The following is a 69,988-nucleotide window of genomic DNA, read 5'->3' as shown; positions in this document are numbered from 1 at the left end:
AAGCGAATTTTGAAGAAAGTCAACTTTAGCATTTTTTTTTCTTAAGAATGGAGAAAACTAGGATACAAATTAAGGAAACCACATACTGTTAAAAATCTTTTTTTATGTCTTATTTTTTTATTTTATTAAATTTTTTTAATTAAAAATTTCCGCCTCCTCCCCGCCTCCCTTTTCCCTCCCCTCCCCCCACTCCCCTCACCCTCCCTCTCTAATCCAAAGAGCAGTCAGGGTTCCCTGCCCTGTGGGTAATTCTAATGTAATGTTGGTCTTTCGTAGGAAGGAGTGATGCTCTTTTCAAAATTCTGTTGCGCCAACTTTCCAGACTAATTCCCGTTAGAAGTGCTATTCATATTCTGGCAAGGTAAAAACCTTCGTTATTAATAACCTTAGTTATTACCTTGTGTCACAGTGCGGCACAGGTCTTTGTGAAGTGCAAAGCAGAATGACAAAATCCAGAGGCTACCTCGGTTAGCCTATTGAACTGTATGCTTTAAAAACGGTTAATATCATATTAAACAGATTTCGTCTTTACCGCCCTCTCTAGGACCAACATATGTGTTTTATGTTGTTAATTCTGCGTCTACCACTGATGACCTTCCTGTCCCATTGCCACGCTCATTGCTTCCAAGAGGCTCAGTCCAGACCATTCAGTGCAGGCTGTTCAGTATTCACGGAATTTCCATTCCAATGCTGTTCTATATTTCTGCCTTTTATTCCTCTAATATCTCTATTCCTTTTGCTTAAAAATTCTAATCCTCACGCTCCTACCCTGGAACGTGCGAATCCTGTCAAGGTTGGACCCCTACAAGCCCTTCCTCCCCCTTAGTATGTCTACAGGTGAACTGGCTTTCCAGGGGCTGGACCTGACCAGGTGATTGACAGGCTCAGCTGGATTATCTCTTGAAGGAAGGAGACATTAGTAGGTAAAGCCTGGGGTGGCTTAGACTGTCATATTCCTTACAAGGGCCAGAGGTGAGACTTAAATTCTATTCTTTTGACTGGAGGGAAATTGTTTCTTTGAATGGATGTCAGCAAAACCCAGGGATGTCCTTCTTGCCATTTGGTAACTTAAAGTAATAGGAAAACTGGTGTTTACCTTTCTCGTGTTACCGGGGGAAAAAAGGAGGAAGGGTGCAACGTCAAGCATAAGGAGATAGCCTCCTCCATAGCCTTCAGGCTGTAAACCCCTGCAACAGATGTGCCCTCCACAGCTGCCAAACATAATTCAGAAAGGAAATTGACTTCGGATGGTATCATCTATTTCTGTCCAGCACCTGTTGTTTGTGGACTAGATTTTTTTTTTAATATGGCATGGCCTCCAGTTCTACATGAGGGTTCAAGCAATTAGAACGATCCAGAGGGGGGAAGTGGAGACAATGGCGGTTGTCTCAGACACCAGAGATACCCTCTTTTAGGAAATACAACAGGACTTGCCTATTGAGATGTCGGGTGATCTATTGGGACTGGTTGAGGTGATGTGGAATTACAAGAAGAAATCGATCTTGCTAGAAGCAGGGTGGCCTTTCATCAGAACTATGAAGGGCAGCAGGCTCTCTGTGGGAGAGGAGACTGCACCTACGCGCCAGGGACTTGGATCTTTAAAGAGCAGAAAAGGGAACTTTTAGGGTGGGAGACCCGGTCAGCAGGTCAGTTCCCCGAAAGGAAGGCTCCACGGAGTAAATACCAGCGGTTGGTCTGTTGATCTTATCAGAAGCTTCTTGGGACAACAGCCAAGGGTGTTATCAGTCAAGTCCACTTTCCTGGCCAGTTTCTCAGCCCACCTGAGGCTCGTAGTCCTTTAACCCTTCACCAAGAGTACCACTGCGGAGGGGTCATTAGCCCTTATCAGCGAGAAACTGACCAATGACTGTGTTCCTTCCGGTTTTCACAGCCCGCTTAGCTTCCCGGATGCTATGCGAGAGGGTGCTTCGGAGGGAAAGAGACAAGGATCTGCCTTATAGTTTCGTTTTAAGGGAAGGACTGAGTTGGTGCATTTTTGCACCGTTGAATGGATGAATGGAGGTTTGACGTCGACAAATGGATAGAAGCGTTGCTCTCTCGGGGAAAGAGTGGGACCTGGCTGTGAGGGAATGCGAAAAGGGGGTGGGTAGACAGCAGAAGCCAGCAAGCATCCCTAAGATGGGTATCCTAGGGTGGCAACTTCTTGTTGACAGAGCAACACTGTGGCAAAGAATGGTGGGAAAGAAAAGCCCAGCAAGGGATGAACACTAACACCGAGGAGAAGGGAAAGGGCCCTGCGTGCGTTATCAAGTTGGATGGTCACAATCTGTACCAAGTGGGGTCTGGCTACACATCCTCAATAAACCAATTAAAGGAACCAAACTAAAAAGTGGAAAGCCGAAAAAAAGATTTGTCCAATGAGATTCTCTCCCTCTCTCCCTTACCCCAGGTCTTACCATGTATCTCTTGCTGCCTAAAACTTGCTATGTAGATCAGGCTGGCCTTCCTCTGCCTCCTAAGTGCTAAGACTAGAGGTATGTGCCACCATGCCTGGTAGGAAGACTGTAAGAAAATTAGAATCGTGGATCCTGTGGAGGTGGGCTTGGGCACATGCGTGAGATGTCTGGTTACACTGTTCAGAGCCATAAGCTCAAAGCGCCAAACCCCTTGTGTTAAGTAGATGCAGCCTTTATTTTCTGAACTCTAGGGGCTTCTGATTGTATCCTTCTGTGGACTCTCCATGGGGTATCCACTGGGAGGAGAGGAGGAAGAGAGAAGAGAGAGATAAGGGATGGGGAAGGAGAGGGCCCCAGGGAGGACTCTTCTCTTAGAAGGTCACCCTGTCAGGTTAGGGTGCTGCCCTGCTGTGGTAGTTTGAGTGAGAATGGCCCCATGGGTATAAGCATTCCTCTGTCTTTGCTTCCTGACTCTGGACACAGCATGACTACCTGACTCGTGCCTCTGCCACGATACCATAATCTCTGCCACGATGGTCAATATTCCTGTTATTATAGTCCCGGGGAGGAAGTTACAGATCACAATGCATATAAAGCCAAATTAGAGTCTTTTATTAGCTGGCGACTGATATCTTGGCACCAAGCTCAGGAGTACAGTGTTTATACAGGCAAAAGCCAAAACAGCGTCACAGTCAGGTACAGGTCAGGAGATCAGGTAGCGTGTTTTGGCCATGCACTCAGCAGATATTGGTGGCCCATCTGGGCATGGTCAGGGTCCTGGGAAGTCCTGAATGCATTGACTGTTTGGGAGTTAGAGGCAGATAAGTGGAGTCAGGGTAAGATATGAACAAGATGATGTTACCTTGGCTGTTTGACCCTAAGCCAGCGTAAACCATTCCTTCCCTAAGGTCCTTTTGTTGGACATTTTGTTGCTGCACTGAGACAAAACTAATATAGGATGTAGAATTAGGGGGGAAGAGTCATTCTTAAGCTGCAGCAGAGACAAGGAGACAAGAATAACAGAATTTGTTTCTCTACTCAGTTCCACCTGTAAGCATCGCTGTATAAATACTCTCAAATAACAACAGATACTTGTCTGACATCTCAAATATAATCACTGGACTGAAGAGATAATACAGAACTCTTGTTTTAGGTCAAGATGACTGTTTGGAATACCAGTAGTAAAAATAAGAAGACTTTGGGGTTGGAAAGATGGCTCAGTGGTTTAGTGGTCTTTTTGCAGTGATCCCGGTTCGATTCCCAGCATACACGGGCTGGCTCACAATCATCTATTACAGATGGTCCAGTTCCAGAGGACCCAATACCCTCTTCTGCCTTCCTTGGACACCAGGTGTGCATACATATACTATGCAGGCAAAACCTTCATACACATAAAATGAAGTAAATATATATTATATATAAATATATTTATTTAATCTATGTTCTATACAAATAAATATATATTAAAATATTTTTTAATAGAAAGGCTTGTGCATCTGAAATGCAGTTCCGGGGCACTTGAACTCAGACACGCTGAGTTACTCATAGGCGCTCGGAAAGGTCCAAGGCATTACTGTACAGCTCCCCAGCCCTGAGAGTGGTAACTGCTACCTGCCCCAGGAGTGGTCCATCTAACGCTTATCAGATTGGATGCTTTCGCTAGTCGTCTCTCTACAGGACACTGTTTGTGTCAGCAGGAATAATTTGCATGTGGGCCACAGATTCATATCTATCGCTGAAGTCATAGAGCCGGCGCTGCGGACTGAGGGCCAGAAGAAGCCTTTGTCTGGTGCCTCTGTGTCAAGGGGTTGCTCTTAGGCTTTCAAAACCAGCCACCTGAGATTTGACAACCCTGAGACGCTGAAGTGTGACCTCCAGTTTAGAGGCTGCTTGTCACTTTCTGCTCTTTTTTAAAATACAACTTTGGATTCGTCGCCTAAGGATTCCCAAGCCACCTCTCATTTCACTTAAAGAGAGATTCACTCATCTGGGTGGGATCCTAGCCAAACCTGATTGAGGTGAGTTTTGTTGTGGTTGCCCTAAGTGACCCGCGTAGCTTATGTGACATTCAAAGTATAACAACCAACCAAGTGCAGATCTTGTAGAATGAGTAAGGAAAGCATATCTTTGTAACTCGGGCTAGGGGCTTCACTATCCTCAATAAATATTTCAAGGAGAAAGTGAAACCGTACCCCTGGCAGTCTAATTGTTTCTCCTTGGAGCAGCAGTCACATGACCTTGTCTTTCTTCCCCACCTGGTGGGTTCTGTTTGAGTAGATGACATGCGAGCTTGTTTCTGCCTGGGCAGAGGGCACAGACCAGATGGCACATAATACCTGGATTCGGGAGTTTATCCCCGTCATTCATCTTAGTTAATTGTTAACTTTATCCCCGATCCTTTTTTAATTAAACTACATGAACATGTGCTGTAAGTAAACATAACCGTAAGTCCGACCTTATAAATTGTGGTCAGTTTTATGGTTATATGGCTATGTGTGTATGGGGATATGGAGGGGAGAAGTGTGGAGAGGCGTATGGGGGACAGGTATGGGGATGTATATGGGTGTGTGTATGTTCATGTGTGTGTATACTAAAATTCAATGACCAATGGACAATAATTGCAACACTATAAACTTCTGTTGGCACCTTTAGGTCAATCCCTAATCCATGTGAGTCCGTCCCTGTTGAAACCCTAGCACACCCATGTTCTGCTGTCTCCACTTCCCATCAAGCCTCTTCCCCCATCTGCCATGACTCCCACCTGACTTTTCGGGCCTCTGCAGAGTTTTAAGTTTGAAGCCATAATCCACATCTGAGAAAGAATATGTGGTGTCTGACTTAATGAAGCGGTTACCTTCCTCTGTATGGTATTCTCCTGTTCCATTGTGTAGATGGACCACACTTTCACTATCTGTTCACCAATCCATGTGCACTCGATTGATTTCGTTTCCTAGCTCTGTGGATAGAGCATCAGGGAACTCAGGTATGCAAAGGTCTGTGCAGCAGGACCCAGTTTTTTGACTATCTGCCTGTGAGTGACATTGCTGAACCATACAATAGATCTATTTCTAGTTTTTCTGAGGAACTTCCAGACTGATTCCCATGGTGGGTGTACTACTTTACACTCCCACCAACAACCTATAATGGTTCCATTTTTCATATCAGTTTATTGACATTTGTGTGTCTGATGATGACCATCACAACTGGGATAAGATGAAATCGCAGAGAAATTTTAATCTGCGTTTTTCTGATGGCTAAGGATGTTGAACAGTTATTTAACAGTTAATCAGTCATTTATTTATATTTCTTCTTTTGAGAACGCTCTGTTCATGACCTAATTTTTAATTGGGTTGTTTATTTTCTTGATATTGAGTTCTTGGTGTTTTTGGTTGTGAGCCTAGCTTTTAATGGCTCAATCTTCTCTCCAAGTCCACTTTTTGAATTCTTTATATATTCTAGGCAGGAATCCTCTGTAAGAAGCATTGCAAAGATTTTTCTCCCACTTTGGGAACTGTTTCTTTATCTGGTTGACAGTTCCTCTGCTTTACATAGTCTTTTAGTTTCATGAGGTCCTATTAGACAGCTCTCAATGAGTTGGTGGATTCGTAAAGATGGAAGTTAAGTGTAATGAGTACTGATTCTATATAATTTGTCAAAGCAGTAGAAAAGGCCAATAGAAAAATAGAAAGGCAAATAATAGATTTCAAAATAGTGAAAAATAATTATAAGAGGAGATGTTTAGTCTCTCTCATAATCTCAATGCAACTACTGTCTGTGGTCCCTCAGTCAGCACCCCACTGCTCAGGTCATGGTCTGGCAAAATTTCAGGTCCCCCAGATCCCAGCTCTGCCTTTGCCACCACATTTAGCTTTTATAATAAATCTTTATTGTTCTACTTATCGAAAAAGACTTGGGAGTCAGATGTTGGGGTGAAAACCTGCTAGCTCAGAAAGACCAAGAAGCAACCAGCTGATCTTCCTTTTTGTCTGGTCACCCAACAAGACAGAATCTCTCCAGCTGTCCCAAACCAAAAAGACCACAGGAAAAACTCCAAGTCCCTCCCTACCACTTCCTGTGTGTCTCTCTGTTTCCCAGGTTCGTCCATACTCTCTAGGGCTAATTCTTATCAACTATGGCTCCACCCCCTGATCCAATGTTGATTTTATTAACAAAGAGTAGGGTTTTACAGTATAATCAAATACCCCACAACAACAAGATAGATAACTAGATAGATAGATAGATAGATAGATAGACAGACAGATAGATCACTCTATAAGTTCTGTTCCTTAGAGAACCCTGACTATCACACTGTGTCATATTCTTTCTACTAGCACCAAACATACAGCTGAGGTTTGCTGCCCTTGACATAGTTTATATATGTTCCATCTCTTGACCCTGAGTGTTCTTTCTAACGCCTTCCCTTTGAAGTTGGCTTTATCTCCCTTTCCAACTATCTTTCTGCTTCTGGTTAAGCTTGTAGATCCCCCAAGTATTTGGCATCATGAAGGACTATGGGGCATTTAGTCTGCTTCCTGATCTTTGGGAAGAAGCAATGCTAAGCAGTAGCTGATAATTTATTTCCCTCAGTAAAAGCTCTTGGCAAATTTCCAGCAGGGGACTCATCTTCCAATAGGATTTAGGAGTATCTTATCAAGTCTAGGCCCAGAAATGGGACACTCACTGAAAGAAAGGGCAGGGCGGAGATTTTTGCCTAGAAGCAATGGTTAACATTTGACTGTTACTGAAAATTTTTTCTATGAATTTTCTAACATTTAGAGACAAAACATTTTCTTTTTCTCTCACAGTGAGATCCCTTCTAGCCATCATATGTCATTGTGGCAAAATCGGCCTCACTTTAAGATCTCTTGTTTTGTTTGGGACTGGAAATTAGGACTTATTCTTTCAAGCCTTTGTAGTTTGGTATTTATGGGTTTCAAAGGAACTGGCAAATAACCAGAAACTTTTTTATATGACGTGAAAGTGGTTGTCATGTATGCCCCTACTTATTCTGGGATGCTCCCCCCTTCTGTTTCAGAAGAGGGTCCCTGAAATTGTCTTTTGTGAGCTCCACTCTCTTTAGTAAGAGAAAGGGACATCTCACACAGTTTGGACTGAAAAGAGAGCCTTATCCCTTGAATGACAAGCCTGGGGTGGAAGGGAGCATGCACTCAGCACTCAGGTGACCCTCAAAACATCAACATGAATCCTTGGCTGAAGCAAGTGAGGATCATGGGACCATAATACCTGCTAATGGAAAGACTTAGAGAAGAGGGTTTTGAGTTCAATGCCAGCAGAGACAACAGAACAAAACCCTACTCTCAAAACAAACAACAACAACAACAACGAAAGGAATTAAAACCAAACCCAAACCATCCATGCTTGGACTCTGGATTGGCAGGCACGTTTGAAGAATGAAGCTCCTAGCTGAATGGGAGTTGTGTGAATCTAGGCAGCTGCTTCCTTCTCACTAAAAAGGAAACTAATTAAAAGGGCATTTAGCAGCATATGGAATCCCTAGGGCCGCTGCCACTGCTGCCCCAGGAATGTGAGTTCACCCGGGCAAGGTCGGAGCTTTTGTGTCAGTTCTGAGCCTGCTTGATAGCGCAGACAGCTGGTGTGCAGCTCCTCTCCTGGGAGGGCATGTGCTCCAGAAACTTCTGAGGTGACATGTTTCCTAGGTGCAGAGAGGGCTTCCAGATGCCACAGAACAAAACAATGATCACAGCCAGAGCCTTGGTTTATGGGAGAACTGGTCTTCAGAAGCAAGCCTACACAGACATAGAAAAGCCAAACTGTAGCCCAAGTCACGTTATAGGACCTCTGAATCAACCGGGCTTTGGCCTTTAAACCCTAGCCTGTTTATATACGCTGATATGGTTTTCTTGGCTCACAGTCCCCAGTCCCCTTTGAGCTGAACTGCCTGTCACTTGTCAACAAGAGAGTTCTACCTTCTTTGGAGCTGCGTTGCCAGTCCTGTGGAGACCTTCTTGCTACTTGCTTGGGGAATTTTTTCCAAGTTTTCTTGGCCAGTGCCTTCTGAATACTCTAGAGGTATTGGTACAGACATGCCTGGGGGAGGAGGGGGAACTGCTGTGCCCATCAGCCAGCCTTGCTGGTCAGCAACTTCTGCCTTGGCCTGTGTAGATCCCAGATTCTCTCCACTGTCGGCCCTTTGGCCTGCATTCCAAAGAACATCACCGTCAGCGATGTTCACACAGAGTTCACACAGGACATCCTCCATGCCAGCTGCAACGCCAAGATAGGCACTTGGTCTCTAAAATGTGTGACCCTGGACAGAGAACCGCAGGTCAGAATGCGGTTTTTAAGGGGTTGGTATGTGGGGTCAGATTAACCCGTGATCAGCTTTCTGCTATAGGACGCATCGTGATAACTTATTATGTTCAGGAATTAACATTTTGGAGCTGTCCCCTCATTTCAAAAATTTAGGGTAGTCCATAGCTTGTCCCCCTCCACCCAGATATCTCTGTCCTCCTCATTTCTTAGGGTTGCCCGGCTCTGAGGAGCAGGAGCTAGGTCTGGGTGTTCGGTAGTCCTGCTCACTTGCCTCCTAGTCTATGATGGCCCAGGGAACTGCAATGTTTAGGGCTTGTGTCCAGGAAAATAAATGAGATTCGGGGACCTAAGCAAGGGACGAATGAGAACTCTAATTTCTCAGAATCCAAAACTTGTTTCTTTTTCTTTTCTTTTTTTCTTTTTGGATATTTCGAGACAGGGTTTCTCCATAGCTTTTTGGTTCCAGTCCTGGAACTAGCTCTGTAGACCAGGCTGGCCTCGAACGCACAGAGATCCGCCTGCCTCTGCCTCCCAAGTGCTGGGATTAAAGGCGTGCGCCACCACCGCCCGGCCAAAATTTGTTTCTTAAGAATGGCTGCGGACCTCCTGGAGACAATGGTTCTCTCTCTCATTTGGTGTCCTTAAGAAATGTAGTCTGAAGTCTCTCGAGCTTCTTGGGTTTGGAAGATGACCCCTTACGCCTTATTCCCCTTTCCTAGGGAACACTAGTAAGTTCCAGGTTACCTAGAAGTGGCGAGGAGCATAAAGGGAAAAGACCCGGGGCAGCCAGGTGAATGAAGAACCTAGTTTGGAGGTCGACCTTTGATCCCCGGTAGCCCCCAAGGTGGCTGGACACTAACGCACCTGGAATGCCTGTGAACTGGTGACACATTGGTGGTCATTGCATCATTGGGGTGCAAAAATGTACTGCATTGTGATCGCTGGTCTTCAAAGGAACTGAGGCTGAACAATTTACGTTCTGGCTGGCTGGTTTTGTGTTGTCAACTTGGCACAAGCTATAGTCATCAGAGAGGAAGGATAACATCAGTTAAGTAGCAGCCTCCATGAGATCCAGCTGTAATAAAATAGTGATCAGTTGGGGAGGGCTCAGCCCACAGTGGGTGGAGCCATTCCTGAGTTGGTGGCCTCGGGTTCTATATGAAAGCAGGCTAAATAGGCCAGGGGAAGCAAGTCACTAAGCAGCACCCCCTCAATGGCCTCTGTGTCAGCTCCTGCCTCCAGGTTCTGCTTGAGTGTCTGTCCTAACTTCCTTCAGTGATGAACAGCCATGTTGAAGTGTAAGCCAAATAAATCCTTCCCTCCCCAACTTGCATTTTGGACATGGTGTTTCATCGTAGCAATAGACACCCTGACTATGACAACCTCTAAGCCGTCTGGTATAAGGTGACAAATTTAGACTCTAGGTCTTTGTTTTGCTCTAGGATTTGAAGAGGAGCTACTGAGTAAATAGGAGAACTTTTCAAACAATGTGGCCAGCATTTAACTTCTCCTGGAGCTTCTGGACTCTGGGTTTTATTACCCTTACTGATAGGATTTCCCTCTGAGCCTAGAGACCCAAGAGGCTAGTGGGCCTATGCTGATGAGCTTGTGGGATAGGAACTGAAAGCAGGCTTTAGAACGACCACGCAATTCAAAGTCTCTCTCTCCTTTCCCCATAAACAGATTATGCATTAGCTTGATTAGGAATGTGTAAATAAGTTGTTTCCTTCCCCTTATTTTCAACCCTTGCTCTGCAAAATCCATTTTTTTTTTCCTCTGACGGTGGAAGGAACTGATGTAACTGTTCTGTGTGGAAGACAATGAAGAGGCTCTGGGTCTTTGCCAAGTACACTTCTTGCCAGGGCCCCTTTCCTCTACTCAGTTTAATTATGAGTAATTGTTTGGGTTGTGATGGAAGAAATATTAGAGAATGGAAAGAAAGAACAGAGTTCAGAATATTGCTGCGACTGATTCATGCTTTGGCAAGAACCCTTAACTAGATTTTATGCTTAGGTCTTGGGACAGTAAACAGGGGAGCTTTGCCATATAAGCACATAAAGCTCGACTCAACAACCTATTTTGAAAAAGTAGAAGGATTTGAAAAATGTAGGACCAGCACTAGCCGTTGGGTAAATTCCACGTCAATCATGAGCAGTGGCCCCTGCCGAGGGCCGAAGTTATTTTAAACTGGATGCTAGCTAACACCACTTATATTTAGCTGGTGCGCCAAATTTTTTTTATGCCTTAGTTTTCATATATTAGATAATTCTTGCGTTTTACAGAAAAGCCCTGATTAGCTTTTACTATATATGCTCAGAGAAGGACGCGAAGCCAAGAGCGTGTGAATCTGTCGAGAAAGCTGGGGAAAACGGACGCGGTTTTCAGATGGGGGTCTGAACTGTGTCAACCACCAGAGTAAGCACAGGAAAGTCAGAAAGCAGGCTCCACAGGAAGGCTGACTTAGGAACTTGCTTTTATTCATTTTTGTTTACTTAGTTATTTACTTATTCGGCCGAAGAATTAAGCCTAGGGCCTTCCGAGTGTTAAGCGCTCTGCACTTGAACTGTGCCTTCAGCTCTTTGGTTTGTCTTTTCAGAACAGCCTCACTGAGCTGCCACAGCTGACCTTGGACTCATTCAGAGGCTCAGGCCGGGCTTGGGTCCGAGATCCCCCTTTCTCAGCCTCTGGAGTAGCTGCGCTCACAGGCCTGTACCATACAGACTGACTCTGTTTCTGTTTCTTAATTAATAAAGTAAGAGACAAATACAGAAAAACATTAAAAATAATAATAATAAATAAATAAACCTAAAGGGGGCCAGAGAGATGGCTCAGTCGTTAAGAGCACTTGGTGCTCTTCCAGAGAACCCAGCTTCAATTTCCAGAACCCATGAGGCATCTTAGGTTTGTCTGTAACTACAGTTCCAGAGGATCCAGCGCCCTCTTCTGGCCTCTGCGGGTGCCAGGCATGCAAGTGCACAGACATACTTGCAAGCAAAACTCTCACACACGCAATATTTTTTAAAAAGTTTAAACCCTTAAAATGGCTTACCACATCACTACCTGAAGATAACACCTGGAAGTTTTTAAGTATACCTAAATTTTTATTACATAAGGCATTTATTTCTGAATAATAAACATTGTGAGCTGCTTTGCAGTGTACTCTTGCAATTAAAAGCACCTCCCAAGTATTCCCCTTGCTTCTAACTCCAGTGGAACAGGTGTTAGTGGCTAATGTGATTACTCAGTTGTGTGTTTGTGTAAATGTATATAGGGGCTAATTTGTGTTTGCTTGGATGTCATTACATCCTTGGCGAACCACCTGGTGGGGGAACCCTCTGGTGGGGATGGGTGGTGTTTAGTGACTTCAAATCTGAACGGCATCTCTGTGTTATAAACATATCCGTTCCCTCGGTCACAGCTTGGGAAAGGCTTTAGGGTTGTTTGCCTTTACGTTCAGTTGAGGATTTGTTTTATTTTATTTTGTTTGGCAGGTTCTGATGAAGCACAGGCTGGCCTAGAACTTGATATATAGCCAAGGATGACTTTGAACCTCTGATTCTTCCACCTCTGCCTCCTAAGTGCTGGGATTATAGATGCCTTCTACTACACCTGGTATAGGTGGTGCTGGGGGATTTGAACCCAGGACTCGGTGCACTCTTAAAAAAAGTACTCTATCAACTGAGCCACATTCCCAGTCTAGGAATTATTTTTAATAGAAAAATTTGTAATCATATGTAACCACATACATTTGGGTTTTTTTCTTTATATTTTTAATTAACTTTTATGCCCAGGGATGTCTTTGGGCCCTGCCTTAGTTAGGATTTTTATGGCTGTGAAGAGACACCGTGACCACAGCAACTCTTAGAAAGAAAACATTTCATTGGGGTGCCTTGCTTACAGTTTCAGAAGTTCAGTCCATTGTCATCATGACAAAGAACATGGTGGTCTGCAGGCAGATGTGGTGCTGGCTACATCTTGACCAGAAGGCAGCAGGAAGTCGACTGAGACACTGGGCAGTGTCCTAAGCACAAGGAAACCTCAAAGCCCACCCCCACAGTGACACGCTTCCTTCAGCAAGGCCATATCCACTCCAACCAAGCTGCATCTCCTAATAGTGCCGCTGCCTCTGAGATTATGGGGGCAGCTAGGCTCAGTAATAACTGCTCAGTTACCAATATCTGTACCAGGCCTGAATCCAGCCTGCCAACCAGAGCAGGATATCAAGAAACAACGGTGCTGCTTTCACTAATAAAGAGGGCAGCAGGGCCGTTCTTACTGAGCCTCGCTTGTTTCCCAAGATGGACGAAAATGCTCTGTCAACCACGCTACAGACAGCGTCATCAGAAAGCACATTGGACTTATCCTGGGGAAACGACAGTGACCCATCTCTACCTAAAACGTCACCTGTGAAACCATCCTGGAAAATGAAACATCAACGACCATCCACATCCTCCGGCTCAGCACTGCTAAGAATGGGAACAGGAAATGCCCCCAAACACCCCTAACGGGACATTAATGGCAGGAAGTGATCTTAAAGTTTAGCCCTCAAGAAATACAAACAACTTTCCCTTGCAGCTGAGGTAGATAATTCTGAAACAAAGGAAGTCTAAATGAATTTTAATAGAGTCAGGAGAAGAAAATGTGCTCTGTCTGTCTATGTGTGTGTGTGTGTGTGTGTGTGTGTGTGTGCGTGTGTGTGTGTGTGTATGCGTGTGTGGGCGCACACATGCATTCACACATGATTTCCATTCTAACAAATAGCAAAGTGTTTACTGCCCTGTCTATCCAGAACTCCTGTCTTAACCAGTTTCCTTATAGCTATAGGTTAGTCTAGACAACACTTAAATTTTTATCTCCAGCAGTGAATGGGTCTATATATTTCATCATTCGTTAAAAAAAAAAACCATTTTAAAACACGCCATTTTAATCCTTCATTTCTCCTCATCCAATTCTGATGTGCAAATATATGCAGATATTTAAGTTTAAATTTTTGTCTTGTCCATGAATCATATACTATAGTCAACAAATGAAGGAATGATTCTGAAGAATGTTTCTTTGAGAATAATTTATCTTAAATTTTAGAACCATTTTAAAAATACAAACTCTACCTCCCCCCCCTCTCTCTGTCTCTCTGTCTCTCTCTTTCTCTCTCTCTGTCTGTCTCTTTGAATCCAGGGAGAGATCGTTGAGGTTTTTCTGTTTAAAGTGTTGAGACTAGCACGAACTAGAAATGTTTCATTTCACTGCGTAGTTATTTAATGAAAGCAGTGGTGTCCTAAATATCTGTGGGCATTTATGACAAACGCTTAAGCAAACCTCACTTCTGAGTTATAGTAAACGATGGGTATTTGCTGTCTTTGTTGTTTATCCACAGCATATTAATTTGTTGGCCAGATCAGCACGCTCCTTAGGGTCGCGCTCTCAGGGTCTTGGACAATTCTAGTCATGGCCATCGACTGTCACTGTCTCAAAAAATCTTTGGAAGACACTATATTGTAAGGTAGGTATATCTCTATATAAACAGCCAACATGACCGCTCCATGGTATGGGAAGGTGTCATTGTGGATATGAGAGAAAGAACAGCCAGAGGTATCTGGAAAAGTCCAGAGCAGAGAGAGAAAGAAGCAAATGGAACATGGTCAGAAGACTGGACATGGCTAGGGACATCTGTAAGAAAGGGGAGAAGAGAGAGACGGGGGGGGGGGGGAGCGTGCAGTATGGATAGCAAGCGCTGGAGCAGTGACTAATGCAAACAGCTGGGTTGTAAGAAGGGTGAGCAGTCGTGGGGAGAGAGCCCCATGCGCTGGAGGGACTTTTGGGTAGAGGAGGAAGTAAGAAGGGAGACAAACGTTCCTTTTGCTGGAGATAAGGAAAATGACTTCTTTCGGTATCCCGAGGAATGCTGGCTTTTATCTAACTGCTTGCTTTTAGCTAATCCTCCTTTGGTCCAGGCTGAGCTCATTTCTGGATATTTGGACTGCCGTTTTTAGTTTGGGGAATTGGAGTTTCCTTTGGGCCTGATAATCTCTCGCATTTGAGAGAAAGCAAGAACACCCATAGACTTCCTCTTGGGCCTCATTGCCCTGCTCTGGACCGTGAGTCTGAAACTAATTCGCAACCAAGATAATCAAACAACTGTGGTTCACTCCGCTAACCAGGGCTCTCAGTGGGAGCCACACGGGAAAGGCATAAGCATGCAAAACATACGGAAGTTCTACCAGCAATTAAGAAAGGGGTGCACAGGCAAGCACCATTAACATCCCTTTCTTAATTGCGAGGCATGGTGATACATGACTGTAATCCTCGCGCTCGGGAGGCAGAGGCAGGCAGATTTCTATACATTTGAGGCCAGCCTGGTCTACATACAGAATTCCAAGGCTACATAGTGAGACTCTAAAAAAGCAGTGCGTGTATGTTGTGGGGAGCCAATACATGCTTAATTTGAAAAGATTGTATTTCTTTAGCTGGGTGGTGGCAGTGGCGGCAGTGATGGTGCACGCCTTTAATCCCAGCAGAGGCAGGCAGAGCTCAGTGAGTTTGAGGCCACCTGGTCTATAGAGCGAGTTCTAGGATAAGAGCAACACAAGAAGCCATCTCAAAAAAAAATCCAAAAACCAAACCAAAACAAAAAAAATGTATTTCTTTGTTAAACAAATTAAGGTGAAGTTTATACACATATGCTTTGACCGTCACAAAGAACAATAAATAATAAAAATACCATTATTGTTTTACAGTTGGCCTGTTCTCTAAGCATATACACCGGTCCACTGGGACTAAATCCAGCTTAGAAGCTGTTTCTTCCAACGCTGTTGGAAGTGCTTCGGCATTTTCTTACCATGAAACAATTTTCCACTCACAGAATGGTGAAAACCATTATCTGGAAAAAACTCACCTCTGTCCTTTTAAGAGGTGTTAGCACTGGGTTCTGAACAAATGCCATCCACGAAATTGTTCCCTCCACATACTCGGGTAGAGGATTCACCCTCTGTTTTCAATCTGACATAGGCATGGGGGTGGGTTCCTCAAGAAAAGAGAAATATGACTTCGTATGACACCCTCCTTCTGCGGGCTCACCCCCGCTTGGGTGTACGTGGGGGTTGTTTCTGTAATGTCATTCCTTTTCTCAGATTCTGAGAATTTACACGCGCTCAGCCAGACACTGGTCAGATTTGCCTGATCTCGGATTTGGTCATCAATGCTAACAACCAGCTATACGTAGGTCCCATGGTCTCTGCAGCTGATGGGGTTGGAAGTCCCGGGAGGAATGTGAGTACCACACGGGCTCTGCTGTGGCCATCCAAGAGTTTGCAGGTTGAGTCAGATTATCTCACCGTCTGGTCTTTTTGCATTTCCACCCTCCCTCCTGCTGGGTTTTCCCTATTTGTCTCTTGTCTGTCCTGTCCCTTCGATCAAAGGCAGGATCAGAAGGGAACGAGACAGGCTCACCAACACATGACATGCTGTGTGTGTGCGCGCACACGCACACAGGACTGCACGCTTGGTATGCTAGTCCTCCCTTTGAAAGCTGATGCAAAGGGTATGTATCTAATTATGATGTTTGAGTTTTCAGTAGATGCCCATAAGGTTTGCTGTTGTTGAATTCAGGGTTTTGTTTGATGGTTTTAGTTTTTTCTTTTGCTGGGGATTAGAATTCATCCTGAGAGCATTCACAATCTTCTTTCTGGCCTCTACTCTGTGAGAGGGGATCTACTGAAAACTGAAAATGGAATTAGAGGAAGAGACTGCTAATCCCGAAGATGGGAGTAGAGAGACCGATGACACCAATAATCAATGCCAATAAAAGCAAACAATTAATTAAAGCAAACACGGGCTACATCCCTCTAAGGCAGGGTTCAAGAGGTCAGCAGCGGACATGTGCAAGGTAAGGGTTTTTACAGAAAGCTCAAGGACGGGGGTTTACAAATATGGGGTTTGGGGGACACATAGGCGGGGTCACAGAAGCAGAACATAAGATGCTCTTAACAACAGGAGGGCATAGTTATTATGAGCAAAGGTAAGGTTGCAAGGTGGGCCTAACAGCTTTTTGAAACAAAGGCATGATTGTCATCTCCTTGAAGAGGCGGTACAGAACCATTTGTAGTTAAGATTACAAGTGGAACAAAGGCCAGTCTTGGAGAAAGAGAGATTTAATCATAGACAGGAATGAACCTAGTTTGCCTTTATTGAAAGATGGCTTTCAAGCCCAAGATGAAGGCAGGCTGGTTCACCAGTAACAACTCAGATGATCTAAAGGGGACTGGAAGACGGCATGGTAGTTAATAAGAGCATGTTTGCTCTTACAGAGGATCCAGACTTGGTTCCCAGAACGCACAGCCATTTGTAACTCCGAGGGATCTGACAGTCTTTTCTGATCCCTGTGGACACTGGGTATGCATGTGTTACTACATACGTGTGGACAAAACATAAAACATACAAATCTAAAAAATTACGCATAAAATAAAAGGCATACCTCTAAACATTGTTTAAAAAAACAGACAAGCTAAAACAAAAACTAGATGATGTAACAGTCAGGAGGCAAACCCACCAGATTAATGAATTATGAGAAGAACTGGCTGCTGTGCTGAGACCCACAGTCTTAGGTCCTAGGCAGTCTTCTGGCTTTAGGAAGCTAGAATATTAGGAATGCATTTGAAATTAAGACTGTATGCATGTCTTATCTACAGCCCTGCATTTGGGAGGCAGAGGCAGGAGGATGGCAAGTTGGCCAGCTTGACCAGAGAGAGCCTGACTTAAGAAAACAAGCAAACAAACAAATACACTAAAAACAAAAGAAAAAAATCAAGAAACAAGAAATTCAAGGGTAAATTTGCACCAGAAAATAAACTATGCTGTGCTTCAGGAAGTAAACTTAGCACTGGCTTAGAATCCAGGATTTACTAGGGGAGAAAGAAAACAACCCTAGCTCAGCCGAGGACTCCAGCGTGTAAGTTTTTATCTGGGGAAAAGTGAACAAAAAATAAGGCTTATTTCTGATTAATTGTCTGGATCAAGCATAGACCTCACTTGAAGACTGATACTCAAGAAGACCAGGGAGAGATTGGTGGGGGGCACTCGTTGCTTTTTCCCTGGTTAGTCTGATATCTGCTGATTTGGGAGTCTCAGGAGGCAGCTGCCTTGATTTTAGACACCTTGAGAACCACGAAGCACAATCCTGGAGAAGCTGTGAGCTCTCCGTGTCCTCTGCTGGAGAAAGGACTTTACATAGCTCTATGAGGTTCCTCCGGAGTTCAGTTCACCAGTCTCGGGAACAAAAACAGAAATCAGAACACTTTTTTTTTTTTTTTTTTGGTTTTTCGAGACAGGGTTTCTCTGTGGTTTTGGAGCCTGTCCTGGAACTAGCTCTTGTAGACCAGGCTGGCCTCGAACTCACAGAAATCCGCCTGCCTCTGCCTCCCAAGTGCTGGGATTAAAGACGTGTGCAACCACCGCCCGGCTCAGAACACTTTCTAGAAACTTCTATTACCCTCCTTTACAAGCCTCCAAAGGAAAAGAGACTATGATCTCTGCATGAGGGAAGAGATCACCTCCATGTCTGAATACCTTCTTGCTGGGCTCTTTAGAAAAGATCACATCTAACAGACTGGGGAGAATCTGAACCGCTCCTGCTATGTTGTTTTTACTCAGAGGAAAGCAAACTGCACCCTGACGGCAGCCGCCGGGGGAAGCCAAGGGGACCAAGCTCTGCTGTGAGACCAGGCCAGAACCTGCGATGGGAAAGCAGCTGCTCAAAGCCTTGTTCGCCGGTGTCTGTGTCCTGCAGATGGCTGACCAAGGATGGAGATAAGTAGGATTTATGGGAGGGGTCTCCCCAAAAGGTCCTGCACACAGTCCTCTTTCTAGTCAAACAGAAAACCCTCATTTATCTGTTAACAGCATCCAGGAGAAAATGGCCCTTGAAGATGCTATCTGTGGAAAGTCTTTGTGTGCTGTAACAGAAGCTGTTTGTGTCGGTGGAGGTGAAGGAGCCATTGTGGCTTTGAATTCTCAGCCTTTGCTGCGAAGTTGCTGCCTAGGACTTCTCATTTACAGCACCTGACACTGCCGTAGCTGCCAGGACCCATTAGTCCCGTCTGGATGGCTGCCTCTGCCAATTAGAAAGAATTTAGCTTTAATGAGGGTCTGGACAACTAAATGGCTCCCTGTTGCTAACTCAAGAGACAACCGGGAGAGATGCATACGCCTTCAGAGATGTAGATATTTGTTTTTCCATTCTAGCGTAAGCACACCACATTCATTATGTTCATAATGCATTTATCTTGGCAGCCGACCTATTTACTGTTGCTGATTACGTCAACGCTCAGGTCTGCTGCCCAGTTCAAGCTCTGAGTCAGTCCAGGACGGTCCAGTTCAAATTATCTCCCCTCCCCCCAGAGTTACCTTCCAATTGCTCTCGCTGTTCTGAGTTGTCACTTAATAGCAACACAGACATTTCTGTGTTTCAGTCAGAGGTTGTCAGGGGCGTGGAGTGATTGTTTCAGGATGGGTGGGAGACTTTCCTGAAAGCATGTTGGATTGTCTTAATTGGACTTTTAGTAGGCAAGAATCGGGCCTTCTAAGCTTCAGGAAACACATTAGGATTGATCTGTCCCATAAAACATTGCCCCACCCCAAATGTCCTAAGGGAGTCCAAGCCAGGGAATGTTTCCAAATGTCTAACGCGCAGGCCTGGTTGGCCCCTCCTAGGAATTCCACATATTCCCCTCTGACAACACACCTCCTGAGACATTCAGACATTCACACAGTAAATGTGGTTGTGCCACAAAGTAACGGGCAGCAAAACGGCTCCCACAGCAAATTACGGTACAAGCTAGAGTCGCTTGTATTAGAGAGAGAACTATAAAGAAACTGCCAAAGTGGCTGCTCCATTAGAGAGGATTGTATTGTGAACAGGGAGAGAGCAGCCAGAGGCATCTGGAAGAGTAGACTGAAAGGAACAGACTGGACCGGGCCAGAGCTAGACAAGCAGAGAAAGGAGAGTTCCTGGAGTAGCGAGAACTAGCAAGAGGGAGAACAGTAGAGAATCCTAAGGAGGATGCCCGTGAGCTGGAGCATGCCTGGGAGCTTGAGGTAGAGGCAGGGGGTGAGAGGGGCCAGGATGCTAGTGTGGGGGCTTTGAAATATAGAACATGTGCTTGCAAGTAGGTACTGAGGGGGCCTGGAGGTCGGCACGGGCTTTGGGGAGCAGTCACAGGTTTATGTCAATGGAAAGTCCATGTCCCTCCTGCCAGAGGCAAGGGAAACGATTCCTTCTGGCAGATGGAAAAGCTGACTCGCAAATTCCTGCCGTGTTCTGGCTTTTATCTAACCAGATATCTTTCTATAGTCCAGCTTGAATTGGGCCAAAAGTGTCATTTCTGGATAGATGCACTATCCCTTTGGAGTCTGGGAAACCGGAGTTTCCTTTGGACCTGATACTGCCTGCCTGAGTTAAAAAACAAAACAAAACAAACAAAAAAACAACCTGGATTTAAGAGTCAGTCTCCTGTCTCCTAGTGGTATGACCTTTGCTGAATGGTTTAAGCTTAGTAATCCGTTTCCATGACAGCAAAAGGAAGCTGGTGTCTTAGTCACTGCTCTATTGCTGTGAAGAGACACCATGACCAACTCTTATAAAGGAAACCATTTAATCAGGCTGGCTTACAGTTTCAGAGGTTTAATTCATTTCAGCATGTCTGGAGCCATGGTGGTGTGCAGGCAGACATGGCGCTGGAGAAGGAGCCGAGAGTTCTATGTCCAGATCCACAGGCAGCAGGAAGAGAGAGAGAGAGAGAGAGAGAGAGAGAGAGAGAGAGAGAGAGAGAGAGAGAAAGAGAGAGATATCCACTGGGCCTAGCTGGGGTTTCTGAAACCCCAAAGCCCACCCTCAGTGACAGCCTTCCTCCAGCAAGTCCACACCTACTCCAACAAGGAAACACCCCTAATAATGACATTCTCTGGTGACCTGCGCACCTGTGGGGGCCGTTCTTATTCAGGAAGCCTTACTCATTCTGACAATAGTGCTGTTCATCTGTCATGCCACATACAGGATGCAGGCTGCCCCCCTCCCAGTGCAAGGCCAGCCTATGCTACATAGCTAGGCCCTCACTCAAGAAACTAAAGCCAAACCAGTCTATCTCTACCAGCAAGGGGCACCCGGTGAGTTGTGGGCCAGATCACTTTGCAAATAAGGAAGCAGTGCACACACAATACCTGTCAGGCCAGCATGGCCTGCTGCTCCTACTGTTGAGGATACTAGGGAAGAGGGGAGGCCAAAAATCCAGTCTCCAGAGAGTGAAAAAGCTGAGATTTGGTCTTTAAGTCGCTCTCCTGAAGTTGATTTAGAAAGGGTACTTCTCACTAACGTCATGGCCATGGAGTGTGGCAAGACAGCAGGGACTAGAGAGTGAAACACTAAGGGTCCCATGTAAAAGTTGCCACTTTTCAGAGGAAGACTGGGTGCCCTTCCTCACCTGGGCTTCATCTGAGGAACAAAGCCTGTGTGAAAACAAGCCCAGAAACATACAAAGAGAAGGGTGGGACCACAAAGATCTTCCAGGGGACCCACATGGCCCAGTTCTCCTTGGCTCTGTTTCCTGCTCATTAGCCCACTCTCAAAAATGTGTTTTCTTTCTTAATAAACTTCCTGTACCAGGAAAGATGAGGCTACACAGAGAAACCCTGTTTTGAAAACCCAAGTTAAGGGGGCTGGAGAGATGGCTCAGAGGTTCTGTTCTTCCAGAGGTTCTGAGTTCAATTCCCAGCAATCACATGGTGGCTTTTGCAACCATCTATAAAGATATCTGGTGCCCTCTTCTGGTTTATAGGCATGCATGCAGACAGAACATTGTACACTTAATAAATAAATGTTAATAATATAATTATATATAAATATAATAATTATATAAATTCTTTTATGTTATATAATTATTATATAAATATAATAATAATCTTAATAAATAAATCTTTTTTTTCTTAAAAAAAGAAAAGAAATACTAAATGAGAGTTGGGAATTGCAATTCATTTCTGTAATCTCAACATTCTAGAGCCTGAAACATGAAGACTGCTTTGAGTTTGGAGCTAGCCTTGAAACTAGCCTAGTGAGACTCCTTCTCAAACAGCAAAAATAAAAATAATAAGTTAAATGAAGATGGTTATGTTTTTCATTTATCTACAAATACATATCATTTTCATATACCAATATGTATTAACTAATTATGCTATTGGGGCCTCTCTAGTTTGACTGAATTTGCAATCAGGGATTCAGAGGTGGTGGATGGGTTTTAGAAATAAGCTGGGGAACAGTACCAGGAGTAAGTGCCCCTTATTGACCTGGAGACCTGGTTCCTATCCGCTCAGGGACCAGGAAGGTGGGGTCAAAGGAAAAGGTTCCATCCGTCTGCAAACAATGCTTGGTACTCCGGTGGCTGGAAATGGAGCTATGCTTCCTTGCTGTCTTCGGTAACCTCAATTCTCACCTCAGAAGGGAAAGGAGAGTTGATTCTGGAGCCAAGTAGAGTGACCATGGCCCAGGAACACAGAAGTAGGCTACCCAAATTCCATGTTCCAATGTGGCAATGGTTTGATGAAGTTTGGCTTTGTTTTTATGAGGTGGGATAATATTTTTAATTAAAATGATATTACAGCATTTCCCCATTCCCCGACCTCCCTCACTCCCTTTCAAATGCATGGCCTCTTTTATTATTATGTACACACACGTACAAATATATAAATACAACCCGCTGAGTCCATTTAGTGTGTTTTGTGTGTCTATGATTTCAGGACTGACCACTTTGTATTAAATGACCCATTAGGGGGCTCATCCTTGGAATGATTAGTATGACAAGATATCTCTAAAAGTGCAATTATCACAGTTATCTAATTAGACTTCAGGCTCACCCAATAAGAGGGAAATTCATGCTTGATACTAGAAACCTAGCCAACTCCCCAGGCAGGGCTCCTGGGGCCCTGGATCTTAGAAGAGCATCTACCTCTGCCGCTTTAAACTTATCCTTGTTCCCACAGATAAGGGTAGGTACCACTCCTCTGAAGAAGCCTGTCTACAGTAAATGGAGACCATCACAGAAAACCACAACTGGACATAATGCAGAAACCAGCTGGTTGTGGGGAGTCAGCCCCAATGGATACATCGACAACAGGACCCCTGCACCTAAGTTTCAGAGAACATCCTGGAAAAGGGAGAAGAGAGACTGTAAGAGCCAGAGGACCAGGAAGTCCGCTGTGAGAGTGTGTCTCTTAGACACGACAAGGAAGTTACATCCATGGTACCTCGACAATATGGTGGCCTAAACAAGACCTGAACAAAGAAGGCATCAAAAGACACACTAACTCAGAAGGTGGAGAACCTATGGGAACTCACCTCAGACAAAGAATTACGGGCTCATAATGACGGCCAAAAGAGGGAGAATTAGCCTCTCCCAGGGACAGGAACAGAACAAAGAAAGTCATAACTCAAAGCACTTTTCCCCTACATTGGAGGACACCTTAGGCAGGTGGGTTAGAGCAAGCAGGGGAACCGGTGACAGCCTTTATGTGACCTGAGCGTTCTCAGCCCTTTGGTTGGTTGGAAACCAGTGCTCTGCACATTCTCAAGGATTTGCCTGACATTCACGAAGATGTTAGACGGGGTTCAGAAGAGAGCAATAATGCGTGGCTGGAAAGGGGCTAAAGATGTCCCAAGACAATTTAGCTCCGTACTTGTAAAATCCAAACTCTTATGATTGCTGACTTAAATGACATCACTTTGCTATGTAATCACATAAGATATAAGCACAAAACCAAACCCTTAACACTATGATTTTAGTTGAACGGTGCCAGAAATAAGTGTTGTGGGACTTTTCTGCCCTCTAGTGGTTAATCTCCTCAACCACAGACACACGGCCTAGGGCTACTCTTTTTTTTTTTTTTTTTTTTTTTTTTTTTTTTTTTTTTTTTTTGAGACAGGGTTTCTTATAGCTTTGGAGCCTGTCCTTTTAAAGGGGTTTTGATGACCCACAGTGGGAGCTCCATAGAGAAGCAAACTCAGCTCTGGACTTCCAGGATTTGATGGAGTACTAGGGAATATTAACATATAGAGAGTTGATTTTAAGCATTCTTAATAAGGCTACTGGGTGAGTATATATTCATAAATTTGAAGTCACTCACTGCTAATTACATACTTTGCTTTCTTGGTGTTTAGTTTTTTGTTTTTTTTTTAGGCTTTTCCTTTGTTTTAAGTTTTTTTATATATCTTATACACTAAGTCTCTGTCAGATGAATACCTCACAAAAAAATCTCTCCCATTCTGTGGGCTGCCTCTTCACTCAATTTCCTTTGCTGTACAAAAGTGTTTAAGTCTCTTGGGGTGCCACTTGTCGATTGTTAGGTCTCATTTCCTAGACAACTAGAGTTCTAGCCAGAAACTCTGTACCTATTTATATCTTGTAGTGCATCCTCTACTTTCCGACATGGTTTCTTATTATCGGGCTTTATGTTTGAGGTCCTTGATCCATTTAGAGTTGAGTTTTGAGCCGGGCGAGAGATCCGGTCTCATTCTTCTTCATCTTGAATTTCATTTTCCCCAGCACCACTTGTTAAAGATGCTGCCTTTTCTCCAATGTTTATTTTTAGCATCTTTGTCAAAAAAATCAAGTGACTGAAGAATTCTATGGACTTAGGTTTATGTCCTCAATTCTATTTCCTCCAATTCTGTTCTAGCACCATGCTGTTTTTATGATTATGGCTCAGTGGTATAATCTGAAATGAGCTAAGATGATACCTCCTGTAGTATTCTTTTTGTTCAGAGTTGTTTTGGATATTCTTGGTCTTTCGTTCTTCCAAATGCATTTTAATTTTCTTTCTGTGTGAAGAATAAAATTTTTGTTGTTGTTTGTTTGTTGCTTTTATGAGACAGGGTTTCTCTTTGTAGCCCTGACTGTCCTGGAACTCACTCTGTAGACCAGACTGACACTGAACTCACAGAGATCCTCCAGCCTCTGCCTCCCATGAGCTAGGATTAAAGACACGTGCCACCATGCCTGGCAGGGGGTTTTAAAGACAAAAGAAAGAGGAAAACTCAAACAAACAAAATTGGAAATGAATAAGGAACTATTAAAACACATGTCATTGAAACTCAGAAAATCCTAAGTTATAAACATCTGCACTCCACTAAACCGGGAACTCTAAAAGAAATGGATTCATTTCTATCCACATATACCAAAACAAAAAAGAACACTTAAAGTTGGGAGGGAGATATTGTGGGGAAGACCTTGGGAGCAGGAGAAGGAATAGGGAGTAGGTATGGTTAAGATATATTTTATACGTGTGTGAAATTTTCAGAGAACAAATAAATAAGGACATAAAAGATCTTTTTAAAGAAAGTGAATGTGTTCATTTTGGAAATAAGGGTAATCTACAGTAAATAACTTTGGTGGCTGTGATAAGAAAGCACAACTCTAATCCGTCTCCAAGCAAGCCTTTACACCCAGTAAATACTGCAGAGGATCACTATGCAGGGCTGGAGGGACGCTCAGTGGTTAAGAGCATGTACTGCTCTTCCAGAGGACCTGCGTCGGTCTCCTATACCCTCCTCAGGCGGATTACAAATGCCCGGAACTCCTACTCCACGGAATCTGGCCTCTGAGGGCACGTGTGTGTGTGTGTGTGTGTGTGTGTGTGTGTGTGTGTGTGTGTGTGTGTGTGTGCGTGCGCGCGCGCGCGCACGCACGCACGCACGCACACACACACACACACACTGGAAATAAGTATTTTTTTTAAAGAAGGAATCACAGTGAGGGAAGGCCAGGAGAGATGATATCATATTGATAGTGTGCATGCCCTAGGACCAGAGTGTGGGTCCCCAACACCCACATAAACGCTAGCTAATGTCAAAATTTGAGAGGTTAAGACAGGCGTTCCCCAGAGCAAACGCGCTAGAGTACCTGAGCCAGCGAGCTCTCCTGCTTGATAGGGCTCTTGTGAGGCCTGGTGGTTATGACACACAAACACAGTACAGGCAGCCTTGCGTGTTCACAAAAGGCCTGGAGTGCTGAAACCTACATGGCTTTGGACTCGACCAGGCAGGGTAGACGGCCATCAAGGGCGAGGGTGAATTATTGTAGGTGTCAGTCTTCAAGCCTTCCACATAGATGACTTTTAAATCACTTGCATTATGAACCAATATATAGCAATATACAACCAGCATAAGACGGAACAATCTGACTTCCTCGAGGCCCATTTCTAGAGCAGTAGCCCCAGATTCCAGCATCCCTGTGACTCGTCTGCCCTCTGAGCACCCACAATTTAGATACAATTTGCTTTTCCAGTGTCAAAAACAACACTGATGACTGAAAAACTTCCTGTCATCTGTGCTTCATAGTTTAGTAAGTTACTTCAGGCTGCCACTATAGGGGCCACTGCTGGCGTGTCCGCTGAAGCTCCTCTCAACACCAGGGTGTGTAGACACAGTGGTGGTCGTCTGTCGTCTGTCATCTGAGCCCAGTGCAGTGGTGCACATCTGTAATCAGGAAACAAGGCAGGATAGGGAGTTAAAGGCCGGGCTAGGATACCTACAGGGAACCCGTCTCAGACGAAGAACGTTTGAAGTCAGTCCCGTACTGGAGGGAGGAATCATGCCCAGCACACTCAGCTGAGAAGGAAAGAACCCTGGCCGACAGATAAGACAGACAAACCGCATCAAGGAAGACGCTAGTTTGCAATTGCCGCTCGCAACCCCGCACATCTTACTTGCTGGAGGATGCGGCGTCTGCCCCCACCCCCACCCCCGCTTTCTGCTCCGTTCCCAGAACGCCTCTTTACTAGTTCTAACCCACATTTCTCTTCTTCTCAAGGCCAGGAAATACCGGAAGGGGTCGGCAGAAGGAACTTCCGTATCCACACCCCACAGTGTTATTTTGAAAAATTAAATATTACTTTTAACTTCAATATCTATAGTTTTGCATTTAGATTGATAATATCTGATATAAGCAGTTACCGCGGGGCAAAATAAGTAGTTAGTATTGTGATGAATGCTGAAGTCAATTCATAGACTGATAAAAGCCATCCGTGCAGTGTCCCGAGCCTTCTGCACTCCATTATTATCTTGCGAGGTGTTAAGAGCCGCAAAGATGACAAGAATAGCAGCGAACTACTTTTTCAGGACAAAAATGGCATCTCGTTCCCATACCGGGAGTCGAACCCGGGCCGCCTGGGTGAAAACCAGGAATCCTAACCGCTAGACCATATGGGAGCTGCCGGCAGGTGTCTCTGCTTTGTCTACTATGATATCTACGTCAGCGGGGAAGCTTGCCCAAACTCCACCCCTTAAGTTTTTCACCATCTTTACTTTCTGGGGATCCTCCGGCTGTCTCAGTCGTGTGACCGGGAGGATGGAACCTTCCTTCTCTGTGAGTGGAAATGGAGCGGAAGTCAGCAGCTAAACACTTTGCGGAGCTGTCTTCACCCTGTCCCAGCGGCAGCGGCAGCGGCAGCGGCAGCGGCATCTGTGTCGCGCTTACCGGAGCCTGTCACACCCGGAGCCCAGCTGCGCAGTAAATACCTTTGTGGGCTCGATGTAGATTCAGTCCCATAAACAGTGGCGTGATCAGCGGTCCACGAGAGTCCCTCCCGCAGGAAGAATTTAGGGTCATTACGACTGTGTTCGGTCCTTTCTGCCTGCGGAGATGTCGCTTTATTGACAGTAGAATGTTAAGAAACTCATGGTGGATGCCTTTAATGCTTCCAAAACTCGGAAGGCAAAAACTGGTTATAATCCTGTAAGGTCCCACCCCTCCTGGTTTACACACTGTGCCCTTCTCAAACGAAAAACTAAAGGGCTGGGGGCCGTGTTCCCTTTAGTTTCAATAGTCCCAAGCATACAGGACCAGGGAATCTGGAAGGGAAGTGCTCGCTTCTCTCACAGGCTTGTAATCTTAAACTAGTCTTTTTGCTGCTTATCATCAAAAATTGGTAACAACCTGATGAATAATTTTCAGATACTCAGCCAGAAAAACTTACAGCCTGAACTTTGATAGAAAAGCTGGGTGCACGATTCACTGAACAACCCAGCAAAACCACAGCAATTACAATTCCCTTATTATTGCATTAATACAATCCCAAATCCAAAAATCATATAGACTCAACTTTCCTTAAAGCTAATCCCAGCACTCGGGAGGCAGAGGCAGGCGGATCTCTGTGAGTTTGAGACCAGCCTGGTCTAAAGAGCTAGTTCCAGGACAGGCTCCAAAGCCATAGTGAAACCCTGTCTAGGAAAACAAAACAAAACAAAAACAAACTGATTGAAGAGAGTCTGGAGGGATGGCTCAGTGGTTAAGAGCAGTCCCTGGCGGCTCTTCAGGAGGCCCAGGGTTTCCCAGCACCCATGAGGCTGCTCAACCATCTGTAACTTAAGTTTCGGGAGATCCATTCCCCTCTTCTTGGAGGGTATAAGGCAACCCACATGGTGCACAGGCTCACACGCAAAACACTCATAAATAAAATACAATCGACTTAAGAAACCAAAGAGCTTGGTGACAGTTACTGTAGCTTTCACTTTCTTTATTCACGTTTTCTGTAGTTTTACATATTTTTACAATTAAGAAGGAGAACAACAATATAAGCAAAATCGACAAATTGGGAAGAAATATTTACACCCCATAAACAGTGAACCTCCCTCCCCAACATCAAGTCTCCAGACACTGCTCAAGTTAGCTCAGTAGAAAAGTGCAGTTGGGTACAGTTCCAGAGGGAGGAATACAAGTTCAGCAAGCAAAGAGGCTGGACTTCAATCCTATATAAACACGAGTGGGAAGGTCCCTTCAATTCCCCTGAAAGAATGTCAAAGTTTTTTGGTTCTTTTCCTTTCATAATAGAATACTCCCTCCTCCCTGACAGTCTACTCTGGTGTGTGTGTGTGTGTGTGTGTGTGTGTGTGTGTGTGCATTGTCCTATACTATTTTAAAGAAAAGGTCTGTTGCCCAGGCTAGTCTCTAACTGCAGGGCGTAAGTGATCCTCCTGCCTCAGCCTCTAGAGTTGCTGGGACTAGTAGTGGGCATGCACTGCCATGCCCAGCCAGAGGTATTTCTATTGAATGACATTGTCCTGATCTGGCCTAAGTTCCCAGACTCCTTTTCTCCCATTACCATGCATGCAGTGTTCCCTTATCCCACTTGGCCGTGCGAGGTTATTCACTTGTCCCCTAACTTGCCCAAAGGACGGGGGGCTCTATGAGAACGTGGACCTGGAAGTGGTTTCCTACAAGCCGCTTTCGACACTGCTCCACTTGCCTCAGCAAACTTCAGAACTCAACTTCCTAATTCACAGAGCTGGAAACGACGCAGACTAAGGACATTTTGAGGAGGGGCATTAGCGGAGGCAGGGGCTATTATGAAAGAAAGACTAAGGCAGGGCATCCAAGAAGACTATGCTCAGTGCCTCCGAAGTAGATTCAGGTCAGGCAGGCCCAGGGTCCAACTCCTTCAGTCTTTTCTGGAGGCCCCGGAGCTGATCCTGACCCCAGGTGATTCGAGTCTGGAGGCTGGCTATATCTGCAGCGAGCTGAAGGCCTGGGGAGAGAAGAATGTCACCATGGTATGACACATGGACCCCGTCCCCAATCCCCCCAGGGACTGTGAGTCTCAGACCGCTCTGGCCTCTAGAGTCTAACCGTTCCAGGTGTGACATCACTTGACCCACACCCTCACCTCCTCAGCACCTCACCTGTGCTAAACCAGCATGCCCTCCAAAACAAAGACACTTCTCTGATCTACCATGATGGCCAGGGATGAGGACCTCACAGACCACAAACCTCACGGCCCCATTTCCTCCATCCAGCAAACTCCACCACTGCTCTGAGCTGCTCTCTCTCCACCCTCCCTTTGCACCTGATCCTGAACCACCTCGATCCACCTCTAGGCTGCACACCCCTCTGTTCTCTGTGACCTCACCCAGTAGGCCAGGCAGTCCTGTCTTTATCCTCAGGGCAGCAGGATTCTCCCTAATTCTCCAGGAAATGCTTTCTCAGAATTCCTAGATTCTAAGATCCCCGGTCTGTGAGCCCTACTCTCCAGTGTCTTCTTAGGTACTCCCTGGCCCTCAAATGATCTCACCTCAAGGTGTCTGTGCATCGTCAACAGCCTGGGAAATTAAACATCAGCACTCTACACTTCCAAACCTCCCTCCAGTGCAGATGCAGGTGCTGAACCACAAGAACTAACACATAATCGCCACTCAGCTTTCCCTCAGCGGCCGCCTGGAAGCCTGCCCACCACCACAGGTGAAACAGCTCTCGCCTCCCAACGTTCTGAGAGGACTCTTCTTTCCCTCACTCCTGCGTCTAAGCTGTTAGCAAACACTGGGAACTTCCATTCCCAAAACATGTTCCCACTGTTTACCCCACTTCCAAGGCCTCTACCTACATCCCGTGACTGGCCCATCCTGGCACCTGCTTCCACTCTCTGCTCTCTAGTCTGTCCCCACTCAGCTTCCCAAGGATTCTTGTTACTCTGTTGGCCCTACTGATTCATCCTGATTCTGCACCCGCCCATTGAACCTCACTAAGGTCTGGCTCCCTGGTCCCAGCTCCTGGTATTCCTGCTCTGCTGATTCCATTCCAGCCCTCTGGGCACCTCTGCCAGATACCCCACCCACCCACCCACGTACCCAGGGCTTCTGCCCTTGTAACTAGACCAGTTAGGGCCTAGTTGGTCTCTTTAGCTAGAACATAGTTCCTCCAGATCCCTCACCAAGTTCTTCCCTCGTCTCCTCAGAGAGGCCCTTCCTTCATAAACCAGCTCCCCAGCCACTCCCTCCCACGTTACTTTTCTCATGACTTTCAGAGCCTGGAACTACAATAAAAGTCTATTTGTTTGCCAGGATAAATATTCCGTTTGATCCCTGCTGCTATTATATCCCATAGCAGTTGACAAACATGAACCTAGAATGCTGAGAACAGCAGTGGGTGCTTTGGGGGAAAACCCCCAGCAGACATGCAACACAGTTTGCTAGTGAAAACCTGCAGAGTCCTCCCGCGGTGCTAGCGTACAAGGGCTCCCTATTGATAGTGGGCTGGAATTCAGTACATGGCTACAAAGCCAAAAGGGTTCACTTACCATCCCGGAAGCTGGCCTGGGCTTGCCGAAGACTGTGAGGAACCAAAATCCCAAACCAGTTCAAGGGATCTTGAGGGACCACTGAGGCCCCTGACTCTTGGGTCTTGGTAGGGCCCTTGCGCCTACGCAGAGCTGAAGACAGAAAAGTTAGAGTCCTAGTGACCACAAAGAACTCATTAATCTAGTTCATGGTTCTGGAAAATACTGAAGGTTTGAAAATTCTCCCAACAAGTAGGGTGGTGGTGGGTACATCTTTAATCCCAGCACTCGGGAGGCAGAGGCTGGAGGATCGCTGTAAATTCAAGGCCAACCTGGTCTACAGAGTAAGTCCTAGGACAGCTAGGGTTTTTACACAGAGAAACCATGTCTTGAAAAAAAAAAAACAAAAAAAAAAGAAAGATAAAAGAACAAAGAAAAGAAATTTTCCCCCAACCTTTATGTGTGTCTGGGTTTGGAAACAGTACTAGCCTTCCCTTTGTAATCAGGTGACGTGTCTACTGACTCCAGAAGAGAGGATTCTGTTTGCCGGTAACTGACCTTGCCCGTTTTCCCTAAATGTTCTGGAAGACCCTGAAATTCCCCATTCTTTGTCTCAGGAATGATTAACTGGGATTAGAGGTTTATTTCCAAGGAACACGTAGATACAGAGATGCACATTTTCCGTTCAGCTGATGAGACTTCCTCTGACTGCAAAATCTCTCCACTATAAAACGTCCCATCCAGCAACTCCCTATCAAAGAATAAGGAAAAGCTCCTCAAACAGCCCAGTCTCCAGCTTAGACGCGCTCCATTAACCAGATCCCGAACTAAGTCATCTAAATGTTCAGTGAGTTTGGGCTGACAGGAGGAAAGAGAACTCACATGCTTCGCGGGGCCCCAATTCCTCGGGGGTCTGGGAGTCAGCTTTGATCACCCTGAAGGTCTGGGGTCCATCCTGGGCCTCGCTGAAGGAGAAGGGAAGATGGATCTCTCTGGCCACAAAGGCCTACGTCCCACCCACGCACACTCCATGGAGGGTGCCTCACCTGGCGCGCACGCGGACCTGAGGCTCCATACGCGAGGCATACTGCAGGGGCCCTACCGACTTGGCGCCCATGGCATAGCGAGCCTTGGCAAGCGAGAGCCAACCCTGGGGGAGGTAGGAGAGACTTGAGACTCGGTTTCCCTCCCTGTGCCCGCCGTCTGTCCTTCCCTCCATTCCCCGTGGTCCACCTCCTCCACCCGGGCGTTCAGCGCCGCCCGTTTCGCCTCTAGCTCCTCCAGGTCGCTGAGCAGCTGCAGGAACATCGAGTCCAGCTCCTCTCGCAGGGCCGAGACCTCCATGGCTCAGCCCCTCTCTGGGCACGGAGGAGCTAAGCCACCTCCTTCCAAGCCGCCTAGTCACCGCCCACTTGCATAGCAGCCAATCGGCGTCTGAGATCCGCCTTTAGGGGGCGGTCCTAGTCGTGACCCGGAAGCCAAAGGCGACGATCTCCGGGTGGCCCGCCTCAACGGCTAAGGCGCTCCGGGAACCGGGACGCAGACTATTTCCCGAGTCAGACGGCTATGAAGAGTCGGGCCGTAAGCTTAGTCCCAGGAAGCCACCAGCCTAGTTTTCCGCTTCTTGTCTTCGCGAGCCGACTGTTTGATCGCTAAGTGAGGCCGCGGGCAGACTCGTCTATCTGGGCTGTCTTAAAGCACGTGACATCCCGAATCCAGGGACTTGATTGGCTGCCTTGCGATGCCCTCCGCCGTTCGCCATCTTAACGTGGGGCACTCCGGACGGCAGCCCATTCGAGTGAAGCCTCTAGGCCTTCCTGGTTGAGGGCGGAAGTGAGCGATGCGTGGTGCCGGCGGCTCCTAAAGATCAGAGACTCGTGTGGGAGCGGCGCTCATCATGGTAGGATGTTTGGAGTTCGGGATTTGTCTTGATGGTGGTGGTGGAGGGGGACTCGTGGAGGGCTGGGTTGGGGTCCTCGGTGGTCGGGAGTGGAAAGTGATCCCGTCTGTTCTCTAGCTCCGTCGGGAGGCTCGCCTGCGCCGGGAGTACCTGTACCGCAAAGCCCGGGAGGATGCGCAGCGGTCGGTTCAGGAGAAGAAAGAGCGAGTCAAGCGTGCTCTTGAAGGTGAGCCTTCGAGCCTTCCTCCCTATCCTGGCGGGGTACCAGTCCTTGATAGAGCTTACTATGCACTGCTGTAAACGCGTTTAAACTTGGCGTATTTGTGTTAGTGTGGCCGAACACCTCTTCGTTCTTTGCCTGTTAGGTACGACCTCACTGGTTTCGGAAGGGTCGGTATGGCCATTTGTGCCTGCAGTCTCGTATGTTTACAAGTTGGTTGTTACTTTCGTTTACAGAATATCTCGTTTTTCGAGTTAGAAGTTTAAAACTTTGTCTTGCTTTTATCCACGTTTCCATTTTTGTCCCATTAAATGAAATTCCTCTATCACAGAGCTTAATTAGAAATGTCATATTTATCCCTATTTCATTGGTTCTGTATCCAGGGAGGTTTATGTCTCCTATCTATTGTTCATCACCCGTGGTACGTTTTATGACTATAAAGTATGTATGTATTACGTAAAGCTTGCTTGAGTTAGGAAGCATAATGTCAGGGCCAGGATTGTACCTCAGTTGTTAGACTGCCTGCCTAACATGATACCAGCCTAACTAAACTGGGCCTAGTAGCCTATGCCTGTAATCCCGAACTGGGGACGTAGAGGGAGTGCTTTCTCCGACTGCATGAGGTCCAGATCAGCTTGGCCTGCATGAGCATAGCGCTAAGTGTCTGTGACCCATCTTCAGAACTTAAAAAAAAAAAAAAACGAGGTGAAGAAAAGATGACTCAAGGGTTAAAGACACTTACTGCTCTTACAGAGAACCCAAATTCATTTCCCAGTACCCACATGGAGTGGCTCACAACTGCCTATAACCCCAGCGCCAGGGGATCCAGTGTGTTCTGGCCTCAGCAGCCACCCTCACGTGTGTTCATGTAAACGCAGACAGACACACAAACACAAAAATATAAAAGGGAAAACGATTGATATATTAACATTTATAGTAATCACTATATTAAATATTGCATTAAAAGAAACCATTTTGTTGTTTGATTTGGTTTTGCTGGGCGGTGGTGGTACACGCCTTTAATTCCAGCACTAGGGAGGCAGAGGCAGGTGGATCTCTGAGTTCAAGGCCTGACTGGTCTAGGGAGCAAATTCTGGAACAGCCTTGGCTACACAAAGAAATCCTGTCTCAAAAAAAGAAAGAAAGAAAGAAACCATTTTTTAATCTATTATTTGTGCTTACATTATACCTATTTAGTTTTAAGTCTAAAGATTTTAGAGTATATGTGTTTGGCCGCTTTGTTTGGGTGAGAGTGCTCAGTGGATAGACATTCCTTCTTGTGAGTGACTGGGGAATTCTTTTCCTGTGGCAGATGGGGCCTGTTTGCAATTGGTAGCTGGAAGGAGTGCTGTTGTTGTGGCCCTCCCCTCCACTGCCTGTGGATGGGATACTCAAATGTGTTTGATTTTCCAGAGTGTCACATCACAGCTTAGCCCCCGACTACCCCACTTTATCCCCTTCAGGGGAAACATCTGACCCACAACCAGCATAGGCCACTCACCTTGAAGTATTCTGTGCATCAAGCCTAGCAGTGTTCTTTTTATACTGTTTTGCAATTGTTTTTGGAACAAGGTCTTACTTTGTAGCCTTGGCTGACCTGTATTCACTGTGTAGACCAGGCTAGCCTCAAACTCACAGAGCTCCATCTGCCTCTGTCTCCTAAGCCCTGGAATCAAAGGCATGAACCTCCACACCCAGCTTAGTGTCCTTGTGTGAAGACTTTGGGATCATGATTCTTTCTTCCTACATTAAGAACAGTCTTTTTTTGTTTGTTTGTTTTATAATGTTCCTCAGGACCAGGGTCCTGGACCTGCAAACAAAATGCCCATCGTTGAGTTACCAAAACTTCTTTAAATTTTTGTCTGGTTATAAAAATAATACATAAAAATGAGCTCTGCAGGTGCCATAAGCTGACAATTAGGTAAGAAGTTGGTAACTAGTGTGGTGGCATACTTTGTAATTGCAACAGTTAAAAGCGAAAGCCGTGCACATCTCCAGAGCATTTCTCAAGTGAAGTAAGTAACATAGCTGGTTTATTGCTTCTCTGCTCCTCTATTTCTGTATTGACTCCGTTAAGAAAGAAGTAGAGTGCTTTCCCATCAACTTTGTGCAGGCTAGTAAACCACAGTGTCTTATAAGTTTATGGGCCCTGCTTGTGTCTCACTCAGCTCTCTGTCTTTTTCTTGCAGAAAACCAGCTGATTCCCTCTGACCTGCGCCGGGAGGCTCTAGCCTTACAGGGGTCCCTGGAGTTCGATGATGCTGGCGGCGAAGGTAGAACTGTGCTGTGCAGCCCTCTTCCACACTGAACCAACTTCTCTGCGCACTGTGCTCCTTGTCCTCTTCAGCCACACTGGGCAGTTTCCCACCTGATGGATGGAAGTGTCCGGGTGTTTCTGTGCCCATCCCCCGCTCCCTCCTGTTCGCCTGTGTTGCGACATCGCAGGACTCTCCCTAAATGGGGGCTTTTAGTTTCGTTTACAAAACGATGAACACAGTAGCTTTTGCTCTTTGCTCACTCCCCCTCACGGGAGTGTCTGCTGGTGCAGAGTGCTGTCCTTAGCTCACTCCCCCTCATGGGAGCTAAGGACAGGGCTCTGCACCCTCATGTCTCGTCACAGCATTATTTAATAAGCAGGGAAGGAACCACAGAGATTATAGGTATTTGTTGTGAAGAAGGGAAGTCTCCCACCTCTTGTTCTAGCAGTTCAGAACTGTGCCACCACAGAACACTTCCTTGCTCAGCTGTGCTGGGTAACCAAGGGTAGCTGTCCTGGCCACTGGAGGTGCATTTCCATCCGTGAAGATTCTCTTGAGTAGACTCAGCATTTTCTTGTCTCTTGCTGTCCCGACAGGTGTGACCAGCCATGTAGATGATGAATATCGATGGGCTGGAGTTGAGGATCCTAAAATCATGATCACTACCTCCCGAGACCCCAGTTCTCGCCTGAAGATGTTTGCAAAGGTACTAGGGGGCGGGGAGTAGGGGATGCCCATGGTCAGTGGCCCCAATTCTAATTCGACATTGGTCTATGGCAGGAACTGAAACTGGTGTTCCCAGGTGCCCAGCGCATGAACCGCGGTCGGCATGAGGTTGGAGCGCTGGTGCGGGCTTGCAAAGCCAATGGGGTCACCGACCTGTTGGTTGTCCATGAGCACCGAGGCACACCTGGTAAGGCCTGCCACAGGAGAAGGGAGCTGGGGTTGTTCTCGTGGCAGAGTGTCTGACAGCCTGTACCCTACAGTGGGGCTCATTGTCAGCCATCTGCCCTTCGGTCCCACGGCGTACTTCACACTGTGCAATGTGGTTATGCGGCATGACATCCCTGACCTGGGCACCATGTCAGAGGCCAAGCCTCACCTCATCACTCACGGCTTCACCTCACGGTTGGGCAAGCGGGTAAGTACAGGAGCCTTGGGGTAGTGTTGGAGGTGGGGAGTAAGGATCAGGCCAGCCACTTGTGACTGTCCCTTCCTGTGCCCCAGGTGTCTGATATCCTTCGTTACCTGTTCCCTGTGCCCAAAGACGACAGCCATCGGGTCATCACCTTTGCAAACCAGGATGACTACATTTCCTTCCGGTGCGTCTCTGGGCTGCATCTGGCACCCCATGACCTTCGTAGCCTTTTGGCTGACCCACAGCCCTTCTGAGGCATGTCCCTATCTCTGCTTGCTCTCTCCCCAGGCACCATGTCTACAAGAAGACAGACCACCGCAATGTGGAGCTGACTGAGGTTGGGCCTCGGTTCGAGCTGAAGTGTGAGTTTGGAGCTTTAGTTTATGCCTGGGGGGTGGTTAAGGAGGGGCTTGGTTGTGCGTGGGATGACATCTTTTTCCCCTGACCCTAGTATACATGATTCGCCTGGGCACACTGGAGCAGGAGGCCACGGCAGACGTGGAGTGGCGCTGGCACCCCTATACCAACACTGCCCGCAAGAGGGTCTTCCTGAGCGCTGAGTGACCTGTGAGCTGCTGGCCAGTCAGGATGCGGACTTGGACTTCTGGGACAGGGACTTGTCACAGACAGATTTACTAATCCCAAGTGGGGGCTGGAAGGATCCAAAATAAACCCTCTGTCGTCATGCTACCCAAGTGCCTCTCACTGGTCACAGTAGGCCTACTCTCTTGTCAGGCCAAATCTGAAAGATGAAGCCCACAGAGTGTCCATGAGTTGAAGACCTAATGACTGTGGAGTGTCCTCGGGCCTTGTTTTATGTGGAGTATAAACAGCCCCTCTCAGGCTGGGGATGGTACAGACTCCCCACTGGGAAATGAGTGGTTGTTTTGGGAGTTGGGCCCTGTGATCAGTTATCTAGGTGGTTTAGGGTAAGTCTTTTTCACCAGCAGCAAGCTGACCCCATTCCAGTGCCAGCCTAACTTGTCAGTTTAACAGGGTCCCTCTGCCAAGCAGGTGCATCCTCCCTCTTTCCCAGGAGACATGGTAACACCAACAACCTGCCTGCCCTTCCTCTAACTCTTGCAGATGGGCCTATCCAACAGCACACGGGGAGGTGCCTCAAGATTCTAAGTCTGTGCCCCAGTTTCTCCCAACTTACGCCTTCTCTGTACCCACATTTCTGTTTATGCCTGGGGACCCTGGGTTTATGTAGAGTGGTTGTCAAGACCCTGCAAATGCACTAGAGTTTACAATCCATCATGCAGTTAGGAGGAGACCTCTGAGGAAGCGTGTCAGGACAGCATAAGACATGTCTGCATGGAATCCCGAGAACTGAATTAGTGTGAGGTAACAGAAACCATCTGAATGACATGAGACCCAGTAGAAGAGGAGAAAGGGAGGCGTAGGAGCCACGGAGGCCACTGTGTTGGAAAGTCTGGGATGAAACCACCATTACAGCTCATGGATCCAGTTCCTCTGCAAAGCCTTGGGGATTTTTGCTTCTTTCTTGGAAGAATGAATCTTTGTGTGTGTGTGTGTGTTGTGTGTATTGTTGAAATTTTAAAACAAGTAAAATCAAAATTGTGGTGTCCTGTGTTTATTTCTTATAGCTGCCATAGGAATTACTAGGGACCAGGTAATTTAATAGAAATTGTTAGTTTTAGAGTCATGGTGCAAGGTCAGGGTGTTCACTCCCTCCTAAGTCTGTATGTGTAGGGTGGGGATCTGTTGCTCTTTTGCTTGTGATGACTGCCAGCAACCCTGGGCATTCATTATTGTCGACTCGAGCGCATCAGTGCCAGCCTTTGTCTTCCATGCTTCCTTTGCCTATCAAATTTCTTGAATGCTTCTCTTAGAAGGACCTTTGTCAGAGGGTTTACAGCCCATGATCTGGGATGATCTTATTTACACAGTTCTGAACTCAGTTATATTTGCAGAGACCCTTCTTTCTCTTTCCTTTTATTGAATTTTATTGAGCTCTATATTTTTCTCTGCCCCCCTCCCTGACTCCTCCCCTTCAACCCTCTCCCGTGGTCCCCATGTTCCCAATTTACTCCGGAGATCTTGTCTTTTTCTACTTTCCATGTAAATTAGATCCATGTATTCTCTCTTGGTGTCCTCATTGTTGTCTAGGTTCTCTGGAATTGTGATTTGTAGGCTGTTTTTGTTGTTGTTGCTTTTGCTTTATGTTTAAAAACCACTTGATAATTGTCTTTCTGGGTCTGGGGTTACCTCACTCAAAACGATATTTTCTAGCTCCATCCATTTGCCTGCAAAATTCAAGATGTTATTCTTTTCTGCTGTGTAGTACTTCATTGTGTAAATGTATCACATTTTCCTTATCCATTCTTCGGTCGAGGGGAGAGACCCTTCAAATGCATCGCAGTTACAGTTTCTAAGGATTAGAATGTCTTTTTCTTTTTAAATTTTATGGGTAAAAGTGTTTTGCCTGCATACAAGTCTGTCCACTTGCAGGTCTGGTGCCTGAGGAGGCCAGAAGAGGGTGTAGGATCCCCTAGGTCTGGAGTTAGACAGTTTTTAGCCATCATATGGATGCTGGAAATTGAACTTGGTCTTAAAGAGCATCCTAGTATTCTTTTTCTCCTTTTGGTTTTTCAAGGTGGTTTCTCTGTATGGTTCTTGGCTGTCCCAGAACTAGCTCTGTAGACCAGGCTGGCTTAGAATCTAGAGATCTGCCTCCCTCTTCCTCCTGAGAGCTGGGATTGAAGGTGTGCACCACCACCGCAGCAGCAGCATCTAGTGTTCTTAAGCACTAAGCATGCTTGAATATGAGTTTGTTCTTTGTTGTAACTTTTTCCACACTCTGTTCTGTGTGTTTGGTTTTTTAAATTATTTTGATATGACACACAGAGTTTCTTTTCTGGTCCTGCCCATTTGGTGTTCTGTGGGCCTCTTGTATCTCCTTGGGCATCACTTCATCTAGAGTTGGGAGATTTTTCTTCCATAATTTTATTGAAAATATTTCCTGTTCATTTGACATGCAATTCCTATTCTTGTATGCCTATAAATTTTGCCTTTCTGTGATGTCCCAAAGATCTTTAAAGTGGAGTGTTAGTTGACTGCGAAACACACATTTCCTTAAATACTAGTTTGGGGGAACCTGAAGGGCCACCAATTGCATTTTGTGTGCTAGTTAGTGTATTAGTTCCTGTGGATGTGAGCGGAGAGAGAAAAACCACAGCGGCATTGGTAATTACTATTAGGTCATTGTAAAGTGGAGGAGGGGCTCGTGTAAAAGAAGCAATGGTGGGAACACAAGGGAGGTGAGACGTGGGAGATTGGGTTATAAATTTACTGTGGTGACCAGACTAGCTTTGAACTCTTCTGCCTTTGCCTCCCAAATGCTGAGTTGAAAGGTATGTTCTACCATGCCTGATCTGATTGTTCACTTCTAAATAAAGTACCAGAGGAAGTGTGCTGAGGCCAGGTTAACATCAGATGGGAGCTACAGGTCAATGATGCAGGTTTCTGACCAGATCCATCATTAAGAGGCCTCTGGTGCTGCCAGCAACACGTGTGAGCACTTGTCTGAGTACATTTCCTCCATGGGAATGGCAGGTAGGTGAGGCCGCCTTGGAGAGGTGACAGTCTAGGGGAAAAGTTAATATGTAGATTTTAAGGATGTCAATTTCTGCATCAGCAAATGTCTCAACAGGCAAAGGTACTTACTGCCAACCCTGACAAGCTGAGTTCAGTCCCCAAGTCCCCATGAAGGAAGGAGAGAACCCAAACCCACAAGTTGTTCTCCCCACATATGCCTCCATGCACAAAAAAATAAATAAAAATATAATAAAGACTTTTGCAGGGCAGTGGTGGCGCATGCCATTAATCCCAGAACATGGGAGCAGAGGGAATTCCAGGGTAGCCATGGCTACACAGAGAAACCTTGTCTCAAAACCGAACAAATAAAAAGAATGTCATTTTAGTCTGATCGTTTGCTTTTTCAAGACAGGGTTTCTTTGTGTAGCCCTGTCTATCCTGGAACTCACTCTAGACTAGGTTGACCTTGAACTCACAGAGATCCACCAGTCTCTGCCTCCAGAGTGCTGGGATTACAGGCGTGCACCAACACCACTGGAAAGATACCATTTTCAAATCTGGGAACAGCATTAATCTCATGGTCCTGGTAGCTCCAGTATCCTGGGATCTCTGTTACAATTTAGGCTTTACCTTCACAGCTTCATGCAGTGACCCCATACCTACCCTGCCACACATTGCCTGGCTTTATCTGTTCTTTGAAACCATCGATATGACTCCTTGAACCCCTCAATCTTGCATCTTTCATGGCTGAAAATCCAGGACCCACATAGATGGTGCTGTCAAGTTCTGCTGCTAAAATACAACATAGCCTGGTGTCCTTGGACCACAGCTACACCAAATTGGTGCTAGCCTGGGGAGACACTGTGATCCAGTGCTTTGACAGGTGTTTCTCAGTGGTGCTGATTGCTCTAACAGTGCGGCTGCATCCTCATCACCAGCCTGACAGCTCCTCTGTCTTTGTCCACTGAGTTTACATCCAGTTTCACCTCAGTTCTCAGGGCATGGCGGAATGAAGTCATTTTCGTAGACTAGCACACAGATGTAAGCCCTTTGGGCTCTACTGGCGGTTCTCAATTGCTTTTCCTGTCCACAGTTCTAAATTCCTTCCCTTCCTACAATCAAACAAGTTCCCATGATCTACAAACCACAGGGTCTGACAGCAGCGGCCCCACTTCTCAGTCTCAGTTTATGTCAAAACACCCCGAGAAGTCTCTTGAGGAAGGAAGGATTAATTTTGTCAGTTCAAATACAGTACCTTGGGACAGGGAAGTTATGGCAGCAAGAACTTGAATTAACATAGGAAGCATAGTGTGGGGAATGCTGCTTGTCAGCTAGCTTCCTTTTTATTCAGTGCAGAATTTTAAGCCCAGGGAATGGTGCCGCCTATTTTTAGGATGGTTCTTGCCTCAGCTTAATCTATATTAATGCCTCACACACTTGGCTAGAGCAGTGTTTCTCAACCTTCCTAATGATGTGACCCTTTGATACAGTTCCTTATGTTGTAGTGACCCCCAACCATAAAGTTATTTTTGTTGCTACTTTATATAAAAGTATATAGCTGTAATTTTGCTGCTGTTTTGAATCGTAATATAAATATTGTTGGAGACAGAGGTTTGTCAAGGAATTGCAACCCACAGGTTGAGGATGACTGGTCTAGAGGCCTCTCACTGGTCTAGAGATTTCTCAGGGGTGTGCCTGAAGGCTTACCTCATAGGTAGTTCTAGATCCTGTTAATAGTCAGCTGTACTACCACTATATAGCCTCCAGAGAGCGCTAAAGTGTAGTGTGGCGTTCTCTTTATGATGTGTACCTGTAGCCTCGAGATGCTGATGTTGTTCCAAGGAAGGAACCATTGATTCAGAATGCTGAAACCTCTGAGGAGATTGGGGAACCCCAGAGGAGCTCTCCAGGAAGCCCTGGTACTGCTGGGCTCAAACTCCTGCTTGCAGATGGAGAGGGTTGTGCATTCTGTTTGCCGAAGGTCAAGCTTGCGATGGCTAGGGTGTCAGCCTGTGGAGCCTGAGCGTTTTTAACAGTGAAGCAGTGAAGTGTGTGTGGGGGAAGGGTGTTTGACAATATCTTCTGTCCATTCGGTTTGTTGAATTTTTTTGGTTCAGTGGAAAAGAGAGCTTGAGAATAATTGGGTATTAGGGGTTATCATCAAGAATCTCCCCACAAACCTCCTGAGTTAAAGCACTGTCTCCCAGGCTTTCCACTGTTGTTTCTTTTTCCCTTTGAAACAGCAGTTCAGGCTGGGCCCCTCAGAGCACCGGTCAACTCAGTCCTCAGCTCTTGAGTGGCCAGTGGACCAAGGACTCTGAGTGTTATAACTATAGAAAGCATCAGATCCAGTTAGAGTCAAACATTCCTGCCCTCTTTGCCAGCAACCAGTCAGACCAGTTTTATCTAGACAGGGTTCTGCTCCAGTTTGCTTTTGGTTGCTGTGACAAGCACCGTGACCAAAAGCAGCTTGAGGAGGGAAGGGTTTACTTGGCTTACAAGTTACTATCATTTACAATGGGTAGAACATGTTAATACTTTCTTATTGCACAAGGGCAGAACCAGGGAACAGTTATAATCAGATCAAAGCAAACCCCAAGCCCAACATCATTGCTCAAATTTTGCAGCTCAGTGTTTGACAGTTGGTATTCATTCACACACAATCTTCTGAGCTCCAAAGGACGGGCAGCCTGTGATGCTGTGAATGAGAATGACTCCCAGTATTTAAATGTTTGATGCCCTTGGTGGACTGCTTAAGTGTTAGGAGGTGTAGCCTTGCTGAAGAAGGTGAGACAGTGGGTGGGCTTTGAGGTCTCAAAAGCCCTTACCAGGCCCAGTCTTGCTTTCTCTGTTGGCTGCTTATTGATATGTAAGCTCTCAGTTTTTGCTCCAGCACCATGCCTGCCGGCCTGCTGCCATATGCCCTGGCCATGACGGTCATGGATGCAATCCCTGAAACAGTAAGCAATCCCCGAATTAAATGCTTTCTTTTATAAACTGCCTCTGTCATGGTGTCTCTTCACAGCAATAGAACAGTAAGACACGGTCCCACTCTCTGCCTCTGCTATCTGCAGCACACACAGCTTGTCTCGTAAGCTTAGGCTGGATCCTCTCTGTTAATTGTCCTTGACTGATATCCAGTAGTCTCCAGTATGCTGGGGTCTTCGCTGCAGCTAGGAAGGCTGTGCCTTCACCAGTGGCTTCTCTTGACCTCCTCATGAACTCTGGCACTTTTACATGGGGGCAGACTTCAGCTTCTCTCCATGACCCCTTCGATGCTGATTTTCACTAAAACTGAGACTCAGCTCTGCAGAGAGTCTGCCACCCAGCCACAGTACCAAATCTGCTGCGCTTGATGACCCCTTCATGCCTACAAACCAGTTCCATGTGGGAGGCTTTCATCCATTACCAAGTTCAGCTATCAGCTAGAGATGCACCCAGCCCAGACCACAGCTTCTGTATACTGACCCAGGGTACACCTCAGTGATACTGGCCTCTTAATAATTGCCGTTGCGCTCTCAGCATCCAACACCCCAGTAAAACAAAGAAGGCTTCACTTCCAGATTCTGGATTCAAATATACCACACAAATAGAACTGAGAAAGATTCTCAAACTTCCCTCAGAAACATTGTAAGCCATTGTTATCTTCTCTTCCAAGGTCCTACAGAACAGTTCGCGAACACTTAGTGGCTTTCCCAGTCCAAAGATCCCAAATCCTCCACAGTCCTCCCCCAAATCAACACTGTCAGGTTCAGCACAGCAAAAACCCACTCCTCGTATCAATTTCTGATCTAGTTTGTTTGCAGTAGCAGTTACAAACATCGTGACCAAAAGCACCTTGAGGCGTGTGCTGGCTAGTTTATCTCAGCCTGAAACAAACCAAAGTCATTTGGGAAAACAAAACCTCAACTGATGAGTGCCCCCACCAGATTTGCCTGTGGCCTAAAGACTGATTGATGTGGGAGGATCCAAGCTCACGGTGCTCCTAGTACGAGCCCTGCGCTGGTGGTCCTGAGTGCTCTAGGAAAGCAGTTAAGCAAAGCCAGTAAGAACATGCCATGGCCTCTGCCTCAGTTCCTGCCTACCAGGTTCCTGCCTTGAGTTCCTGCTTTGACTTCATTTGATGATAAACTGTGATTTGGAAGGGTAGGTGAAATAAATCCTTTCCTCCCCTAGCTGTTTTTGGTCATGGTGATCACGGTAATAGAAACCCTATCTAAGGGAGTTGATTTGACTTACAGATCACAGCCCATCACTGAGAGAACTCAAGTGGGAACCTGGGGGCAGGAACAGAGGCAGAGTCCCCTGAGGACTGCTGCATCGCTAGCTTGCTTTCTCCTTGTGCAGTCAGCTTTCTTCAAATAATATATTTTTTTTCTGCTAGTTTTCTTATATAGCCCAGGACCACCTACCTGCCTGGGGTAGCCCCACCCACAATGAACTGGACCCCCTACATCAGTTAGCAATTTAAAACAGTATGTCCACATTCACGTCCACAAACAACCTGACGTAATGGAGTTCAATGGAGGTTCCCTCTTCTCAGATGTGTCAAGCTGACAGTCAAGATTAACCATCAAGATAGACAGGATCCCAAGAGAACAGACTCCCATCTGGATAGCCAGATAGAATTTTAGACAGACAAGAAGATAGACATTTAGACAGAGCAGTGGTCCCAGAGAAATAGAGCCCCCCTTCCTTGCTGACTAAAATTAATCCCAGCCAAGCAGAAGACAAAACATCCCCACCAATTAAGTTACCCCAGTGGAGATCCGTTACCCTTCCAGTCAGTATTCAGAGGGACAGGCTTACTTATTGGCCAAACTTGAGCCTATGGGAGAAACAAACTTTTTCTGCAGAAAGGATACCTCCTTCTGGAGAAATAGACTCCACTGGACCTCCCAGCTGGATTCTCATTCCCTTCTTGCACAGATCTCCAGATCCCAAAGCAGAGATTCTCCATGCACTGGTCAGCTTTCCTGTCCCCCTGCCCATTACCACAGCTGACCATTGACCTCCCAGTGCTGCCACTGCTCCTGGGTACCACCATTATCCAGTGGCCACTGCCCATCAGTGATATCTACTGCTGCTCCATGGAGACCTTTCACGACCCCTTAGTGACACTCCTCCATTTGTTCTGGAGTCACCTGGCTTAGAATGACTGCCATTAGTCATCTCAGAGACTCAGCTTCTGTGACTCCTATTTTCACGGAGTTCATAGACCTATGTACTGCCTGCCTGAGTCACCCGCCACCCATGTCTGTCCATCCAACAGGCATCAGCAGTCCCACTGGCATTTACTGCTCACCTGCTTCCTTGGGAACCAATCCTCCAAGTCTCTGAGGCCCCTCAATTAATGAATTGACCTTCACCCTGCCCCAGGTGACAGCAACTTCCAATCACTGTTGGTCACATAACTGCCCTCCAGTGAGCCCACAATTACTGTCCCTTCTCAGTGATCCCTGCTGACCCCCTTAGAACACACAAACATGAATAACTCACAATAGTCTAGATCCCCACTTTTTAAGGCTTAAAATAATTCCTCTGTAGCTCCGTACATATGCAATGTGCTTTGATCATATTCCTCCCACTGCCCTCTCTAATCCCCTTCCTCTTCCTGCAGACCCCCTTCGTGACAAGCCCTCTCCTACTTGCTTGTCCTTGGTGTGTATGTGCCCCACTGCAGTGAACTGGGGTTTTCTGAATAGGCATGGGTAGGGCGGGTTCACTTACTTGAGTGAGGGAAACTCACCAGTGGCTGCACTATTGAGGAATGTGACCCCCCATGACTATTAACTGCCTATAGCTTCTTAGAGAGGGATGAGGCCTGCTGAGTCCCTCTCATTCATGATGGCACTTTGATAAGCCCAGAGTTATGGGTTCATGGGTGCAACCGCTATGCCATATCCAGAAGACAATGTTTCATGGCACCCCTCACCTTCTGGCTCTTATGTTCTTCCCGCCCCCATCCCCACCCTGCAACGTTCCCTGAGCCTTGGAGAGGGTGGTACAGATGTCCCTTTTAGGACTGAACACCCAACAGCCACTCACCCTCAGCACATTAAACAGTCTGATTTTACCCTCATCTCCCAATATTTAAGCTTAGGTCCAGCAAACTACAATCTGCAAACCACAAAATAGAAAAAATGTAACGAAATTAAAGGATTGTTGCCAACACAGTGGATAAAACATTTTAAAAACTTTGGCCAGGCAGTGGTGGCACACACCTTTAATCCCAGCATTCAGGGGGCAGAAGCAGCAGATCTCTGTGAGTTTGAGGCCAGCCTGGTCTACAGAGCTAGTCCTAGGACAGCCAGGGCTACACAGAGGAACTCTGTCTTAAAAAAAAAACCAACAAAAAAAGAAAATTATCTTATGTATATGAGTATTACTTGCCTGTATATCTGTGCCATGTGCATGCCCGGGGCTTGTGGAGGCCAGAAGGGGGCATTGGGTCCCCAGAACTAGAGTTTCTGATGGTTGAGAGTCACCATGTGGGTGGGAACTAAACCCAGGTCCTCTGGAAGAGCAGCCAGTGCTCTTAACTGCCGAATAATTGTTCCAGCCTCTCTAAGTTTTTTTTAAATTACATTTATTTGAGTATTTATGCACAAGGCTGTGCACGAGGAGGTCAGGCTAACTCATGGAAGTGTTGTTTTCTTTTTTTCTCCCACCGTGAGTGCACCAGGAATGGAACTCAACTTCTTGACAGGCTTGGCAGCAAGGCCTTTAGCTTCGGAGCCATCTGATTGCCCGCTGCCCCCTTTCAATGAAAAAAAAAATTGGATACAGCCATCCCCTCCCCCACTACCTGGCTGTTTTCATGTCGACAAAATGAAAGCACATAGGGTAGAGGTCAAGTAATCAAGCCCAAACCAGTTCTTGTCTGGCTTTTCAAGATGCTCTCCATTCTTTCATGAAAACACTGTGATGACCACTAAGTTGACCGCCTGTTACCAACGACCCCATTGATCTGTCAGTGACGTAAAGCACTTCCAGTCCTCAGCCCTATCCTTCCACACTCAACCCCAAATGATTTCCTCTGAGCCCTCCCTCAGTAGAGGGCTGGCAACCCCTGAAATTCTTTGGTTACCCTGCAGGTGTTGCTAGCCCATCTACTGAAGCCTGTGTTTTGGCAGCCCCCTTTCTATTTTATTTTGTATGTACGTGGGGGGGGGGGCGGGGATGTACTGTTCACCTGCCTCTGCCTCCCGAGTGCTGGGATTAAAGGCGTGCGCCACCACCGCTCAGTTTTCCCACGAACTCTTTTCCAGTACCTTAATTCTCTTCCTCTCAGAGAGGTGTGGGATTAATAGCCTTACAGTAGGACTTGATCCTGGTATCCTCGCTTTTCCAGCAGATCCCAGAAAGAGAAAAACTCTCAGGAATAGGCCTTTTCCAAAAGCACAGTGGCAGGACTGCCTTTCCCCGACCTCTCTCATATTCAGCTGTGGCACAGCTGTGGATGTCTGCGTGCTGCGTGCAGGCTGGGTGGCCTCGCTACCCTGGTGCAACCTTGGGAACCTGGCCTGAGACACTGAGGGCGCAGCCATCCACAGGGAAAGGGACGTGATGGTGAGTCCGGGCTAGGGACTGGTTCAAGCGGGTCCAAGCGTTCCACGAGAACTCAACTGCTGCTGCATTGCAGTCTAAGCAACTGAGGCGCCATCGGAGAACTGCGGGTCAGACAGCCACAGGACGTCCAGTTCGACAGCACTAGCTGCCCGCGCCCGTGAGTGGGGCGAAGTGGAGTGAGCTCCTAATGCAATTGGCCAAGGGGCGTGGCTTACCAGCCACTGGCAGCCTTCATTGGCTTCTGGCACAGAGGCTCCGCCCCACACTGTCTAAACTCTCTCGCGGGGTGGGAGCGCGGCGTGCACAGACCTCGGCGGCGGGTCGCAGCATGAGTCGCCACTTGGACCTGGTGCGAAGCTTCCTGGAGCAGCTGGAGGCTCGGGACCGCCGGGAGGGAGAAATCCTTGGCCGCGAGTTCAGAGTGAGTGACACTCCAGCGATCAAACTTCGCAGCTAGGCTGTCCCCACACCGCTGTCCACCTGTGCCATGTCAAAATTCTGCCTGTTTCTCTCGGTTCCCGGGGCGTCTGTCTCCTGCCTCGGCTCTCTGGTTTCCTCTTCCAGCACCTCCGTCGCGCTCTCACACTCTCCTTCAGCCTTTCCTACTCTGCCCGCAGGTGCCCAGAGGGTGAAGTACACCGCTGTCTGGGAGGAGTCGGGCACACTCAGGGTCAGTGTATCCTGGAGCGACCCTTCTCCCTAGCAGGGCGGTGGCTGCAGCTGGGGAGGGAGGCAGCACACCTGCGCTGGACTCCCAGTCCCCAAGCCGGGCCACTCCTAGGTCACCTTGTAATCCCTGGGAGGAAGTGGATTGGGGCAGCAGAAAGAGGAACAGGGAAACTTTGTCGCTTAGCCTTTGAGCTCTGCGGAGTTTAGAATTTCGAGTTCTTGCCCGTGGCCTGGGGAAGTCTGACTTCAGTTTCCACTGTTTTGAAAATGTGAATGTTAAAAGTTGGTCTGAGAAATTAGATAGTTTTGGTAGAAACACTTAGCACGTATTGGGTGCTCACTGGATAGGTGCCCTCAACATACATTACAAAACTTCTAAACGTTACATCAGGTAGTGCCAATCAAGCCTGTGAAGAGAGAATACTACTCAACAGGTAACGAAGTATTTTAAATATAGCGACATGATTACACTGTATCAAACACAAATATGTATTATAAATATATAAAAACAAATATGACATTAAATAACCACTTACAGCCTGGCATGGTAGCACACGCCTGTAATTCCAGCACTTGGTAGCCTAAAACAGGAGGATCGCCGTGAGGTCAAGGCCAGCCTGAGTTACATAATTTGAGGCCACTCTGAAATACAGACTTAGATTGTCTCACAGAAAGAAAAAGATAGTTTACACAAAGATCATTGTGTAACCCAATAACAATACACTGTGATGGCGCGCACCTTTAACCCCAGTACTCCCGCTGGGAAGGCAGGGCCAGGTGGATCTCTGTAAGGTTGAGCTCCAGGATAGCCAGGACTATGCTGAAAGACCCTGTCTCAAAACAAATGTCAATACCACCATACACAACAAACAACAATACCACAATACATACAACAAACATTAATAAGAGCCAAATTTATTAAATTCATAAATAAATACACAGACTAAACATGTATAGATGCAAATATAAATAATTTGCACATGTAAAATACTGTAACATAAGAAATATATAAGTAATACATATTAATATAGTTTTTTTTTTTGAGACGAAGTTTCTCTGTAGCCTTGGCTGTCTTGGAACTTGCTTTGTAGACCAGGTTGGCCTCCAACTCACAGAGATCTGCCTGCCTCTGCCTCCCCAGCGCTGGGATTAAAGGTGTGGGCCATCACCACCGGCCCTGAAATATGTAATTTATAAACATGAAAATGTGCATAAATATACACGTGGTGTATTGTTCAGGCTGATGAAGAGAGCAGTTCTGAGGGCAGAATCTTGCATGCACTCGCTCACTCCAGGGCTTTGGTTTTTCCGCCTCTGGGACTGAAATTCCAACAGTGACATCCACTGTAGGAAGGTGTCTCTGGGGGCTGGAATAAAACCCTTTGCAGTGGTGGCCCAACACAATGGCAACTTGATAGGTGTTTATTATCATTGCAATTATGAACACCGGATAATAAGAGTAATATCTTCACTAATTATAATAATGTACTAGTTATAAAGCACCTATAGCATCTTCTTATATGTTATATGGTATAACATATATGACATCTTGTCACGTTGTATCTAGTATAAAGCATTTATTTTAAAGTTTTATTTGGTATGCATATGCATGCACATGCACATGCACCATGTGCTCGCAGTATTCTTAGAGACTGGAAGAAGGTGTTGGATCCCTTGAAGCTGGAATTGCAGGTAGTTGTGAGTTGGCCAGTGCTGGTGCTAGGAACCGAACTTGGGTCCTCTGCAAGAGCAGAAAGTACTCGACCACCATCTTTCCAACCACCATTTAATTTTTTTTGAGACAGTATTTTATGTACCTCAGGCAGATCTTGAACTCAGTATATAGCCAAGGGTGATTCTGAGCTTCTTATAAAATTGTGCGTGCATGCGTGCCTGCGTGTGTGCGCACGAGTATGTGTAACCGTGAGAGTTGGTTCTCTCCTTCTACCTTAGGAATTCTGGTGGACAATCTCAGATCATCAGGCTTGGTGGCAAGTACCTCTACCCTCTGAGCCATCTCCCCAGCCCATTTCATTTGTTCGGGGGTGGGAGTCTTGTGCATGCCACAAGTACCCATGTAGAGGTCAGAGAACAACTTTCTGGTGTTGCTTCTCACTCCTTATTAAGGTGTGCGATCTGGGGATTGAGCACAAATCTTCAGGTCCGAATACCAAATGCTCTTACCCACTGAGCAATCGTTTGGGTCTAGATATTGCATATTTTATTATTTATAGTACATTATAATGCGGATCGAGGGTGCGGGCCTGAGAAGTCAACCTCCTTGTGGGACCTTTGGCAAGTCGCTCAACCACTTCCTCCATCAGCTTCATCTACACACCGGACAGTGGGTAGTTTCTACTTAGGACGACTGAATCACCTAGGCGTGTTTTTCACTTGCTGTTGCTGGATATTATTAAACAGATTCTTATGCCATGGGTTTGCACGAGTCTTTCCTAGTCTGTTTGGATAACTCTTGGAATGTTTCAGGGTCCCAACACTCTGACCTGGCTTCTTCTTCTCTCTTGCCTCTTCTTCTTTTGGCTCGTGGTGCCTTCTACCAGGATATTAAGGCCCGCTCGGTGGCCTGGAAGACTGGAGGTGTGTGCTCCACTAAGGTCGGCAATCGACCTGGGAACACGAAGAAGAACCGCTATAAAGACGTGGTGCCATGTAAGTCACTGGATATCTTCAGGGAGTCAGGGCCACTTGCACAAACGCTAGGTGGCAGTGCCCGGGTGGCAGCAGCTACCCACTGCCCGGCCCCAGCGCTCGGCTCCGCAAAGAGTTCTGCCTCCCAGACGTGAGGCAGCTGCATTACTCCTTAAAGCCACAAGGGGCAGAGTCCTATCAGTGTTCCGTTACCTGGCTTGCTTTCGCATTGGAAGCCATCAGATAATTGCACACCCCTCTTCCATATGTCTTACCCACTGGCAGATGACGAGACCCGCGTCATCCTTTCCCTGCTGCAGGAGGAAGGACATGGAGATTACATCAATGCCAACTTCATCCGGGTCAGGCTAGTGACCAGGGAAGAGGTGGCTTGGGGGTGGGGAGGGTGGGCTTCAGAATCTTGTTAATGAATGGTGAATGGGACTTTCCCAGGGCACAGATGGAAGTCATGCCTACATTGCGACCCAAGGACCCCTGCCTCACACTCTGTTGGACTTTTGGCGCCTGGTTTGGGAGTTCGGGATCACGGTCAGCATTGGGGGACCTTGGGCATGGTTCTGAGTCACCCTCCTTCCTGTTTCCTCACCAGTGACCTCCTTCTTCCCTGCTCCTCTTGTCTAGGTGATCCTGATGGCCTGTCAAGAGACAGAGAATGGACGGGTGTGTATCCTCAGCCTCCCAGAGCGCAAAGAAGGCTTGTGTAGGGAGGGGAGAAGGATTCTTAGGGTCTCCTTTTGTCTCTAGGACCCTGGGTTAAGTCCTTGGCTGACTCCATTGTCATTCTGTAAAAGCAGCTAGTCCTAATTTTGCTTTGATCTTTTTCCTTTTGTCCCCTTGGCGCTGGCAACCGGGGCTTTCCACCAGTTCATGACAAGTCCAAGGACCTGTACTGCTCTGTTTCCATTCTGGTCTTTCTTTCTGTACCCCTCCCTGCTTTTCACACTCCCCTCTACTTACGCTTGCCTGTTCCTCAGATGAGACAGAGAGGGCTCTCCTCCAGGGCCTGTGCCTCGGCCATCCCCCTGCCTTAGACTTTTCAATTGCCCGTTCTGTTACCTGGACCTTCAACTGGCTTCCCACTCTCCAGCATGCCCACCTGTAACTCCTTCCTGTTTCCCATTTCTAATCTATCCCAATAGTTCATATCCACCTCAACACACTGGCTAATTCTACATGCGAAATACACTCACAATAGTGTGGTTACACCCCACACGCTATTGGTTTCGCCTTTCTGCCGGAATACAATCTGTTCAGTCAGGTATAGCAGCTCCCTCCCGTGCTGCTGGTACTTGGGAGGCCAAAGTGAGAGGATAAAAAGTTTGAGGGCAGTCTGGGCAACTCAGGGAGACTGCCAACATTTCCATCATCCCGTTAGCAGTGACACGCCGCGTTGAGCAGTCACAGACAACCCCGAGTCCACTTTTGATCGCTGCAGGTTTGCCTACTCTGCATGACTGACACGCGATGGACTTGTGCAGCGAGTGTCTTTTGTGGCTGGCGTCTTTCTCTTTGTGTTTTTGGTGCTTGCACATGGTAGTGAGTTCACAGTTTGCGCCTGTTGCCGATTCATACCACACAGAATGTTTCTGCATTTCACTCCTTTAAGCAGTTTGTAGATGCTGGGTTGTTTCCATATGTTGGCTTTGGTGAAATCACACTGCTGTGAACACTCATATGCAAACCTCGAGTGGACATGAACTTTCGTTTCTTGAGCTGTTGGAACTGCTGGGTCATGGAGGAACTCTGCTTTTAACTCTATTTTAAGGAAGTGACAAACTGGTTTCCGTAGGAGCTGCACCGAGTTACGTTTTCATCCATAGTGCATGACAACTCTGGTTTCGTCAGAGCCTCACCAACATTTGTTATTCTCTTTTTAGAAAGTTCCTTTATTGGGGGGGGGCGTGTCCATGAGTGCAAGTGCCTACTGTGGAATGGGGTGGAGGTTAGAGTCAGCTTTGGGAATTGGTTCTCTTCTCCACCATGTGGGTTCCTGGGATTGAACTCAGGTCCTGGCAACAAGTATGTTTACCCAATGAGCCATTTTGCCTGCTCCCTGCTCGTCTGTCTGTATAGCCATTGTTGGGAATATGAAGGAATCTCTAACTGGGTCTTTTAAAACATATAAAATGTATGTAAACATAAAATTTGCCTCTTAAGGGGCTGGAGATATGGCTCAGTGGTTAAGAGCACTGACTGCTCTTCCAGAGGACCCGAGTTCAATTCCCAGCACCCACATGGTAGCTCACAACTGTCTGAAGATCCAGTTGCAGGTTATCTGACACCTTCACACATAAAAATAAAGTTAAATAAACCATAAAAATATTTTTTAAAAAAAAAAATTTGCCTCTTAAGGGACTGAAAAATATTTGGAGGTTAAGAGCACTTGTTGCTTTTATAGAGGACCAGAACTCAGCTTAAAACTGCCTGCAACTTCAGCCCTAGAGGGCTCTGACACCCTCTTCTGGGCTCCTTGGGCACCAAAACACATTTGACATTCATTCTCACACAAGAGAGACATGCACACATGCATATGCATGTGTGTGCGTGCACACACACACACACACACACACACACACATAAACGGCATAAACTCCCCCTTTCCCCCTGGTGCTGGCCACCTGTCTTCTGTCTCCGCTGAATTGCCCGTTCTAGTTGTCCTCCTATTTCTGGTTTATTTCACTTGATGTTTTCAAGGTGTGTCCATGCTGTCACATCAGAATTTCGTTCTTTTTAAGACTACTATGCCATTGCCTTGTGCCATGTTTTCTTTACCCATTCACGTGTTGATAGATGTTTGGGTTGTTTCTATCTTTTAGGCTACTATGCATAATGCTGTTCGCACACACTGGTAAACAGTTATCTGTTTGAATCTGGGTTTTGTTTTACTCCATTTATGTATCCGTGTGCATACTTGTGTCAGTGTGTGAACAACACATGTATAGTTATGGATGTGTACACCGTGTGCATACATCTCCAATCTCACTAAGTCACCCTGGCTGGCCTGGAACTCAGAATGTAGACAAGGTTGGTATTAAGCTTACAGAGACCCACCTTTCTCTGCCCTCTGTTCCTGCCACATTGCTAGGTTTAAAGGCTAGGCTCTGGCTCTGCCTGGCTCTACTATTCCGAGGCAGAATCTCTCCCCGAACTCAGTGATTGAATTTTCTCAGCTAGCCTAGAAGCTAGCAACCCCAGAGAGCGTCCAGTCTCTGGCCACCTGAGCTGGGGTTGTGGGTATACAGACGATGCCTGGCTTGTTATATGGGTGCAGGGATCTGAACTTTAGTGTTCATGGTTGTGCAACAAGCGCTCGTAATTGCTGAGCTATCTCTCTAGCGCACCCTCTATTTTTTTTTCAATTCATTGAATATAAATCTGCAGTAGAATCACTGTTTAATTTTTATTTCACAGTGTCTAAACCTTTTACGATTCCACCAGCTAGGGGTTTCGATTTCTCCATATGTTCGCTAACACTTGCTATTTTGTGTGCGTACATGTGTATGCACATGTGTGTGCACATGTATGTGTATCTGGGTGTATATGTGTTTGTGTGTGTGTGTTTGTGTGTGTGTGTGTGTGTGTGTGTGTGTGTGTGGTGTGCTCTTGCACATATGGAGGCCAGAGGAGGAATTGGACATCCTCCTTTATTAACTTTCTGCCTTTTTCCACAGAGGCAGGGTCGTCCACTTATCCTGGCACTAGGCTGGCAACCAAGCCCTAGGCATCCTCCTGCCTCTGCCCCTACAGTATTGTGGTTACAGGTGCAACCCAGACTTTTCATGTGGGTGCTGGGTATTTGAATTCAGATCCGCATTCTTGTTCAGCAACTGCTCTTACGCGTGAGCCATCTCCCCAGCTCAACAGTTGTTATTTACTTCCCACTCATTAAGAAAACGGCTCCCGGGATAGAGAGATGGCTCAGTGGTCAAGAGTGCATCCTGCTACTGCAGAGGACCCGAATTTGGTTCTTAGCACCGGCATCAAGCGCTCACAACTACTTGTAACTCAGCTCCAGGATCCTACAATTCTGCCCTCTGCAGGCACTGCGTTCACCTGCACATTACCTCCTCAATTAAAAATAATAAAAATAAATCTTTTTTTTTTTTTGAGGCAGGGTTTCTCTGCATAGCCCTTACTATCCTGGAACTCACTCTATAGACCAGAGAGCCACCTGCCCCCTACTTCCTTAATGCTGGGATTGAAGGCATGTGCCACCATCACCAGGCAAAAACAAATATTAAAAAAAGAAACATTCATTTTGGTTTTGTTTTTCAAATGTTTTTGTATGTCCTCTCCGGATAAGCATATACTCGGGTCCCATTTTAAAACTGGTCTGTTGTCTTTGTTACTGAGCTGAAAGAGCTCCGGGTACAAGTGCTTATCCGCATAGGACTGATGAAGCTTCTCTCCCATCCTGTGGACTGTCATTTCCTTTCTCAGTAGGAACCCTTTGCACACACATACGCTTTGATCGTTGTGTTCTAACCTATCATTCTGTACTTATTTATTATTATGTATACAGTATTCTCGGTATTCTGCCTGCATGTGTGCCTGCAGGCCAGAAGAGGGCACCAGATCTCATTACAGATGGTTGTGAGCTACCATGCAGCCGCTGGGAATTGAACTCAGGACCTTTGGAAGAGCAGGCAGTGCTCTTAACCACTGAGCCATCTCTCCAGTCCCTAACCTATCATTCTGCTGGTGTTTTTTTTTTTTTGCATTTACATCTAGGAAGTCACTGTCTAAAGAAGAATCTACTTCTGTGCTTTCTAAGTTTTCCACAACTTTATATCTTGCATTTCTTATTCTTTTGAATTAACTTTCATGTATACAGGATGAGAAAGGAATCCAAAGTTCTTTTGTATGTATTCAATTGATGCCATGCCTTTGGTGAAGACCACGCCTTCTCCATTTAATTGGTCACCCACTGGGCCTTCTCCATTAATTCCATGTCATCTTTATTGAAAAAAGTAATTGTAAAGGCTTATTTCTGAGCTCTCAAATTTTTTCATTGATCTATAAATCTGTCTTTGTATTAGCAAGACAAGGTTGTGATTACTGTACTGTTTTAGCAAATTTTGAGATTTTTTTTTTCAGTGCTGGGCATCAAAATCCAGAATCTTTTTCTTGGTAGGGAAGCATTCTACTCCTAGACTAAACTCATAGTCCTGTAAGCTTCCAGTGTGGAAGTGAGTCCTCTAATTTGTCCTTTCTCTGTATGCTTGTACGGGTGTGCTGTGTGGTATGTGTGCATGTGTGTGAGTGGGAGGGTCCGTGTACATATGTGTGAGCATGTGTGTGGAAGCCAGGGGTAATTCCTCTATTGCTCTCCACCTTTGAGAAAGGGTCTCTCGCGGAATCTGGAGCTCCCTGAGCCTAGGGATCCTATTGGCACTTTCCTGCCTGAACCAGCTCCCCAGTACTGAATTTGTCCTTTCTGGAAGATGGCTTTGGTTATGCACCTTGTGCAAAAAGGCGAACAAGGTCAGCATGCTGCTCATGTTTAGAAAGGTCTTCCTATGAGCTGGCTCTCGGATGAATTGTGAGGGTTTTCTATAAGGATGGGCCATTATGCCTAACATATGTATGCGACTGAAAAGTACCCAGCAAAATTCCCAGCGAGCTGACTCCCTAACAAGCTTCACTGTGGTTGACATTCCATCACTTCTGCCCCACAACTCATCGCTGGGCTACTGAAGCACGTCCTTTGAAACTCTACTGGGCAAGCAGCTTTGGAAGCTTGTGTTCTGCAACCGTTGAGCCACACACCTTTTCCCTGTGCTGAATTTACTCTGTGTCTTTTCACTGGACCAAGTCATGGCCATGAGGATGACGGTGTGCCGAGTCCTGTCTGTCCTAGTAAACTGTCAACGCCAGGCTGGTCTTCCCTAGCCCCCACTCTGCACTTCTATATTCATCCTAAGATTACATTTTTGGCAATACCAAGAAAACCTGCCCACCAATCCATTTTCCCAGCTCTGACACTGATATTGCATTGTCAACACACCTTGCATCCCTAGGATTAATCCTGTTTATTCTTGGCTTATAATACTTGGCCGGTATTTTCTTGAGAATTTGGGCTTTAAGTTTGTGAGATATTGGTGGGTACGTTGTGATCCCTGGTTTGAATAGGACCATATTTGGTTTTAGTGTGCTAGGTCATGTTTATGCTCCTTCAGGTTTGGCTGGTAGGTTAGTTTTTTTGTTTTTTGTTTTGGATGTATGAAGGGTTATTATTAATTCTGCCTTACTTGCTCAGAAAATATAACTCGATTATTTTTTTATGGGAGGCAAAAATGTGAGAAATGTTTTAACGTAACGACATGCCTGCTTTTGTCTTTGTTCTTTATGGTTTTCTGTAGCTTCAAGTTTCCATCTGGTGTTGTTCTATGTATATGAAAAGCTTCTCCTTATAGATTTGCTTGCAATGAACTTGCCAAGTTTTTGTGTGACAAGGTTTCTAGTTTATTAATTTATTGGGGGGCGGAGTCTGAGTGAGCCATAGCACCTGTGTGCAAGTCAGAGAACAACTGCCCGAGAGTCCCCTCTTTCCTTTGGCAGTGTGGGGATCTGGGGCTAAACAACTGCCCGAGAGTCTCCTCTTTCCTTCGGCCGTGTGGGGACCTGGGGCTAAAACTATGGTGGTCAGGTTTGGTGACAAACAACTTTACCCCCTGAACCAACAATCTAACCCAAGTTTTTTTCTTCCAGTATTCTTAGGATGTCACATGATTATCTTCTGGCTTACAGAGTTTCTAAAAATATTGTCATCACATGTGTTTTGCTTTTAAGATTTTTCTCATTGTTATTTTCTTTCTTTCTTTCTTTTTTCCTTTTAATCAGTTGGGTCATGGTGTACTTTTCAACCTTGTTTTCTTTACGTATTTACCCCCTCAATACAGATTATTGACTTTATTAATTTCATCAGCTTTGGGAAACTTTCAGCTTTTATTTCTTCAAGTATGATTTCTGTTTTCTCTGGGACCAGAGAGATGGTTCAGTGGCTAAGAGCGCTGGCTGTTCTTCAAGAGGATGTGAGTTCAATTCCCAGAACCCACATGGGGACTCACAACAATTTCTAACTCTAGGTCCAAGATATCCATTGTCCTCTTCTGGCCTCAGGCACCAGGCATGCAGCCAGTGTCCAGACAGACATGTAGGCAAAACACTCATACACATAAAATAATTTCTGTTCTCTCCATCTCTCCTCTTCTGAACTCCGGGTACCACTTGGTGTGTCCCACAAAAGACTGAGTCTCCTCTTCCTCCTCCTCCTCCTCCTCCTCCTCCTCCTCCTCCTCCTCCTCCTCCTCCTCTTCCTCTTCTTCTTCACTTTGTTTATGTTGCAGTATCTTCATGCTCACTGCTTTTCTTTCCTTTGGGGTTTAACCTGCTATTTGTGAACTTCAAGTGTTTTAGAATTCCCTTTAGGGCTGGTTTTGCACCTTACACTTCAGCCTTTGTTATATTCGTGTTTTCATTTTGACTATTTATATTGCTATTTTAAAGTCTTTGCCGCTTTCCTCTGTCACTTCTGGATCTTTTTCTACTTGCTGACTATTTCCCTGGTAACAAGTCACATGTTACTGCGTCATTGTTTATCAAGGACATTTTTATTAGGTGCTGGATGGTTGAAGTGTCTCCTAGTTCAACGCTAGGTTGTGTTGACTTTCGTTAAAGAGTGCTTTACTTTTCTAGGAAGGTGGCCAAGTCTCTTTTGAATGTTTTATTATCTGGCCCTTTCTATTTCCTTGGTTTCTGTTTGCATAGCTCTCTCTTCTCTGAAAATTCAGTGTTGCCCTCCCTGAGCCGCGATCTGTGTTTCTGTAGCTTGTTGGAATAATGAGGCTCCTTAGTTCCTACATGTCAAGGCAGTAGGCCAGTTGGTCCACTTAGCGCCTACACCCCTGCAGTGCATGTGTCTTTGATGGGAAGCATTGGTTCATGTACTTAGTTCTAGCTCCAGGCAGCAGGAGGATACCCTGAACTGCCTTCCCCCAGTGTAATCAAAACATTGCCCCTCAGAGTCAGGTAGATCTCTGTGAGTTCGAGGCCAGCCTGGTCTACAGAGCGAGAAAACCAAAATAAATAAATACATAAATACAAAACTAATCTTGCCCCTATGGAGTGTGCGGAGTGTGCGTGTGTTTAATGCCATACTCTACAGCTGGCCTCTATCACAGCCACAGCTGCTGGCCCTTCCACTTGTCTCACTTGGGTGTCTTGTCACTCTGAAAGTGACCTTCCCACTTACTCTTGCCTTTCCTCCCTCCCTCTGCAGAAGAAGTGTGAACGTTACTGGGCCCAGGAGCAGGGGCCACTACAGACAGGGCCTTTCTGTATCACCCTGGTAAGCCGGAACAGGGGTGGGAACAAGGTGGGCTCTGCAGGCCTTGGGTAGTGGGGAGATCTCCAGGAAGATATAGAGAAGGAAAAACCTCACAGCTCCCTGACACCACGGAAGACTCAGAACATTCTGGGGTCGTCATACAAACCATCAGAACACAATTTAAAATTTTTAAAATTTATTTTTACTTTATTATTATTTTATTGTTATTATTATCGGTGTGTGTGTGTGTGTGTGTGTGTGTGTGTGTGTGTGTGTGTGTGTGATTTTGCTGGCGAGAGAATCAAGGCTTCACACATGCTCGGTAAGTGTTCTTCTCAGGCTCTAGCACTTTTGACTATGATTACTGTTACCTCTGTAACCAAAATGTACCTGTTCGGGTTTCTGCAATTCATATTTCTTTACCATGTGCAGAGAACAGCATACAGACACAATGAGACCGATGTATTTCAGAACAATGGATCTCTCGTGTTCACTGGACAGGGATTAATTTTGTTTGTATAGTCATTCCTCTTTTCCTGTTCTGAGAAAAGTTTGCTTGAAAACTTTGGGAGAAGTTTGGACCAAAGGAAAATTTATAAATATTATCAGTATAGAAATTTATTTGAATTAAAAAAATATGGCTGAATTTACAATAACATAATACTTACATAAAGGAAATAACATCATTGGCTGTGAAACCACTTTTTGTTTGTTTGTTTGTTTGCTGAGAGGGTTTCTCTATAGCCTTGGCTGTCCTGAAACTCTCTGTAGACCAGGCTGATCTGAGATTCACAGAGATCCTCCTGCCTCTTCCTCCCGAGTACTGGGATTAAAGGCATGCACCACCAGTGCCCAGCTGACTGTGAAACCATTTAAAGATATTCTTTTGAAATTAAAAGAAATACGTGGCAGACAATGAGGGCTGACTGAGAAGCCGAGGACAATGGCACTGGGTTTTGATTCTACTGCATGTACTGGCTGTGTGGGAACCTAGTCTGTTTGGATCCTCACCTTCCTAGATCTGGATAAAGGGGGGAGGACCTTGGACTTCCCACAGGGCAGGGAACCCTGACTGCTCTTTGGACTGGAGAGGGAGGGAGAGTGGGGGAAGGGAGAGGGAAATGGGAGGAGGTGGAAAATTTTAATAATAATAATAATAATAAAGCTAAACAAAAAAAGAAATACGTAATGAGAATGGACAAGGAAGCAAAGAGAAAATATAAGTCCTCTGAGGATTGGGAATTCTAACAAGGACACACTACGTAAGCTAGCCCAACAGAGTCTGAATTGGAAGCCATGCTCAGAAAGCTCTCTCGTCTCTCAGCAACATGGGAAATAAGTCTGTGGTCCCAGAAATGTAAGAACAGCACTGCAGGCCAGAGACTTTTTAAAAATGTTTTAGTATTTGATTTTTACTCAAGAATGCTTTGCTTGCATCAGGCATGGTGGTATACACATGTCATCCCAGCACATATACACATGGTAGTATACACATGTATATACACATGTAGTATACACATGTCATCCCAGCACGCATACACATGTAGTATATACATGTATACACATGTATATACACGTGGTAGTATACACAAGTATATACACATGTAGTATACACATGTAGTATACACATGTCATCCCAGCACATGGGAATCTGAAGCAGGAGGCTCTCATGTTTGAGGCCAGCCTAGGACTCTACAGCAAGACCGGTCTCAAAACCAAAATCAAAACGCAAAGCTTTGCTTTCTAGAAGTATGAAATGTGCCCCTGCAGGTCTGTGTTTCCCTTTTGTTCTCTCTCTTCTTCTCACATGCTCAGATAAAGGAGATGCCAGTGAATGCAGACATCATTCTCAGGACCCTCCGGGTTACATTCCAGAAGGTACTGAACAGGCCAAAGATGAAGGGGCTCTCTCACGGGTGGAGCTGTTTCCACCGCCATCAACTGGGCTCTCTTGATGGTTTTCATCACCTTTAGTGATTATGCAGTGGGTTGGTTTTCCTTCGCGGAGCTGGGGATGGAGCGCCCAGTCTCATGCATGCTGTACAAGTGCTCTTCCCCCAGCCTTATCTGGTGGATTTCAATGGAATACGCTTAGGGCCGTAGTAGGTGCTGTATAAATGTATGCTTTTCTATTCTCTGTTCCCCGTCCCAGGAATCCCGCTCTGTGCACCAGCTGCAGTTTATGTCCTGGCCAGACCATGGGGTTCCCAGCAATCCCGACCACATTCTCACCATGGTGGAGGAGGCCCGTCGCCTCCATGGAGCTGACCCTGGACCCCTCCTTATCCACTGCAGGTTTTGAGAACAGGCTTTCTGGGCTCTGTAGAGGCAGAAAAGCAAGGAAGAGAGGTTTTGGCTCGAAAGCAGCCTTTCCCTTTCAGTTGCCCCTTTTTGAGAAACTTCTGTCCCTATGTTCATGATATAATGAGCTGGAATCTTTAGCATTTGCTGAGCACAGACTGCCTACTGGGGAGGAAGCATATAGCTGATACTTCATAAACCCAAGTGAATAAAAAATGGTTTTCTTGTGCTGAAAAATTAGCTCAGTGGGTAAGGTACTTGCTATACATGGACTTGAGCTCAGATCTCTAGCACCCAGGGAAAGCCAGGACGGGAGGCTTGTCTCTGTGACCCCATGGCTGGGTGAGGGGTAGACACGTGGATCCATGGGGCTTGCTGGTCAGCCAATCAAGCCAGTTTGTGAGCACCCCATTTAATAAGTGACCCTATCTCAAATATAATGTTGATCACACACACACACACACACCAAATTGGCACACACTAGTGTACATATAAAAACCAAAGTCTTTTATTTGAAATTATAATCTAGGGATCCTGCAGTTTAAGAGGTACTGCAGGGGATTTGACTCAGCTCAGCCCCAAATTCTCCATGTAGAGGAGGTAGTGGCATCTGTACGATAGACAGGCTGGCCATCCCAGCACTTAGGAAGTTGAGGTCAGAGGATCAAGAGGTCCAAGCCAGCCTGGGCAACACGGCAAAACCTTTGGGAAGTGGAGGGGGTTGGGAGAAGAATGGAAAAATGGGGAAAAGGTCGTTGTGGGCCGGCTGTGATGGAGTTTGCTCCGATTCTTGCTTGTCAGCGCTGGCTGCGGACGAACAGGTGTCCTGTGTGCTGTGGATTATGTGAGGCAGTTGCTGCTGACCCAGGTACCATGCCATCTTCTGTGTGCAGCGTGTCCCACACCTGCCTACCAGGGCCTGTTCACACTCCCTCTCTCTGTCCCAGACAATCCCACCCAATTTCAACCTCTTTGATGTGGTCCTCGAGATGAGGAAACAGCGTCCTGCTGCTGTGCAGACAGAGGTGTGTGCTTGCCCTGCCTTCCTATTCCCCCGGACACGGGGAGGCTTCTGTGTTTTCCCTTCTCAATGACCACTCACCCCAACAGGAGCAGTACAGGTTCCTGTACCACACCGTGGCCCAGCTATTCTCCCATACTCTCCAGAACACCAGCCCCCACCACCAGAAACTAAAGGAGGTACGGAGCCCCCAATTCCACTCCGTCAGCCACCAACACTCTGACACTCCTGAGAACAACAATGGACTTACTGTGCCAGGGCCCTTGCCTCCTCAGGACTACTTCCTCAGTCTGTCCCCTCATAAGCTTATCTCAGCACCCACAGTGACCAGCATAAGGGGCATGGCCTCACGACCCTCCCCTCCTGTTCTCCTGTAGAACTGTGCCCCAATTGGAAAGGATTCCTTGTCCCTCAGGGTCTCCCCAGAGCCGTCTGCCGCATCCCGCCCACCAGGTGGTGTTCTCAGGTACTGTACTGGCTGACCCATCCACAGTTCACTCTGCCTCTGGATGCCTACCCCTGAGTTAGCCTTTCCCTTGCTCTTGCAGACGGTAATTAATTAGGCAAATGTTTTTAGACTCTCTCTCTCTCTGTGTGTCTGTCTCTCTCTCTCTCTCTCTCTCTCTCTCTCTCTCTCTCTCTCTCTCTCTCTGTGTGTGTGTGTGTGTGTCTCTCTCTCTCTCTGTTTCTCTCTCTCTCTCTCTCTCTGTGTGTGTGTGTGTGTCTCTCTCTCTGTTTCTCTCTCTCTCTGTTTCTCTCTCTCTCTGTTTCTCTCTCTCTCTGTTTCTCTCTCTCTCTGTTTCTCTCTCCCTCTCTCTCCCTCTCTCTCTCTCTCTCTCTCTCTCTCTCTGTGTGTGTGTGTGTGTGTGTGTGTGTGTGTGTGTGTGTGTGTACACGCACTGAGAGGTCAGAGGATCTAGAAGGAGTTGCTGGCAGGCCTGTGGCTCCCACACAGCTAGCTTAGTCCCGGAAATAATTACAAGGAAATTGTATTCATTTAAACACTGCCTGGCCCGTTAGTTCTAGCCTCTTATTGGCTAACTCTCACATCTTGCTTATCTGTGTAGCACCATGAGGTTGTGGCTTACCTGACCTGGCAGCTGGCTCCAAGGTGTCTGAGTGACTCTGCTTTCTTTCTCCCAGCATTCTGTTAGATCTACTCCACCTATCTAATTTCTGCTCTATCAAAAAGCCAAGGCAGTTTCTTTATTAACCAACGAAAGTCGGCAGATAGATAGAAGACCCTCCTACATCAAGAGGACAATCTTGGGTATGGGTCCTCACCTTCCATATGTTTTGAGACAGTCTAGTCTTACTCTGTACATCAGGTTTTTGGGGATTCACCTGTTCCTCTCTCCCCTCTCAAGTAGGAGTTCTGGGGTTACAGCCACACTCCACCAAGTCTGCCTTTACATGGGTCTTACTTGTCAATCTGTCCCTGTCCCCCCCTTACTGTAGGGATACTAGAGACGCGGAACCCCGCTTTCAACCCTCGGGTGGCCCGCCCCTTCCCTCCTTTGCTGCCCTGGGGACTGGGGCCGGCAGGCAGGAAGGAAGCCCGCAGCCTGGGGTGAGCTTGCTCCCTCCCCTGCTCTCCTTGTACTCTGCGCTTTCACTTCCTCTGCTTGTCGCCCGCAGCAGGAGCATCTCCGTACCCGGATCCCAGACCCGGACCATGGCCGACACGTACGCTGTGGTTCAGAAGCGTGGCGCCCCCGCGGGCGCAGGGCGGGGCACGCGGGTGCCCAGCAGCACCGACACCATAATCTACAGCCAGGTGACTCCGCGTTCCCAGCGGCCGGTGGCGCACACCGAAGACGCGACGGGGACGACGCCACCGGGCCGTGGTGAGTTGGGGCCGGCCCGCTCGGAAAGTGGGGCTGAGGGCCACCCGCGCGCACCTGTTCTCACGTTTGCCACCTGCTAAGGCTCCTGGTGGGGGTGGGAGATCTAAGCAACCACGCGGGAGTCAGCTCTCGATCCCAGTCTGGCCACGTCCTGGGCTCCTGATTATCGGGGTTCAAGCCCCAAAATGAATCGCAGGTCAGGTCTCAGTTGAGAGGTTGGGTCTAAGACGGGCCCCAAAGATAGACCTCCGGACTTGGCCACGCCCGTGGCTCCGCCTCCAACTGTTTACCTCTGCGAGGGAAGTCTGTGACTGCGCCCTCGGTCGAGTCCCCTGGGACTCAGGCTGCTTGAACTGATCGGTAGGGGTTCTTCTGCCCGCAGTTCCTGTGGATCTAAATCCTCCTGGGCCTGATGCCTATGAAGAAGTAACAAATGGACCGCAGACTGGTGGTCTAGGTAAGTCAGAGCCTATAGTGCAGCTTTGGAGAGCCCCAGGAATTTGGCAGTTCTGGCTGGAGCTTGGGATTCAGGCTGTCCTTCATATACCAGGGCCTGGGGGCATGCGAGGGTGTTTTGGGAGAGGTTACCCTTTCACACCCCAACTCTCTCCCTTCTCTCAGGCTTCAACTTGCGCATTGGAAGACCCAAAGGACCACGGGATCCTCCAGCGGAGTGGACGCGGGTGTGAGTGCTATCGCTCAATAGTGGCTGGACTTCTGCAGCCTTGCTGCTGTGCGCTGTGTTGGAAATGGGACTTGTGGGTCTGCATCAAAATAAAAGTTTCTCAGGGCGGAAAAAATAAGGGCTTTGCCCCAGTGTTTATAGCAATCAAAGCCTGAGGCTTGGAGAGGTAAGTGGGAGATCACTGGTGGTGGGTCTACCCTGAGGAAATTTAAGAAAGAACATCAGGAGTGGGCGTTGCGACCCCCTCCCCATATACCCAAGAGGATATAATCTATTGGTAAGCTTCCAGATACATCCCCTCACCACAGAATGAGAGATGTATTCTCAGTACCGGGGCTTCCTTTGCCCAGACACTCAGGTGACCCCAAGGGGATGAGGTAGACGACCCTGAAGATGGGTAGGATGGATCTCCCAATATTCAGACAGATCCAGACCAAGCCTAGCTATGGCCAAGTGGACTGACCCCAGACAGGCAGATTTAAAAAAAAAGAAAAAAGAAAAGAAAAAAGTTTCCAGATAGGAAAACATAGCTCACCAAATCTGGACATAGAGCTAGATCACTAAATATCCATACCTTCAGAGGAGTTGTCTGTGGCAAAACAGATGGACCTCAGCCAGAGAGAAATAAACCAACCAATAGCCTTTAAGACCAGTCCCAGCCAGTGATCACTAGTCCTCCCAAATCAGGCCCTCACTCTGCCTTGCTAGCCAAATGGACTCCTAGCTAGACAGAACCCCAGACATAAACAGATTCCTGATGAACAGATACCCACAGACATCCCAGCTAGACTGGGCAGACTGGCTGACCTACCAGCCATAGACATACAGACATCACAGATCATCCACTAAACTCCCAGCTATCCAGACAGAGCTCTTCTGACATAGAATTCCTGTTCCGGTGGACACATGGATATCGCTCATCCCAACAAAGAGAAACAAACCGAAGTTCTCTCCTGGAGGCCAGAATCCGGGGCGGTTTGCAGTTGATAGGGTCAGTGCTGAGCTCAGGAAACGCTGTTTAGGTCTTAGCTTCCCTGTCTGAATGGGAAGAGTAGCCATGCTGAAGTCCAGGAGCACGTCTCTAGGATGGGGAGACTTAGGGTAACTGTTGGCAGGTCTTGGCAGGTCTGTCTTGGAAATCTGCCCTAAGCCAGACTGTGGCTCCCTCCTGACTGGACTCCGCAGCCACCTTCCTAACCTTCCTCTTAGTCCCGTTTGCTCGGGATAAATGCCAGCCTGCTAGTTTTTGTTGCCTTTAATCGTTTATGACAATTACATTGATTGTCAACTTGACAGAGTCTCGAACCACCTAGGAGACACACATCTTTGTGAGAGTCTATAAATCAGGCTAAGAGAAGTGGGAGGACTCACTCTCAGTGTGGACAGCACCAGACCCAAGGCCAGGGTCCTAGACTGAATGAGAAGAAAGCCATCTGAGCACCTGAACTCTTCACTGCTTCCTGACTGTAGATGTTGTGTGACCAGTTGCCTCAGGCTCCCGCCGTGACTTCCTCACCATGCTCTGGAACTGTGATTCCAAATAAAACCATCTTTCCTTAAGTGGCCTGAATCCGGTCTTTTGTCACATCACAATAGGAACATCATGGGTACAGGAAGTGAAGTCTGGTCTAGAAGAAAGTCTTAGGCATTCTTTGATCTTGTTCCAAAGAAATGGGGGTCTTGTCGCTGTTGTTGTCTGCATTAAACCTCAGGCCTCATGCATGGTAGCCTGGTTCTTCATGACTGAATTATATCCGCAACCAAATTTTAGCTATTTATTTATTTTTAAAGTTGAAAACAATTATATGTATGGGTGTTTTGCCTGCTTCTATGTTTGCACCATGTCTTCAAGAAACTGAAAGTGAGCATCAGATCCCCTAGAACTGGAGTTGAAACTGGAGATGGATCTTAACTTCCAATTGGGTACTGGGATTCAAATTCAAGTCTTCTAGAAGAGTAGCCAGTGCTTTTACCCACTGAGCTATTTCTGCAACCCTTATTTGTTTGTTTGTTTATTTATTTATTTACTTATTGTGGTGGTTTGAAAGGGAAAGGGAGTGGCCCTACTAGGAGCTGTGACCTTGTTGGAATAGGTGTGGTCTTGTTGGAGAAAGCGTGTCACCACGGAGGCGGGTTTTGAGACCTCTTATCTTCTCAGGATTGTACTCAGCTTCTCAGACCGCTTTGTGTTGCCTGCGCAAGACGTAGAATTCTCAGCTACCTCTCCGGCGACTTGTTTGCTTGCACACTGCCATATCCCACCATGGTGATAATGGACCAAACCTCCGAAGCTGTTAGCTGCCACCTCAGTTAAATGTTTTCCTTTGTAAGAGTTGCTGCGGTCATGGTGTCTCTTCACAGCAATAGAAACCCTAACTAAGACAGCTGATTTGAATCACTCTCTACAACGCTGGCCTTCAACTCCTAATTCTGCCTCCACCTCCCAAATTCTGAGACTATTTACACCTGTAATCATGCCTGATTCATCTTTTACTTTTTATTTTGAGATGTAGTCTCAGTAAGATTTCTCAAGTCAGTCTTGAACTCACTCTTTAGGTATATATATCTTGAGGTTCTTTTGTTTGGTTGGTTGTTTATCAGACAGGGTTTCTCTGTGTAACCCTGGCTGTTCTGGAGCTTCCTTTGCAGAGCAGGCTGGCCTTGAACTCAGAGATCTGCCTGCCTCGGCCTCCTGAGTGCTGGAAGTAAAGATGTGTGCCACCGCACTTGGCTATTTTCAGTTTATAATCCTTCTGCCTCACCTCCAAAGGAACTAATTACAAGTCTGTGCCACCAGGCCCAGCTGTTTTTTCTTCCTCTTCTTCCTCCTCTTTCTCCTCCTCTTCCTCCTCTTTCTCCTCGTCCTCCTCCTCCTCTTCTTCATCTTCTGGAAATAGACACATTCTTCCTTTCCTTGATAACATAAGGCTTACCATGTTTGCTTCCTTGCTTCACTAAGCAACTATTAATCTACAGTGATATTTTAACAAATAAAGCTTGCCCGAAGATCAGAAGGTAAAACTAAAAACCTAGAGGCCAAGTAGTGGTGTCACACACCTTTAATCCCAGAATTTGGGAGACAGACAGACAGGTCTCTGTGAGTTCAAGACCACCCTGGGCTACACAAGGTCAATGCAGAAACAAATCCAGGTGGTGGTAGCTCACACCTTTAATCCCAGTACTAGGGAGTCACATGCCTTTAACCTCAGCACTAAAGGGTAATATAAGACGGGCGGAGACGGAGGCTCAGTGTGCAGTCGCCCAGCCTTGGGAGAGGTGAGACTTCTCTAGTAGCTTGGCTGTTTTGCTTTTCTGATCTTCAGCTTGAACCCCAACATCTGTCTCTGGGTTCTTATTATTCTGTGCTACATTAATCCACCTTTTGAGACCTGGTAGAAGAGGATGTTTGTTGACTTCATGACTAGTCAGGCATATAGGGAGGAGAATTTTTATGACAATTAAAGTGAAAGCAAAGTTTAACAGTGGCACCCGAGTCTGAGATAACCTGCTAGCTGGTGAGGGTGGCTATCAGAGCATCTCTGGGTGGTGAAGGAAGATGGCCAAAGACATCCGTGCATTTCTTGGTTGGCAATGGCAGGTCTCAGGTTGATGATATGGGTGTCACCCACCAAGCCCTGGCTATTTCTTGGAGCTGAGGTGGGATACACACCTGTTTTACAGAACTTCCTTCGGAGTTCTGATGGGAACCTGGAAAGACAGGTTCTTGTCTCCAACTCTCGGAGACCCCAAGTCAGGAAAGCATGAGAAAAGTGGGAACCAGTTTGGGGACTTATAAGAAAATATCAGGAGAAAACAGAGGGGTGTTGACAAGGATTTAAAATGTGCAAAGCAGAAGATAATTGGTTTACAGAGAGGCAGAAAACAGAACCAAGACCACAAACAGGTTTCGGGTGGGATAAGTGAACAGGCTGTGCTCTTCTGTTGAAATATCAGATTTGCCAGTGACCCCTGATTAGAACATTTGTCTGACACGTTACATTTGCTTTGATTATTTATATTTATTTTCAGCAAGGAGTACATGACTGCATTTTTGGTCTTTTCCGTCTTCTTCCGCTGGAGTTTTTCTGCAAAGAATCTTATTAAATTTCTAAGTATGTGTTAGCTGCAAAGCCAAATTGTTATACACTTTGCATCAGAGGCATTAGCCCAGAGATTCAAATGCAGCATTTATTTGGAGCAAAGGGAGGCCCCATGAAAGTGTTGGGGAAAAACCCAGACAGAGTCTCTGAATATAGGTGCCACCTGCTTCCTTCAGTCCCTCAGCTGGAGGTACAGCTTGTCCTTGCTGTCTCAGACAGAGGAGGGACAATGCAACACCTGCCTGCACCTCACCCTTCCTTGTCTCCAGCAAGCATGGGTGCTTTCCTGTGATAACAAAGCAAAGGTTATTTCTGCCAAGGGTTCCTTTTGTGCCATTGCTCTAATCTTTTGCCTTTTGCAATCAGTGATTGACACACTCTGCTCCAGCGGTTCCTGTCAGGGAAATTCTTCCTTCCAAACCCTGTCTCCTACATCTTTGCCCCTTGGCGCTTATCACAGTGACAACGTAAGGGCTCACCTTCAGTACCACACTAACTACTGGAATCCCATTTTCCTCTTCCCTTGAGATTATCAGGGGCTCCTGGGCTGAGTAAGAGACCACCCATTCTCATCCCGAGGCTTGAGACGTGGTACTTCAGTTTCAAAGCTGGATTTACCACAGGCTGTGTAAAGTCCACTAAGGGCCCTCAACTCTGTTCAGAGCTTAGTTCTACAAACACATATTAGTTACTTTTCTGTTGCTTTGATAAAATACCCTAAGAGAGACAAGGGAGAAAGACTTTTTTGGCCAACAGTGTGAGTGTCCTGTCCACCATGGCAGGGATGTCCTGGAAGCAGCTGGTCACACTGCCCCTGCGTCAGCATTCAGGAAACAGGGAACAATGAACGCTGGTACTTAGCATCCTTTCTCCTTTTCATTCAGTTCAGGACTCCAGACTGTGAAATGGTGCTGCCCACTGTT

General features: G+C 46.5%; 3 protein-coding genes and 1 non-coding gene across 4 annotated transcripts; 2 read left to right on the top strand and 2 right to left on the bottom strand.

Annotated features, from left to right (window-relative positions):
- Positions 1–26,883: 26,883 nt before the first annotated feature.
- Positions 26,884–26,955, bottom strand: Trnae-uuc (transfer RNA glutamic acid (anticodon UUC)). The gene has a single exon. It is a non-coding gene; the product is annotated as a tRNA-Glu (tRNA).
- A 1,280-nt stretch (positions 26,956–28,235) lies between these two features.
- On the bottom strand, positions 28,236–32,207 carry Vma22 (vacuolar ATPase assembly factor VMA22). Its single transcript, XM_075980502.1, has 5 exons — positions 32,028–32,207; positions 31,841–31,944; positions 31,677–31,759; positions 30,816–30,947; positions 28,236–29,270 (listed from the first exon to the last, which is right to left on the bottom strand). The coding sequence occupies exons 1-5, from the start codon at positions 32,136–32,138 to the stop codon at positions 29,158–29,160; spliced, it is 543 nt and encodes a 180-aa protein (XP_075836617.1). The 5' UTR covers positions 32,139–32,207; the 3' UTR covers positions 28,236–29,157.
- A 43-nt stretch (positions 32,208–32,250) lies between these two features.
- Imp4 (IMP U3 small nucleolar ribonucleoprotein 4) lies at positions 32,251–37,896 on the top strand. Its single transcript, XM_075980501.1, has 9 exons — positions 32,251–32,694; positions 32,812–32,920; positions 35,104–35,187; positions 35,769–35,878; positions 35,953–36,085; positions 36,159–36,313; positions 36,400–36,494; positions 36,599–36,672; positions 36,762–37,896. Exons 1-9 carry the CDS (start codon positions 32,692–32,694, stop codon positions 36,872–36,874), a joined length of 876 nt encoding a protein of 291 aa, XP_075836616.1. The 5' UTR covers positions 32,251–32,691; the 3' UTR covers positions 36,875–37,896.
- A 9,810-nt stretch (positions 37,897–47,706) lies between these two features.
- Ptpn18 (protein tyrosine phosphatase non-receptor type 18) lies at positions 47,707–66,525 on the top strand. The gene is made up of 15 exons (XM_075980500.1): positions 47,707–47,864; positions 50,674–50,782; positions 51,047–51,123; positions 51,215–51,310; positions 51,404–51,442; positions 59,064–59,132; positions 60,927–60,989; positions 61,264–61,406; positions 62,214–62,280; positions 62,360–62,437; positions 62,523–62,612; positions 62,811–62,899; positions 64,072–64,280; positions 64,663–64,737; positions 64,902–66,525. The coding sequence occupies exons 1-15, from the start codon at positions 47,772–47,774 to the stop codon at positions 64,967–64,969; spliced, it is 1,365 nt and encodes a 454-aa protein (XP_075836615.1). The 5' UTR covers positions 47,707–47,771; the 3' UTR covers positions 64,970–66,525.
- The last annotated feature ends 3,463 nt before the right edge of the window (positions 66,526–69,988 follow it).

Source organism: Microtus pennsylvanicus, chromosome 7 (genome assembly GCF_037038515.1).
Source record: "Microtus pennsylvanicus isolate mMicPen1 chromosome 7, mMicPen1.hap1, whole genome shotgun sequence".
Lineage (NCBI taxonomy): Eukaryota > Metazoa > Chordata > Mammalia > Rodentia > Cricetidae > Microtus > Microtus pennsylvanicus.
This window is presented reverse-complemented; position numbering and strand designations above follow the sequence as displayed.

Excerpts from the sequence above, each read along its gene's own strand:
- Ptpn18 (XM_075980500.1), top strand. The coding sequence starts at position 47,772 with ATGAGTCGCCACTTGGACCTGGTGCGAAGCTTCCTGGAGCAGCTGGAG. Across the intron at positions 51,311-51,403 it reads TTTGGGAGTTCGGGATCACG|GTGATCCTGATGGCCTGTCA; the intron begins GTCAGCATTGGG and ends CCTCTTGTCTAG. Across the intron at positions 61,407-62,213 it reads CCCCTCCTTATCCACTGCAG|CGCTGGCTGCGGACGAACAG; the intron begins GTTTTGAGAACA and ends CTTGCTTGTCAG.
- Vma22 (XM_075980502.1), bottom strand. The coding sequence starts at position 32,138 with ATGGAGGTCTCGGCCCTGCGAGAGGAGCTGGACTCGATGTTCCTGCAG. Across the intron at positions 31,945-32,027 it reads TGAACGCCCGGGTGGAGGAG|GGTTGGCTCTCGCTTGCCAA; the intron begins GTGGACCACGGG and ends TACCTCCCCCAG. Across the intron at positions 31,760-31,840 it reads CAGGTCCGCGTGCGCGCCAG|CGAGGCCCAGGATGGACCCC; the intron begins GTGAGGCACCCT and ends CTTCTCCTTCAG.
- Imp4 (XM_075980501.1), top strand. Across the intron at positions 35,879-35,952 it reads GCCTGAAGATGTTTGCAAAG|GAACTGAAACTGGTGTTCCC; the intron begins GTACTAGGGGGC and ends GGTCTATGGCAG. Across the intron at positions 36,314-36,399 it reads CCTCACGGTTGGGCAAGCGG|GTGTCTGATATCCTTCGTTA; the intron begins GTAAGTACAGGA and ends CCTGTGCCCCAG.